Source organism: Muntiacus reevesi, chromosome 7 (genome assembly GCF_963930625.1).
Source record: "Muntiacus reevesi chromosome 7, mMunRee1.1, whole genome shotgun sequence".
Taxonomy (NCBI): Eukaryota; Metazoa; Chordata; class Mammalia; order Artiodactyla; family Cervidae; genus Muntiacus; species Muntiacus reevesi.
In genome coordinates this window covers 84,730,682-84,801,662 of record NC_089255.1, presented here as the reverse complement: position 1 = coordinate 84,801,662, position 70,981 = coordinate 84,730,682, and the positions used below count along the sequence as shown (strand labels likewise).

Genomic DNA, 70,981 nt, shown 5'->3' with positions numbered 1-70,981 from the left:
TCATGGATCACGAGGCGTGTCTTTGCGGGGGTGCTTCCTCTGTCCTTGAGGCCGGGGGACAGGGCCGCCCCTCTGCTCCACCCAGGCCTCCTGCCTTGGCTTGCCCAGTCCCTAGGGTCGGAGGGTGGAGAAAATCCACTCGCTATCACCGTTCAGCCTGCTGGTTACACAGCGACCCCTGGTGGTTCTTAGGCGCCATTACAGGTAGACCCCAGAGGCCTTTTATGGGGTCCTTGGTTCCAGCATGACTGCAGCCGTGAAATAAAGACTCTTACTCCTTGGAAGAAAAGCTATGACCAACCTAGACAGCATATTAAAAAGCAGAGACATTACTTTGCCAACAAAGGTCCGCCTAGTCAAGGCTATGGTTTTTCCAGTAGTCATGTATGGATGTGAGAGTTGGACTATAAAGAAAGTTGAGTGCCGAAGAATTGATGCTTTTGAACTGTGGTGTTGGAGAAGACTCTTGAGAGTCCCTTGGACTGCAAGGAGATCCAGCCAGTCCATCCTAAAGGAGATCAGTCCTGGGTGTTCATTGGAAGGACTGATGTTTAAGCTGCAACTCAAAGAGCTGACTCATTGGAAAAGACCCTGATGCTGGGAAAGATTGAAGGAGAGAGGAGAAGAGGATGACAGAGGATGAGATGGTTGGATGGCATCACCGACTCGATGGACATGAGTTTGAGTAGGCTCCAGGAGTTGGTGATGGACAGGGAGGCCTGGCGTGCTGCAGTCCATGGGGTTGCAAAGTTGGACACGACTGACTGACTGAACTGAACTGACCTGGTTCCAGCACACCACTGGGCATCTGAGCAAGGTGTTGGGTTGTATGCGTGTGTGCGTGTGCGTGCATGTGTGTGCATGCATGTGCATGCGTATGTGCGCGCATGTGTATGTGTGTGTGCGCGCGCGTGCGTGTGTGCATGTTGTGTGTGTTTGGGGATGTCTCGGTCTGTTTCCACAAAGTCCACCATTTTCCCCCAGCCCAGAGTCCTGGGCACTGGGGACCCCTGGGGACAAGGAGATAAATCTTGGAAGGATGCAACACTCCATGTCACAAGGACTTTTGAGGGCCTGGCCAGGTTGTGATGAGGTAGCTGTTGGCCAGTAGGATTGGATGAGGTTTCCAGAGAGGTCTTAGAGAGACTCGACCTGGGGTAAGCCCTCTGCTTCAGCTTGCGAATGTTTTGGGGCAAACTTGCTCTCGGGGGTGAGTTGAAATCTGTGCCAGGCCCTGAGCCAGAATTAACAGACCCTGGTGGGGACCTGCTGGGTGATCTGATTCCACACAGTTCCTCTGGCAGCAACCATCCCCCCCTACCCCAACACACCCCTAGGGGCTGCACCTGTGTGCTTTCAGGACCACAGAATGAATGGGAAGGGCTTTGAGCAGCCCGTTGTTCACCTCTTCTTTTTCACACAACTTAGGCAAGATATGGGGCTACCGAATGGGAGACCCGCCCTTAGGGCACCTCCCTGGAGGCCAGGCGGTAGCAGGTCACTTCCTGTGGACTGTGCCAAGCTGGGAACCAAGTTGGTCCTCCTGCAGAGCCCCGTCCAGTGTCTGCGTGCAGGGCCCGCCATGCCGATTCTCTCCAGAGGTCACGGGCACTCTTGCTTTCTCTCCTTCCTCAGCTACTCTGGGTTGAAAAGTGCTAGATTTGGATGGATGGGCTGGAATCCAGTCTTACACCATCACCGTGTGACCTTGGTTCCCCAACCACTTTGTGCCTCAGTCTCCTCGTCTGTATAATGGTCATACAGGTACCTCCCACTGTTTGAGAGGTTGCTTTATGCCACTTTGCTTTTGCAAAAGACCCTTAGTACCTGTTTTTGCTAACTGAAATCCAAAGAGGGATTTTTGCTTTTATGAAAATAAAGGGTATAAAATGAAGATAGCATTCAGTGTTCATTTTGCTGCAAGCATTATATAAAGGCAGTGTGCAGCCCAAACAGTGAGGGTGGCCCCACCAGGTTCCTTCAGGAAAATACATTCAACATGTCAGCCTCAAGTCACCTCAAGCTTTGACCTGCATCTGAGCATCTGTTTCCTCTCCTCAGTTCAGTTCAGTTCAGTCGCTCAGTCATGTTCAACTCTTTGCGACCCCATGGAATGCAGCACGCCAGACCTCCCTGTCCACCACCAACTCCCAGAGCTTACTCAAACTCATGTCCATTGAGTCGGTGATGCCATCCAACCATCTCATCCTCTGTTGTACCCTTCTTCCCCTGCCTTCAACCTTTCCCAGCATCAGGGTCTTTTCCAATGAGTCAGTTCTTCGCATCAGGTGGCCAAAATATTGGAGTTTCAGCTTCAGCAGCAGTCCTTCCAATGAATATTCAGGACTGATTTCCTTTAGGATGGACTGGTTGGACCTCCTTGCAGTCCAAGGGACTCACAAGAGTCTTCTCCAACGCCACAGTTCAAAAGCATCAATTCTTCGGCTCATCAATTCCTCTCCTAGGATAGCTACTTTATTTTATGCCATTTTAGCAAACAAAATATTTCATAGAAATACTGTACTTTCAGGTAGCGGGAGAAGCTTGTAATGCTGCCTACTTGGCAGGGATGTCATGAGGACTCAGTGAGTTAAGGTATGGAAAATGCTTAGAACAGCCTGGAAGAGACTTCCCTGATGGTCCAGTGACTAAGACTCCATGCTGCCAATGCAGGGGGCTTGGATTTGGTCCCTGATCAGGGAACTAGCTCCTGGAGAAGGAAATGGCAACCCACTCCAGTATCCTTGCCTGGAAAATTCCATGGACAGAGGAGCCTGGTGGGCTGCAATCCATGGGGTTGCAAGAGTCGGACACCACTGAGCAACTACACCACCACCACCACCAGGAAACTAGATCTGCATACAACTAAGAGTTCAAATGCTGCAACTAAAGATCATGCAACAAAGACCTCGGGCAACAACTAAGACCTGCTGTGGCTAAATAAATAAGTAAATTTTAAAAAAAAGAACAGCCTGGCACGTAATTACTGCTGAGAACTTGGCTAAGAATTATTTCCCCACCCCCACGTGGGGCCTTCTGGCGGAGGTGGAGGGGAGTGTGACTCGATCAGCTTCAGCTGTCATAGCAACATGCCATAGACTGGATGGCTTAAAGAGCAGACACTTATTTTCTCACAGTTCTGAAGGCTGCAAGTCTGAGATGAGGGTTCCAGCGTGGTCAGGTTCTGATGAGAGCCCTCTTTCTGGTGAGCAGACGGCTGCCTGCTAGCTTTCTGCTCACATGGACTTCCCTCGGAGTCTCTGTGGGAGAGAGCTTTCTGTCCTCCTCTTCTTAAAAGGATACCAAGTCTATTGGTCAGGACTCTACCCTTATGGTCTCATTTAATCTTTATTTTTTAAAATTTTATTTTTATAAATATTTTTAACACCAGAAACATGTTGTGTTGGGGTATAGCCGATTAACAGTATTGTGATAATTTCTTGTTGCCCTCATTTGATCTTAACTGCTTCCTAAAAGCCTAGTCTCCACAAACACAGCCATATTGGGGGTTAGGGCTTTGGCATATGAATTTTGAGAGCAAACAATTCAGTCCATAGCCGAGTGGAATACTGCTCCGAGAACCCGGGTGCCGTGGGCACACCCACCAGGGACACAGAGACCCAGACCTTTGCTGGCCCTGTGGCTGGGGCTGGTTTTCCCAGCGGGAAGAACAGTATCAACCTGCTAGGAATCAACCTGGCCTGATGGGCTCCTCTGTCCACGGGAATTCTCCAGGCAAGAATACCAGAGTGGGTTGCCTTTTCTTCCTCCAGGGGATCTTCCCGACCCGGGGATCGAACCTTCATCTCTTATGTCTCCTGCATTAGCAGACTGATTCTTTACCACTAACGCCACCTGGGAAGCTGCGTTCTAAGCCCCAGGTCCCTGCAATACCAGTGCTGGGGGTTAAACTTCCCCTGACGGGCGCCAAATATTGAGTGCAGAGCTCATGTTGATGTGTATTATACCCCAAGGACCCCTGCTCCCCATCTCTCCAACCTAGGGAGAATCTACTGCTATAAACTGTACATTACAGATCCCACTTGCCTATTTTCCTGGGTGCTGTGTGGCCCAGGGCAAGGACATTCTTTTTTCAAGGCTGCTATCAAATTTGAACTTGAAAAACGTCCATGGTGGCATTGGATCATGGGTTAGGTTAGATCTCCCCTTCACAGGGCTGAGGTGAAGCCATATCAAAGCACATGGCAGGAGACACGTGTGGGGCAGTTCTGAGGCTTGTTGCCTCAGGCTGGAAGTATAAGCTGGTAAATTCTGCCCCTCCATATGCTTAATATCCCTTCTCACAGCCCTACTGCTGAAGGGCTGTACTAAAGTTAGCACTGTTTCCGTTGCAGGTTATTGAAACCCAAATTAAACTATCTTAAGCAAAAAAAAGTATCACTTTCAGGTATAGTTTGATCCAGGGATTCAAACAATGTCATCAAGGCTTTATCTGTCTCTTTTGCTCTCCACTAGACTGTGTTCTGTATACTGGCTCTGTTCTAAGCTGGTAGCCTGAGACTCATCTTTCCAACCTAACAAGTCCCTAGAAACATCACTTCTGTCTTCCCTATCCCAGGGAAAAGTCTTAAGTGGCTTGCACAGGAGCATGTCCATCAATGAATCAATCAACATGGGGAGGGACCTCTGCCTGGGTGGTGGAACACTTGCCCGTCCCTACACTCTTGAAAGGGGGTTGTTGTTTAGCTGCTAAGTCGTGTCTGACTCCTTGGGACCCCATGAAGTGCAGCACACCGGGCTTCCTCGTCCTTCACTATCTCCTGGAGTCGGGGGTAGGGCGGCATGGTTGACAGCTGCACCGCTACCACCTGGAGGAGAGAAGCTCGCAGGGCAAGTAGACGAAGCGGGAGGGGAAGTGAGTCGCATATGCAAAAGCCATGGCTGCCACCTTCTTCCAAGAAGGACCTGCCCAGGCTTTTTATCTACAAATCAGAATGTCAGCACAGCAGTGTTCAAGCTCATCAAGTCCGCCCCAGTTTACTAGACAAAGAAGAGAGCTGAGGCCACGGTAAGTGCCTTGCTCAAAGTCATCTTCCAGTCTCCTGCAGAGGCATGACATCATTCCTGGCTCCAGCTCTAATTATTCCAGTCAAGAGCCAAGGGCAGTGGCCAGAGGGCTGTTTGAGAATCCCCTCTTCTGCCAGAGAGCCAAGAGGTGAAGGGGTTTGGCAGGGGGCTCTTGGCTGATCAGCCCAAGGCATTCGTCTCTCCTGCTTCTTGCCCTTCTCAGGATTTACAGGCCAGGAGCCCCCCCACCCCCCACCCCTTCACCATCTGCTGCCTGCTGAGGACAAGGAGACTGCACATGGCTCTCAGGGCCCAGGAAAGTGTGGCTGGGAGACTGGCTAAGAAGGAGGGGAGGTTACAATGCAGGGAGCCCGATCTCCACGTGTGAGTGATTCATCTGAGGGTTGGAACTCTGTGCAGACTTTAAGAGGGTGGACTTGAAAAGCCTAATAAATTCTGATCAACGTGGGACTGATTCTCAACCCAAATCATTTACAGGTGCTGTCTTCATCAGGGGTCTGCACTCCGGGCAGGACGTGAAGTTGGGCGAGGAACCAGGAGGGAAGGCAGCCGCCCTGCCCTTCTTCTGGCCTCATGATCTCCGCGTTTCTCTCCGGGAGATCTCTGTGCACGTGACCGCCCGGACCCACCTTCACGTGTCCTCCACGTGACCACACACCTCCTGCCCTACCTTCGTCATGCCTGTCCTTCCACTTGAGCATTGCTCTGCTTTCCTCTAGCTCCAGAAATTCTCCTATATCTGCAGACCGGCTAGGGTCGTGACTTCTCGAGAGGCTTCCGTGGTGGCTCTAACCCTGCTTTGCCTCCCAGGGACATTTAACTATGTCTGGAGACATGTGGGTTGTTGCCTATGGAGGGGTACTATTGGCCTTTGGTGGGGAGATGCTGCTAAAACATCTTATTCTGCACGGGATGGCCCTCACAGCAAAGAATTATCCAGCCCAGCGTGTGAATGGTGCTGAGGTTGAGAAACACTGCAGGTTAGACTGCCTGGGGCTGGACTCCTAGCTTTGACTCACTTCCCTCAGGCTGAACCTCCTCCTCCAGGAAAGCTGGTTTGCCTGTGTTCAGATCCCAGCACCCCTCTTTCCACTAGCTGTGTAACCTTGGGTAAATAACTCTACCTCTTTGGGCCTCTGTTTCTCATTAAAAAGTGGTATATGAGAGCATCTACCTCATACTGTTGTGAAGGTTAGGCGACTTTCAGTTCAGTTCAGTTCCATCGCTCAGTTGTGTCCGACTCTTTGCGACCCCATGGACTGCAGCACGCCAGGCCTCCCTGTCCATCACCAACTCCCGGAGTTTACTCAAACTCACGTCTATTGAGTCGGACTCATGCCATCCAACCATCTCATCCTCTGTCGTCCCCTTCTCCTCCTACTCTCAATCTTTCACAACATCAGGGTATTTTCAAATGAGTCAGTTCTTTGCATCAGGTGGCCAAAGTAATGGAGTTTCAGCTTCAACATCAGTCCTTCCAGTGGAAGGTGACTTTAGATCATCTATATATTAGAGGACTCTGAGACATATATATATACACATATACAGAGAGAGAGAGAGAGAGAGAGAGAGAGAGAGAGAGAGCTTGGCTGTGAGAAAGCGCTCACTATTTGCCAGTGATATTTACTCAGTGGCCCTCTGGGTTGACTCTCCCCTAGGGGAGTGTTTTGGAAATCTCCTGTACCTTTGAGGGTGGTGAAGGTGAGGGGATGTCGCCTTGTACTGTAGTCTTGTCTGAACATTCCTTTCTAGGGCATCAATTAAGGCATCAGATTGACAAACAAATATTATGTTTCTAGATAGATTATATTATCGACAAATTTACTTGCAGGTTATTGAAGTATTACACGATATTTTTACACGTTTGCAGATGTGTTGGTGGGGTGTTCGAGGTGACTGAGCCCACACGACCACTCTTGTGATTTCTGAGTGAGCCCCCCACTCCCACCCCACCTAGTTACCAACCAGGGGTCTTGGCCTCCCTAGTCAACCAGAAAATGCTCAGAGGCCAGATGATCCGGGCAAGGCTTTACTGGGGCCCCTGCTCAAGCGGGGGGAGGGAGAAGCAGCAACAATTTCCCTTGTTTGCGCTGCTCCCCACTCCCCACTGAGCCTGTCCCTTCTGTGGGTGAGGGTAAGGATGTCCAGGGGCCAGGCCTAGGGGGTGACCTAGGTGGACTGCCCACCTCTTAGGCGGTGGTCTGTGCCTGGACTTTCGAAGTACCTTGTTTCTGCTCTCAACACCCTGTTTTTGCTCCAGGCTCCTCAAAAGTGGCAGTTGGGTGTTTTGATCTCTTTGTATCTTTTGGGTCAGATTGTGCCCCAACCGCTCATGCATAGGATTATTTTTAGTCCCATACGGCTTCTTTGCATTTTGTTGCTCAGGGAGAGATATGTCCCGGTGCAAGCATTGCAGCTCTGTTGCAAAGGGTCCCAGGTCCCAGCCTGTCTCACCCCTACCCTCTAAACGGAAGACTTGGCAGAGAGGCACATGTTGAAGCAACTCTCCGCAGCTCTCTCCTTGCCCTCCAGACATCCAGGATAAACCTGGTCCAACACTGCCCTCTGCCATCTCCCACCTGCTCTGCAAGCACAGGCCCACGAGAGTGGACCTCAATCATGTGGGCATGCAGAGCCAGGCTGGGGCACCCCCAGCGGAGGCAGGCGTTCAGCCCTGCCTGCTGCCTGATCTAGAAAAAGTCCCAGTGTTCTGAGGAAGGGTTTTGCTTCCCACCACACTTTCCCGTCCACTCCACCCCGGGTTCTTGCATTTCATTGTTGGCCTGGACTCCATACCTGCCCCTCCCCACAGAGGAACACTGCGTGGGCTCTGTCAGGTTTATCCTTGTTATAAAATGATCATTGTAAGAAAAAATGGACAGTCACAGAAATAGAAATCACACCTTCTCCTGTTATCCAGAAACAATCTCTGCTAATATTTTGATTTTTTTTTTCTTGGAAATCACACCCCTGTGTTCCATTTTATTTTTTAACAACCCATTTGCACATGCTGTTTTGTAACCTGCCTCCCCATCCCCCCTCAGCTATATATCTTGAACATCTTTCCAGGTCATTAAATATTCTTCTACCAAGAAATGTCAATGGCCACCCAGTGTTCTATAAATAAACCATTATTTATTTAACCAGTCTATTGATTGCTGGACATTCTGTACCTCATTCCTGACCTTGTCTGAATGCTGGCTCTGCTACTTAATGGCTGTGTGATATCTGGAAAATCACCTCCTCTTTCTGAGACTTGGTTTGTTGATCTGTCTGTCCACTGAGTCGTCTAGCTGACATATGACGCAGCACTTGGCATGATGCCTGAGACATGTGCCCCAAAGGGTGTCCTCAGTGTGAATCCTCATCCTTTTCTCTGCTGTCCCTTCTGCCTCTTGTTCCAGAGTTTCCGGTTCATCGTGGCCAGCCTGAAAGACTGTCCCAGGGTATGCCGGTGACTGTCATTCTCAGGGTCTCTGGCTCCTGGCTGCAGGAACAAGAGTCTGTTGCGCACTCTGCACTGGAATCTAGCACCCAGAGGGGCCTAGACTCATGAGCAGGCCAGCTCCTTCCGGCTGACCCCAGATTTTGGAGCAGATCCCTTAGTGGCGGAGCCTTTGGGAACTCCCATGATGCAAATCTTCCCACCCTTCACCTCTTCCAGATGCTTGTGCTCAGTCATGTCCAACTCTTTGCGACCCCATGGACTTGTAGCCCGTGGGGCTTCTCTGTCTGTGGAATCCTCCAGGCAAGAATACTGAAGTGGGTTGTCATGCCCTTCTCCAGGGGAATCTTCCCGATCCAGGGATCATACCCTGGTCTTCTGCATTGACAGGCAGATTCTCTACCACTGCACCACCTGGGAAGCCCCTGGACTGCAGTACATTTTCACAAATCAGGGCTCTATGGACCAGCTCTCAACCTTCCACACCCTTTGAGGGGAAGAAGAAGGGGCACGAGCTGCCCACCTCCAACACCCCATGTATATGATTGTCTGCAGCACCAGAAGGGCTATGAGCAGGCTAAGAGGCTCTTACCTCCTCTGGACCTACCTGACAAGCACAGGGCGGGGTGGGGCAGGGGCGGGGCAGAGGGGAGGTTGTCAAGGTACTGGGACTGTAGGAAGGGTCATGGGAGAGAGCACACGGGCAGAGAGGCAGAATCACAGATGGGCCTCCAAGTATTGACAGGATCTTGTCCTTTCCAGAGTCCCAGAACTATATGGAGTCAGTGTCAGTCAGTTCAGTCACTCGGTCATGTCCAACTCTTTGCGACCCCATGGTCTGCAGCACGCCAGGCCTCCCTGTCCATCACCAACTCCGGCAGTCTACCCAAACTCATGTCCATTGAGTCGGTGATGCCATCCAACCACCTCACCCTCTGTTGTCCCCTTCTCCTCTTGCCTTCAAGCATTCCCAGCATCAGAGTCTTTTCAAATGAGTCAGTTCTTCGCATCAGGTAGCCAAAATATTGGAGTTTCAGCTTCAGTCCTTCCAGTGAATATTCAGGACTGATCTCCTTTAGGATGGACTGGTTGGATCTCCTTGCAGTTCAAGGGACTCTCAAGAGTCTTCTCTAGCACCACAGTTCAAAAGCATCAATTCTTTGGCTCTCAGCTTTCCTTATAGTCAGTGTAGAAACCTTTAAAACCGAATGTAACTCATTTCAGTTTAGTGAGGGCCTGCTGTGTGCCAAGTACTGGCAAAGGATGCGAAAGAGAGAAAAATCCCACGTTCTGTCCTCCGCAGGGACTGCTGTCACCCTTTGAGGGCACATACCCCCTACTTTCTTTCTGAGAACTGGCCTTCTGAAAAGGGAAGGTCAGCTCCCCTCTGGCACTTTGGGGGGATTTCCATCAGCATGGTGGAGGGGCAGGAGAGCCGGCCAGGGCAGCTCTGGGTCAGTGGCAAGCATGGTGTGACTATCTGCCGTAAGGGACTCACCCTTAAGGGCCTGGAAGGATGCTGGGCTCTGCCCCTTTAACTAACTGGCCTGGGCTACTGGGGATTGCTGTCGTTTTTGTGAATATTTTAAAACGGTTTCTTACTCTCTCCTCGCAGCACAATAGTTCTCCGCCTGGCATGAGTCTGTCCCCAAGGGACATGTGGCAATGTTGGGGACATTTTTGGTTGACACAAATAGAGGGCGTGCTCCTGGCATCCAGTGGGCAGATGATACTGGTAAACCGTGCGATGCACAGGACGGCTCATCATTTGTGATAAAGTGGAGAAACCCTGCTGTGGCTTATTGGTTCCGGCCACTGTCTCTGTGATTTCTCTAAATAGCATCTCTCCCCATGTCCAACTCGGGATTTCCAATCCACCGTGGGCTGGGAAACTGGTTAATCAAGCTTGCTAGTGAGACAGGCTGGGGCCCGGGACCCTCTACTGCCAGAGCTTATACCTGGGCACACCTCTCCTGGATCAACCAAATACAAACGAACTGTGTGGGACTAAAAATAACTCCATGCATGCTCAGTTGGGGCAAATTCTAGATCCAAAAGATACAAAGAGACCAAAAAACCCAAGGGCCACTTTTGGGGAAGCTGGAGCAAAAACAGGGTGTTGGGAACAAAAGCAGGATACTGAGCATGCCCCCAGGACACAGCAGGACCAGAGGGGTGGGCAGAATATCTAAGCCAGCCCTCTGGCCTGATCCCTGGACCCAATCCTACACTTAACCCATATGAGGAACAAGCTTGCCTCCCCTCACCTTGGGGAGCAGGACGTGAGCAAGCAAGGGAACCTGTTGTTTGTTCTTGCTCTTCCTGCTGCAGTCGGGGGCCCCAATAAAGCCTTGCCTGAATTTCTTGTCTGGCCTCTAGTCAATTTCTATTGATTGAGGAAGGTCAAGAACCCTAGTTGGTAACACTAAGTGCTTCCTAAATAAAAAGGAAGTGTGGAATCCAGCCCCTTGGACAACTCATGAGGCCAGTGCATGAGCTTCGGGAGCCTGACTTAAGCCCGACTGGGCCTTGGGAACTCACCAAAGACTCAGCGGCTCTAGCAAAGAAGGGAGATGCCAGGGACAGTGGTCCTGGGCCTTCAGGAGGAGCGACCACTCACAGAGCGCATTCAACAGGGCTCTCTGGTGCTGGAAGGGTGGCTTCCTCCCACCTGCTTGGATCCTGGCCCGCTCCTCCTTGACTTTTGCCTATTCTATTTGACCGCTGGATCCTGGCATCTTTGGTTTCTGCTCCCAATGTTCCAGTCCATGGCCATTTCCCCAGCTCCACCCTGCTCCATGATTTGTCTCCTCCTGGCCTTACCTCGCAGCCAGGAAGATAGAACGACAGGTCCTCTTTCTTCCGTCTGGGTTTTCCATAGTGTTCCGCGTGGGCAAGGGGACACACTTGTGGCCTCTGGCTAAGTGAGGCCTTACTGTGTTTGGTTTGGGAACGTACCACGTGGATGATGTGCCAATGCTGTGTTCCAAATTTTTCAGGACTTCTTTGGTTGCGACGGATGGAAAGGAACTCTGGCTGAGCTAAGCAAAACAGGAAATCTGTTGGAAAGACCCCAGAGGTGTCTCAAAAATTCCAGGGCAGGCCTGCTGCTAGGCCTCAAGGATGCACTGAAACCAGGAACGGGGCACTGTGGAAGCACAGAGAGTCTTTCCTCCCATCTCTGCTTCCTGCCTCTCACTCTCCACCTATAGCCTGTTTTTCTAGGATGTACAGAACATGGGGGAGAAAAGGGAAAATGAAAACAACATAGCCTCTCTTCAAAGGAGCAACTAGTCTGGGCAGGAACCTCTTGGTTCTGATTCAAAACTCTGAGGGAAGGACTTGGATTGTAGGTATGCAAATAAAACCCTAGGTATCCATGGTGACGTTTATATTGATGGCCAAGGCAGGACACTGAACCAGAGCTGGTCAAAGATGCAGTGGGAGAGCTCCCATTTGGAGTGATGAACTGTGAATAGCTGGGCTGGGCTGAAATGAAAGCAGAGACACTCAGTAATGCAAGTCTTGGATGGGAAGGGCCTGGCTTAATTCTACCCAGACTTTTTGGAGAAATTATGATAGCTTCAATCCCCAAGGAGCTGTCCCTCTGATGAGAGGATCAGACAGACACGCAGATAGGAAAATTGCACACTGCGCTGGAATGTCAAGAAAGGTGATACAGACAGAGTGCCCTGTGTGTGCCAGAGACAGCAGCATGCCTTGGCTCGTGGCCCCGTCCCCCATCTTCAAAGCACATTACTCCAGCCTCTGCTGCCATCATCCCATGGAATGATGGGATCACCTTCTTTCAGCCTTTGACCTTCTTTCTTTCTTCAGGCTTTGATCTTCTTGTCTTCCTCTTAGAAGGACCCTTGTGATTATTAATACACAGGGGCCCCTGCATTATCCAGTATAATCTTTTCATTCCAAGATCTTTTATCACATCAGCAGAGTCCATTTTGCTACACAGAGTAACATATTCACAGGTTCCAAGAATTAGGATGTGGACATTTTTGAAAGTGCAATGTTTGTCACTCCGTTATATCTGACTCTTTGAGACCCCATGGACTATGGCCCGCCAGGCTCCTCTGTCCATGGAAATCTTCAAGCAAGAATACTGGAGTGGGTAGGCAGACATCTTTGGGGAAGCATAGTCTGGCTTCCCGCAACCTCCTTCACCACCTTCTTGCTTTCCTCCAAAGTGTTTGGATAGTCTGGGGACATGTCACCCCTGAGATGGGCAATGGTCAGCTGTGGTGGGGGAGCAGCTCCAGCTTTGGGTGCCCTGGATTAAGTCTGCCTAAGCAGGTCCTCTTCCATGGCTGGGTCCAGCCAGGCCCTCGTTCCCTGGGTCCCAGATTCTCTGGAGGTTTCATCAGGGTTCTGCAGGGTTGAGGAAGGGAGTTGGAGGTCCTGCCAGTTCTGCATCCGGCTCTGCTTTAATAAAGCTGACTCTGAATGCAGGTCCCTGCTTAGCTCCTTCTGGTCTACTGCTGATGGGCCAAGAGCCCAAGAGGAGGAGACGTGAATGCAAAGTTCCCCATGTCTGCTGTTATCTTGTACTCACAAGACCACCAAAGACATGAGGGAGTGTGAGTAAGAAGTACGATGCCCAAAGCAAAGATCCCCACTGTGCTCCACATGGAGGCGTAGTAGTTTTACATTCCACACTGGGGTTACGTTTCGGAAAAGACACTAAAGCAGATCCTGGGAGCATGTCCAGGAGGAAACGACTAGAAACATGTCATGTGATGAGCAATGACAGGAAGTAGGAGAAGAATTACCATTTGTTGAGTGTCTCAGTATTAAGATACTTTGCATGGAGATGCTCTAATCACTCCAGAAACCCTTGAGAAAAGCACGTTTATCCTCTTTAAGAAACAAGCAAACAGGAGCTCAGAGTGCCAACTTGGAGTTGGCAGGTCTATCTGACTCCCACCCCCTCAAGTCAAGGCATCAACCTTGTTCCAATGTTGCTTCTCAATAGAAGAATTTTGTCCAGAGGAAACTTTTGAAGCAACTTCTAGTTGCCTACCCAATGCCCATTCTCACTTTTTCCTGTACCAATAGTACCGTCATTTTAGCTGAGGCAGCAGTGAGTCCAGATTTCAACAAATAAGACATATCCTATACTCCTTTGCAACTAGGGTAGTCCATGCAACACAATTTCAGCTGATGTGACGAAAGGAGAAGTCTGCTGGATATTTCTGGGAAAGCTTTCTTTTCTCATTGCTTTCTGTTTCTTTCTTTCTGCCTGGAATGTGGATGGCAGTCTGGAGATGCAGCAGCCATCTTGCAACTGTGAGGCAAGCACAAGGATGAAAACTACTAGTTAAGGGTGGTGGAGTAGAGGTGTAACAACCTCACTGAGTTGTTACAACAGCTCCGGGCGTCCCGGCCCTAGCGTAAGGTAGACGAGTAGCTGTCTCTGCATTGGGTTAAGCTGCTGCAGTCTGTTTTCCATTTCACATAGCTGAACCCAACCCCTGTTAGTAAAATGGGACACAGCGCTCTCCTTACATGCCTTTGGAAGTGGGTTTAGACTTTTCCTGTGTTGCCAGGGACTGTGGAAGTTTCAGGGAAACAGGAACAGGCTCTGCAAGATGGAGAAAGAAACTTGGAGCTGTGCTCTGGGTTCTTGGCCTCAGTGGAAAAGTTGACGAGGATTGGGGCAGACCTCACCAAGGGAGAGTTTGAGCAGTAACTGGATGATACTGAGTGGGGCCAACTGAAGAGACCAAGTTTGGGTTTGATGGGGGCTGAACCAGACGAGGTCTGCATAGCTGAGCATGCGCAAAGCTCATTCAGGCCATCACATGACCCTCCTAATTATGAGTCTTTGCAGGATTGTGCAGTGGGCCCTTTCCCACATGCACAGGTAAGGGAATAAGCCTCCCTTGATAAAACAACTCCCAGGACTGGGATAGCCCCAGGAGAATCACAGAGGTTGGCTGTGATGAGATGGCTGAATTAGATAATCTGGTTATGCTGACTTTGTGTTTTACTTTTCCCTCCAGATCTCCCAGTTCTATCATGTTGTCTCCCAAGAGGTGTACCCTTCAAAAGTTTCTCAATTATAAGTGCCATACAACCTCCAAAAGGGAATTTCTTGACTCCACTAACTAAAAGTCTTAGAGGTTGCTATTTCAGGTCTGTCTGGATCAGGTGCACAGATGATGTCATCGAGAGCCTGTTCCTTCCTTCTCTTTCTGCTGCTTATCACTGAGCAAGCTTCCTTCTCAGGCAGTTTTTGCCTGGTGGTGGCCAGACAGCTATCAGCAACCTTAGACTTACATCATAGCAACCCATGCCTGTGAGACAGCACTTTTTTCTCCAAAGAAAATTGCTGAGGGGGCTGTGATTGGCCCAGCTTAGGTCACACGCCTGCTTCTGACCAATCATGGTGGTCAATGACACCCAGCAATCTCGTTGGTTAGACCTGGGTCATGTGCTCCTCTTTAGAGTCTGGCCGACTGCTCAGTCTGTCCAGGACGAGAGAGGGGGGTGGAGTCCCATCAGGAAGAAGAATTAGACACTGGATGGGCTAAAGCTACAGACGGTCTCTATGTTAGGGGTGCTTCTGCCCCTTTCACTCTCAGGCTGAAGGCTACACTTTGCTGTTGGAGCCCAGTCACCTGGTCAAAACCCTCTAAGTCTTTCCAAGACCGTTCTACCTCTCCTGGAGAATAGGGGAACATTTTTGGGCTCTTTAGGAAGTATAAACTCAGCTTAGCTTACCAGGGAAAAGCTTATGACTTCAGTATTCATTTCAACTGGGATTGGCAACTGCTTTGTAAGATCCCTACATGGCTTACCTTCCTTTGCTCTTATTCATCACCTGCTGCTACCTAGAGGGCACAGATCCGAAGTAAAGGGGCTAGACCCTTTGACATCTGGATTTGTTGCGACTCTGCCAAGAAGGCTTCTAACTTTGCCATCCTCTTCAGGCCCACTCACCATTCTCTTCATGAAGGACAGAGGTGTCTAAATCTGTTAGAATGAATTAGACAGCATATGGCATGAGTGATGTGATTAAGTCCCTGCAGCTTCCTTCTCATCCCATCTTGGGTCTCTGGCTCTGATGTTGGCTGCTACCTTATAAGCAGCCCTAAGGAAAGGTTCGGGGCTTCCCAGGTGGCTCAGTGGTAAAGAATCTGCCTGCCAATGCAGGAGACCTGGATTCGATCCCTGGGTCGGGAAGATTCCCCCAGAAAAGGGAATGGTAACCCACCGCAGTATTCTTGCCTGGGAAATCTCAAGGACAGAAGACCTGGCAAGCTACAGTTCATAGGGTTGTGAAGAGTCAGACACGACGGAGTGACTGAGCACCCATACACACAAGAAGAGGCCCGTGTGGGAGGAAGTGAGGCCTTCTGCCGGCATCGTGTGAATGAGCCATCTTGGAGCAGATTTTCAGCCCTGCAGACGGCTTGACTGTAACCTCAGGAGAGACCCTGATTCAAGAGCCACTGCTTAGTCTGCTCCCAGATTCCTGGCTGGCCCTCAGAAACCATGTCAGATGATAAGTGTTCATTTTTTTTAAGCCACTAAGTTTTAGAACAATATATCATGCAGCGGCTGGAGAAGGAAGTGGTAACCCACTCCAGTACTCTTGCCCAGGAAGTCCTATGGACAGAGGAGCCTGGCGGGCTCCAGTCCTTGGGACTGAAAGAGTCAGACCCGACTGAGCGACTAAACCACCACCACCACCACCATTATATGGCAGTAGATAATGTATACACCGCATCCCAAATTACTGTCCAAACCAATCCAAAGGTATCTGTTGAAAACGAGAATCTACTCAAGTAATTTTCCTTTTATAAACCTGTAGCTATGTACAACTTTGAAGGTAAAGCCCTAATTTCTGTGCTCAGCACACAAGCCCGCCCGCATCCCCCCCCCCCCCCCCCACTGTGGTCTCTCTGCCCAACTCCCAGGCTTCATTTCCAACCGTCCTCTTCACCCACCTTTGTATAGAACTGTTGGCACTTCCTTAACCAGGCCATGCTCTCTTTAGGCCTAGTCAGTGTTGTCTTTCTGCCTGGGTTGCCCCATTTTTTCTCTTTCTTTAGCTAACTAACCAACCTAACGAACAAGTGCCTAATCCAGTCCCTGAGGTCTGTGGCAGATGGACTCTAGTTGGCCCTGTTGACCGTCACCTCCTGGTATTTTAGCCAAGAGAATATGGCCAAGACAGGGGTGGGGAGTACCTAGAAATGGATTCATGCTTGGAAACCTTTTACGAGTTGTCCCCGAGATAAGCAAGAGCTGCTGGCAGGTTTTGGCAACGCTGACTTGTCCTCTGTAATTACTCTCAAGTTGGCTCATGCCTGTGCATCTTATTTCCATAATACAAGCTCCATGGTGATACCTGTTTACTTTATCCCTCCCTCCTCTGTCGCTCCCATTCCACCCCTCCTCCCCACCCCCAAGGGCGCCTGGTGCCCACCATGTGCTCACCCAGTGAATGCCAGGGAGGGCTGAGTGAGGGACTGGGTGGTTTGCTGGCTCAGGAGGGCAGCAGAGCCTTCCCGTCTGTTCCCCTAGCTGTTGCAGGCAGCCTCACGCCCCCATTCTTTTAGGTCAGGTTGCCTAGAAGCAGAGCCTGAGGCGGTCAGGTGAAAATGTAAGCAGGGAAGGGAAGTACGGGGGCAGGGAGGATGCTTGGCAAACAGGTGGGCTTGGCAGAGGTCTTGCATCAGCTGGTCCCACGAGGAGCTCGGAAGTATGAATGGCACCAGGAGTTTGTCCCTTCCTGAAGCACGGAGACTGGCCTGATGTATTCCGGTATCATCCGATCATTGTTCCTGTCTGGAAACAATCAGCATTTCTGGCCAGACAGTTCCAGTAGGCTGGGGCAATTCTCAGGAGTCAGTTGAGACAGCAGCTCACACTCACAGCCGCTGGGGTTGGGGCGGGGTGGTGGGGTGGAGGAGGTGGATGCCATCCTGGTACAGGGAAGCAAGTTGGATATGCAGCTCCTGGCTTGACGCTGCTCTTCTGCGTCCACTGACCCCCAGGTTTAAGGCTGCCGGGAGCCTCTGAGGCTAGGGGCCCAAAGCAGCCCTTCGGTCTGCCTGTGGAGCTGTTTATGAAGGAAGGCCTGGTAGAGGGTGGGATAACCACCCACCCCATTCGTGTTCACCTGGAACCTGAGAAGGTGACCTTATTTGGACATAGGGGCTTTGCAGATGCGTTAAGTTAAGGATCTCAAGGTATAACTATCCTAGATTTGGCTTTCCATGTGGTGCTACTAGTAAAGAACATGCCTGCTAAGCATGAGATGTAACAGACATAGGTTAAGTCCCTGGGTGGTGAAGAGCCCCTGGAGGAGAGCATGCCTACCCACTCCAGTATTCTTGCCTGGAGAATCCCATCGACAGAGGAGCCTGGTGGGCTACAGCCCATAGTGTTGCAAAGAGTCAGACAAGGCTGAAGTGACTTAGCATGCAGATTTGGGAGGGTGGGGCTCAACCCACCTTCTTGTCCTACTGGGGCTTCCCCGGTGACTCAGACGGTAAAGAATCCTCCGGCAATGCAGGAGACCTGGGTTCAATCCCTGGGTCGGAGAGATCCCCTGGAGGAGGGCATGGTTACCCACTCCAGTATTCTTGCCTGGAGAATCCCCATGGACGGAGGAGTCTGGCGGGATACAGTCCACGTGGTCGCAGAGAGTGGGACATGACTCTCTCTCTGAGTGACTAAACACAGCACACAGTGTCCTTCTAAGAAGAGGAGAGGACGCACAGAGATCCGGGGCAGAGACCGTGTGATGATGGAGGCACAGACTGGACAGACATGTCTTCAAAGCGAGGAACACTGAGAGCCTCCAGAAGCTGGAAGAGGCAGGGAAAGATCCTCCCCTGGAGCCTTCAGAGGGTGGTGCGCTGTGGGCGCCTTGATTACAGGCTTCCAGCTTCCTGCACTGGGAGAGAAGAAATTCCTGTTGTCCTAGGCCACCCAGTTTGTGGTAATTAGGGTAGCCCTTGAAAATTAATACAAGCTCTAAGGCCTGTTGCCATGGGAAACCGAGCCCCACCCCCCACCCACCCCATCCCTGCCACTCACTTCAATTAGTTCCCCACCCTGAGCCTCAGTTTCCCCCCTTGTAACTAGAGAGGAGTCAACAAACTGCCGGAGCACTGGGCTCGCTGGAGAGTCCCAAGCTGAGTTTATTCGGTTTATTTAGAGACAGGCCAGGTCCCAGGTGTCCTCCCATAAACCCTGCCAGGGCCTGGCCGCAGAGCCGAGTCAGGTGAGTCTGACCCAGCAGGTCGGCCCCTGCACCTGAGGCTCCATACGGGCATCCCTGGAATTAAAGGAGAGAAGGACACAAAAGTGCCTGCAGATACACGCACATCTTTGATGGGAGGGGAGGAGTGGTTGGCTCTGAAGAGGGAGTCCCGAGGCTGGCAGTTGTCCGGTCTCTGAGGTTTCTCATTTTTTACCTTGCGCACGTATGGCTTAAAAAAAAATCAGTATGTTTTAAAACAGAACACAGCCCTGGTGCTTGGAAATAAATGGTGAACAGAGAGAAGGGAGTTGCTTTGCTCCTGCTTTGCCCCACCCGCTGCCAAGTCCCCTCCAGCAAATCTGGGTCTACTGGTGTGTTTGTCTGTTTGTCTGCCTGCTGCCGTCTGCGGTGCCCTGTGCCCAGCAAGGGTGGAGGGCCCTGGGAGGGTGGATGGTAGGCTTGGGGCCCAGGAGCCTCACAGCCGGGAGTGGGGGAGTCCACACACAGCAATCAAGTGTCTGCAACAGAGCTGCAAAGTTGCCTCGAGAGGCAAGACACAAAGGACGTGCGTGTTTAATGTGAGAGCACAAAGCCTTGCACTCAATTATTATTATTATATTTTATTAGCTAAATTGTCAAATGAGTGGTGGAGACAGAGAGTCCTATGGGTTCCAGGGAGGAGAGAGGGCTAGGAATTGGACGGCAGGGAGGGCTTGATGGAGGAGGGACGCTTCCAGCTGGACAACTAAGATAGGAGAGCTGACCTGGGAAGGGGCGTTGGTGCCTCCTACGCACAGTCCTTCTAAGCAGCACATTTTAATGTAATTTGTTGATGGGAAGGTTGCTAAGACCAAGATGAAAGGGCATCTGGAGCAGTGCCTCTCCAGCTGTCTGTGATCAAGGGCCAGTTGTTTGTTTGTTTGTTTGTTTGTTTGTTTGTCATTTCTAATCAATGACTGGCCTTAATCAATGACCACCATTAAGAAGTCTACAAATAACAAGTGCTTGGAGAGGGTGTGGAAAAGAGAGAACCCTCCTACGCCGTTGGTAGGAATGTAACTTGTTGCAGCCATTATGGAAAACAATGTGGAGTTTCCTCAAAACACTAAACATAGAGTTTCCCTATGATCCAACAGTTCTACTCCTATGCATATCCCCAGATCAAATCTATATACGTCCCCCTATGTTCATAACAGCACTATTCACAGTAGTCAAGACATGGAAACCACCTAAATGTCTGTTGACAGATGAATGACTAAAGAAGATGTGGTACATATATACAACAGAATATTATGCAGCCATAAAAAAGAGTGGAATAATGCCATTTGCAGCAACATGGATGGACATAGTGTCATACTAAGAGAAATAAGTCAGAAAGAGACAAATATATGATATCACTTACATGTGGAATCTGAAATATGAGACAAAAACAGGTTTTCAGACATAGAGAACAGACCTGTGGTTGCCAAGGGGGAGGAGAGATGAGGGAGGGGAGGACTGGGCGTTTGGGGTTAGCAGACACACCCTGTTACATGTCCAATGGATAAAAACAAGGTCCTGCCACATAGCACAGAGTCCTGTATTCAGTGTTGGTTAGTGGCTAAGTCATGTCCACCTCTTTCACAACCCCATGGACGGCAGCCTGCCAGACTCCTCTGTCCATGGAATTTCCCAGGCAAGGATACTGAATGGGTTGCCATTTCCTTCTCCAGGGGATCTTCCCAACCTAGGGATCGAACCCACATCTCCTACATTTCAGGCCAACTCTTTACCAATGAGCCATTGGGGATTCTGTGATAAACCATAATAGAATAGACCATGAAAAAGAACACATACATACATGTTATAACTGAGTCACTTTGCCGTACAGAACTTAAATTGTAAATCAACTAAACTTCAATAAAATAAAAAAAAAATGGCCGACTTTTTTTGTAAAACATAACACAAAAGAATTACCTGGAAAAAAAAATGAAATGGACAAGAGACATACAAAATACAAGTAAAAATTTTTTTTATTATTATTAGATTCAGCTGTCATAAATTAACTTTGCTGAATTGATGGGAAAGTATCTAAATGTTTGGAGACACTTTATGTGCCTGTCCCACCCTGGACCTGAGCAAGCGGTTTGCAGAAGGGCGCCTGATGGCACTTCGAGTAGCCCCCAGAGAGAGCAGAGTAGCCCCCAGAGTAGTTCCAGAGAGAGCCTCAAAGGCAAGAGTGGGAACCTCAGAGAAGGTGGCCACGTGGGATGCCTCGGAGACATGGCTTCCCAGCCCCACCCCACCCCGACCACTTCCGGGCTTCTCCCCCGACTTTTTCTCTGACTACACTCCGCTCAGAGAGGCCCCTGGGGAGGCAGGAGGCCCAGGCAGGGATATGTGGCGTCCTGGCCTGTTAATAATTCAGAATGTCTTCACACTGTGTTATTCAAGTTATTTGTTTGACATCAGTTTGAGGGCGAGACAGCCCTGATTGGGGGGGGGAAGGCGGGGCAGGGTAGAGGAATGAGCCTGTTCCCCCTTTATTCTTCTGGGGAATTTGGCCTGCCCTGAGCTGCTGACCCATCTCTAACAACCAACACCCTGCAGGGTTCACCCTGCAGGACCAGCCTGTCCTCTTTGGAAGGCGCTTCAGTAAACAGCTCTTGTACTGAGCTTATCCATTGATGAAGGTCTCTCTTTCTCTCCAGCCGCTAAAACAGCTTGGCAAAGTGAGTCCTCTTCTTGGGAAGTGTCAGAAAGCGCAGCCATCCAGGCCGGTTGTTGAACCCAGCATTTGCACCTTCTCCCGGGTTAGTGCCTGCGCAGTGGGCTCTGTTAGGGGGTGGTGTATCAACTTGTTTCCCTGCTGTGATGGGGACGATGATGAATAAAACAGAACTAAAAATAGCTGCCCTCTCTTGACTCTTGAGCTCAGACACTGAACTCAGCACTTGACACTCATCCTCTCATCTCATTCTCACATCCCGAGGAAGGAAGCATGACAATTATTCCCATTTTACAGACAAGCAAGCTGAAGCCAAAAGTTGTAAGTGGCCCAATGAAGTCACACTGGTGGCGGGTGCTAGAGGCAGGTACAGCTTAGACTATCCGACTGGAAGCTCGTATTCTGGACCAGGGTGTGGAGGCAGGAGTGAGTGGGGAGCAGGAAGAGCCACAGCAGGCTGAAGCTGAGTTTCTCTGAAAGGAGCTAGACCAGGGACAGTGCAGAAAGCCAGCCTGCAGGGGAGCCCTTTCTGGTCTATGCGCAGAGGCTGGGAGGGTGGGGGCGAGACTGACCATCATCTCTGTTTCCTTGGAAGAGGAAGGAGGTGGCTCTCGGGCCCTCCCGTCTGCGGCTGTGGGCCCTCCTGTCCGCTGCTCTGGGCCCCAGCTCCCAGCAGAGGACAGTAGGTTATGACCTCAGCAGTGGTTCTCGTGGGAGGGCTTTACACTCCTTCCTCTCCTGAGGCAGTGAGACCACAGGCAAGTCCTAGCTGGCCACCAAGCCTAGGACCCCCCTCAGGCTTGGAACTGCGAGATGGTGAATCTGGACGCAGACTTGAAGCTTCGACATTGTTTAACGGTTACAGATGGGACACAGATCGGGACTAACTACCACCTTCCTTTGCTCCCCTTCTCCATCACCCAGGATGGGAGAGGTCTCCAGGTCAGGGAGGAAGGCGGCTGGGCACAGGGTGGGGAGCTGAGTGTGCGCCTTCTCACCTCCCCACTGGCTGCGCGAATCCTCGGGGGCCAGACTCTAGGAGCCCAGGTTATATCTGAGTAACTAAGAGTAAAGGGACCAGTGGCTGATTTCAGGCTGTAGCTCTGGGAAGACAGTCAGTCCATGGAACAACTAACTGGTTCAAAACTGGGAAAGGAGTACGACAAGGTTGCATACTGTCTCCCTGCTTATTTAGCTTCGATGCAGAGTCCATCACACGAAATGCTGGGATGAATGAATCACAAGCAGGAACCAAGATGGCTGGGAGGAGCAATACCTGCAAGGAGATCAAACCAGTCCATCTTAAAGGAAATCAACCCTGAATATTCCTTGGAAGGAATGATGCTAAAACTGAAGTGCCAATACTTTGGCCACCTAATTCGAAGAGCCAACTTATTGGAAAAGACCCTGATGCTGGGAACGATTGAAGGCAGGAGGAGAAGGAGGCAGCAGAGGATGAGATCGTTAGCTAGCATCACCGACTCAGAGGACATGAATTTGAGCAAACTCCAGTAGATAGTGGAGGACAAAGGAGCCAGGAGTGCTGCAGTCCATGGGATTGCAAAGAGTAGGATACAATTTAGTGACTGAACAACATAGAGTCCTGGGCAACCCCACAGGGAGGCCCCAGACCCCTCCATGGGAATGCACCCCTAGGTCTTTCTGCAGGGGCAAGGATGATGCAGAGGCCGGGCTAGGGGCTGGAGGGACCTGGTGTGGGTGGCAGGCCAAAGGACAGCATATGAACTGCACAGGGTAGATCAGGATTGAGCCACAGACGCCAACACACCAATCCTGGGAAACTTCCTGGACCCCCAAAGTTAGAATCAGACCCAGAGAGGAGGAGGTTAATGAGGGAAGTCCTGATTGTAATGCAGTTTAATCACAAAACAATTTAGAAACCACTGCAGTGACTAAGTTTATCTGGAAGTTACCAAATTAAATTCTGTGTTCTTTGAGATGATAGAGGGGTGAACGTGGTTTATGACAAAAATCAAGCTTAATAATGAGAAAAAGAAAATGTACATGTTTGCATGTCAGAGGGTAAGGAATGTGGAATCATGTTTCTGGGAAATTGAGTCCAGCTTTCCCCAGGAATTTCTGCCCTGGGGATCCCAGGAGGCTCAGCCTTCCAGTCCGTCCCAGGGTGACCACCTGGGATCTCCACAGATCTCCTGGGGCTGTGTGGGGGGGACAAGCTAAGATTCATCCTCGTGGTGCTTGCCTGCAAGGTGCAGGGGGGCTCTTTCTGGGCAAAGGAGCGAGAGATAAGTCCATGGGGGAATGTATGTCTTCATGGTACCCAGCTCAGGGAAACCGAACACATGTTGAACATCTATTGTGTTTCCGAACCTTGTCAGACACGAACACGTCAACTCAATTCCGCACGAAGAACAGATGTCACGTGCACATAAAAGTGATGAAGCGTAATTGACAGCTGACCACACACGAGCCCACCACGGCTCAAAGACTACACACAGCACTCACTCTTCACCTCCGCCTGTGAGGCAGGATTGTTTCCGGTTCATAGAGGAAGAAAGGAATACCGGTGAGGTCAAGGTCGCCAACACCAGCGAGGTCAAGGTCGTGGAGCTGCTGAGTTAAGCGCTCTCATCCTTTGTAGGGCCGTAGACTCACCCCGCTCCCAGGTGCTGGCCCTCCTTGAATCACAGGGCCTGGTGAGACCTCAGGACCTCGGAGGCTGAGCCGGTTTCCCTCCTGCCCAGCCCCTGGGGAGGCCCTGCAGAGTCGGGGAGCAAGGAGCCGGCACCCCGTCCCTCTGTACCTTCCAGCAGCCAAATGTGAATGTTGTGACCTCTGAGGGCATGACAACACCCATTCTACGGTTGTTTCCAAGAGTCACATGCAAAGCCAGTGGCACTGTCTGATGTCAGGGAGACCAGGGGAGACAGGTGGGAGGGGTCAGAGGTGTAGAGGTCATGACTGAAAGTCAGGGGCCAAGAGTCAGGCCTCATGCAGGAACAGAGAAGTCAAGGCAGGAGGGGAATACAGTTGGGGGGAAGCTCTGCTCAGGGGTTTCTGAGAAGCAGGCAGTGGAGGGTGAAGGAGCATTTGGCGGGGTGCCCTTCCAGGGTTGGCTGTGAGGCCTGTGCTTGACTTTCAGAACTTAAAGGCCCTGCGGGTGTAGGGGGGAACCTCTTACTCTCCAAGGAGATGAGGAGTGAAGACGTGTGTTCTGCAGCTTTGTAGACTTGGGAAACCTGGAGGTGAGTCAGGGTATTTCTGGATTCTTTCAACTTTGTTATTGTTCAGTCGCTCAGTCGTGTCTGACTCTCTGCAATCCCGTGGACTGTAGCCCACCAGGCTCCTCTGTCCGTGGGATTCTCCAGGCAAAAATACTGGAGTGGGTTGCCATTCCCCTCTCCAGGGGATCTTCTCGGCCCAGGGATTGAACCCGGGTCTCCTGCATTGCAGGCAGAGGGTTTACCGTGGAGTCCTTTGGGGAAGGTTCACCTGGCATCTGGGAATTGGTGCTGGCCGTGGTACCGGGGAAGGTGAGGAGGGGAGATAGGCTCCACCACTCTGGGGGCCAAGTGTTCCCACGGGGACTTCAGGAGCCCTTTCCCAGGACAGCCGTGTCCACTTCCAGCTTGCTGACACCCCGAGTCTGAGAACCAGGCCCAGAAGTGCTCCTGGGCCATGGGAATGTGGGGGACGCAGCTTGGACCAGGGCTGGGCAGAGTGACTGCCGTGGAAAAGGGCGATGTTGGCAGTGAGGGCACCCTCTGAGCCAGGCATGGCGACCAGCCCCCCGGGATCCCTAGTGACACCCACAGCGCCCCCGGGAAGGGGGCGACAAGTTCCCCCCTTACAGGTGAGGAAGCAGCAGCTGAGAGATGTCGCCTTCCGCCCAGGCTCCTGTGACCGGCCAGTTGGCAAAGCTGGGCTCTTACTGGGCTCTTACTCCGGAGCTCTGACCAACTTTGTGCCCTCGGCATCCAGCCCAGGAGGGGCCTTCGTGATGCTGGTGGCCCTGGTAGCAAAACCACCCGGGACATGGTTTCGAAACCGGTAAATTCATCGGCCCTTTCGTCCCCTTCCTTAAAGGCTTCCCTTGTAGCTCAGCTGGTAAAGAATCCGCCTGCAATGTGGGAGACATGGGTTCGATCCCTGGGTTGGGAAGATCCCCGAGGAGGGAATGGCAACCCACTCCAGTATTCTGGCCTGGAGAACTCCACGGACTGTACAGTCCACGGGGTCACAGAGAGTCGGGCATGACTGAGCGACTTTCCCTTCACTTCCTCCCCAGCAGAAGCAAGTCTTGCTGCCAGTTTGACCGAATTCCCTCCCTCGCCCTTTCCTCTGGGGCTTACTTGAGGTTAGCTGGCCACAGCTTTCCGCAGACAGGAAGAAGGGAAATGCTGCCAGGAGTTCGGCTTCTACCAGCCTCCTGGAGAAAATCTGCATCTTTATGGGGAGGGGGTGAGTGATCCTGGGATCCTGGGAGACGCTGGGGAAGGAGCCTGAGGGGTAGGGGGGTAGCTCAGCTCTGACCCTCCGGGCACAGAAGGTTGGGGTGCTGGGTTAGGGCCCGCCTGGGGTTCCTGGCTCCTGCCTGGAGGCCTCTGCCAGGAAGGGCAAGACTCTGCCGGGCTGGCTTCTGAGAACTGGGCCAGGCTCCAGGCTGAGCCTTGGGCAGCTCCCCAAGGCTCAGTCTCGCCTCTTTCCCCACCCCGCGGACTGGGCTGGGCCTCCTCGCCGCCCTCTTTTGTGGAGCCGGGGAACCCAGGGCCAGCTCCCCGCCTGCCAGCTGTGAGCGAGGGGGTGGGAGCAGCCGCTGGCCTCTGGGAAGTGGAGACCAGGAGTCAGGCGGCCCAGGCGGGCGGGTTTAGGCTGGGGCGGTGAGGCCAGCAGGCCCGGGCAGCATTCTGGAGGAATTTCTGAATTACCTCCTGGCTGGAGACCGGAGGCCAGAGCGGGCCCTGGGCTGGTCCTACTGGCTGCGGCCTTCCTGCCTCCGGCCCACGTCTCTGCCTGCCTGCCTGGGCGTCGCAACATCCTCTGATGGACTGGCGAGAACTCAGTTGGAAGTGGGGGTGGGGTGGGGCAGGGCCAAGGGGGAGAGGCGAGCCCTCGCCTGCCCCTGGTGAGCTCAGGGCTGCTCTGCATCTCCCCTGCCCTCCAGAATCACAGGTTCCGCCTGGCCAGAGTCGAGAGGAGGCCTCTGGTCTCTCCATCTTCACTGGAGTGTTTGGGGTGGGGCGGGGTGGTGGTCAGTTGCTCCAGCACCCCCCAATTCTGTCCCCCAGGTGACTCTTGGTGTGCTAATGTCAGGCAGGACCGGCCAGAGTCTGTGTGGCTCTATCTGTTAGAAAATTACTCAGTCTGAAGACAGCGACAGCAGAGCGGGAAACCAAGACCCAGGGCTTCCTAATTATGGACCTCCCACCCCATGTGACTGCACAGGCTGCACCCATAAAACCAGCCCTGCTCCCAGAAAGTCCTGGACCTGCGAGGCCCCACCCCGTCTGTCTCCTGGACCTTGGCTGGAAGGCAGATCTGAGCAGGGCCCCCCAAGACTCCCCCCAGCCCCCGCCTCTGCTCCTTCACGCCTCCTGCTGTCATCAGGGTTATCAGTGATGCCCTGCCCTGACTCCCCCCCCCCCCCCGGGGAAACTGAGGCAGCAGGAAGGGCCTGGGGACTCCCCCACCCCTGAGGATGGGAGGAGGGATGGTGTTGGTGACTGAGCCTGGGGCTCCCCTCAGCGGCCCAGGGCTCTGGGTGGGACTCGGTGGGGGGGGGGCAGTTGCCGCCCTAGCCTGCAGATCTCCATCAGGACCGTCCCCCCTGCATGGGGGGCGCGGGGGCGGTGGGGTCAGGGCGGCTTCACCAGCTGCAGACCCGGGGTCCGCCCGGCCAAGCCCGGTCGCTGTGTTCCTGTCTCCCGCGCACAGCGGCTGGCTTGGCTGCACCCCCTGGCAGGATGACTGCCCCTGGGGGACGGTGGGGCCTGATCCAGGAGTGTACTGACCTGGAAATTGTGCTGGGCTCTGGCAGCGGCGGCTGGCCAAGGTCAGGGAGCAGGCAGGAAGCCGGCCCTCCAGTTGCAGGGTAAGGCCGGGTCCGGAGGGAAGGTGGGCCTGACGGCCACTGCTCTGCCCTGGCCGCCGCTGCCTGGGTGAGCCCCTCCTGCCGGCAGCCGCACCCCAGGCTCCCGCCGGCCTAGGGATGAGAGAGCCCGCCACCCTCCCCTTAGGGTGCACCGAGGACCTGGCCGGGCCCGGGCGGTCTGTGTGCGGGGTCCCGTCGGCTCTCAAAAGCCGTAGGTGGCAGGTCCTGTTATGTCACCGTGAGAGTCAGATCAGCTGGGAAGCTGGCTCCCGGCCACAGGGCTGCCTCGTTGCCACGCTGCCCTTCCCCGCGGCAGTCATCAGAGTGGCCGTGTTGGCGTGCCTGTCTGATCAACGTCCGCTCTCTGATCGGGCTTAAGCCCCGAGTCCCTGAGTGGAGCTGCCCCTTGAATTCACATCTGGCCTGTGGCGACGCTCTAGGCTCTGACCCTGGTGCCACACACAGGGCCTGGCACATGGTAAGACCCCCCGATAAAGAACAAGGGAAGGTGGGAGGGGGATGCGTCAGAGTGCCACGCGGGTTGGCCGGACGCCCAGCCTGCACCCCTACCCCTGGGCTGCACGACCTGCCCCTCACCTGGGCTCCTTGATGTGCTTCTGCCGGACCAGAGTAAGGCCAGTCGGGGCTCTGCATCAGCCAGGGCTGGGAGGGGAGCAGAACTGAGTGTGGGGTCACCCTCTTCACCCCTGCATCAGGGTCCCCACCACTGAGGCTCCTTCATGGGAGCACCCCCCAAACCCCCGAGTTGGCTGGTTCCCGGCTAATTTATTGCCTCCCCTGCTCTGTGAGGCTGGGGTCGCGGCGGTTGGGAGACTCCGTCCCTGTGAGGTTGGGGGGCCAGGGAGTGTGTCACCAGGGGGGCCTCTTCTGGAAGAGACGCCCGTGTGGATTCTTCGCTGTGGATCCGCTCTGGGGATCTCCCGACGAATGTCCAGTCCTCCACTTTCCCGGTGCCCTTGGAGCGTCTGCTTCCACGGTTTGGCCAGAGCCGCAGCTCAGGGCCAGTCGTCCTGCTGTCGGGAGCCTCTGTGGGCGTTCACCTCAAACACGTCTGCAGCAGGCACTGCCAGGGTGCCGGGGGGCATGTCTGCGGGAACAGTTCTCAGGAAACCCCACAGTGGGGCCTCTGAGAGCAGGGACCGCTTCGCTCGTTCTCCCATCTTTGACTGTATCCACTGAGCATCTCTGTGTCCCCCCGTGCCCCAGGAATGGTGCTCAGCGTGGGGATCTATGCATGGACAGTTCAGCCCAGACTCCAGGGGCTCATGGTCTAGTCTGGGATGAGTGTACTATGCCTGACATTATAATTGTAAAAAAAATTTTTTTTAAAGTGCCCCTGGTTTGTAAGCTTGGGCTCCAACAACCATGAGGGGGCAAACAGGGTTCTAACCCAGGCCACCCCTCTGTTGCTGAACCCAGCTGCATTACTGCCTTTTTGCAGGCACCAATAAGAGCTGCATTGCTGCTTTTTTTTCAGGCACCCAGTAAGAATTCCCAGGTGGCTCAGTGGTAAAGAATCTACCTGCAATGCAGGAGACATGGGTTTGACCCCTGGGTCAAAAAGATGCCCTGCAGAAGGAAACAGCAACCCACTCCAGTATTCTTGCCTGCAAAATTCCAAGGACAGGGGAGCCTGGCAGGCTACAGTCGATGGGATCTCAAAAGAGCTGGACCCGACTTAGAGACTAAACAACAGTAAGAATTTGATTTCCCTGAGCCAGTCTAGAATCCTATTTTCTTTTTCTGTGTTTTCCCTCAACCCTGCCTTAGAGCTGAAACCGTGGTCCTGAGTCAGAGGACTTGTGGGATTGGAGCGCCCTCTGCTGGCAAGATTTAGGTACAGCCGAGAGAGTGGCACACCCACCAGGAGAGGCTGCATTCAGACCCCGCTGTTAGGATGCTGGCAGGCGGGTCTGGGGGTTAGTACACAGGCAAGCCTTTCCTGTTGGGCGTGGACACATTCAAGTACACATGCCATGTTCTGTAATTCAGATGCGAGCGTGTCTTTGCGTACACATCTTCCATTTCCACTGCATCTGGGGTGAGCTCGTCTGGGGCCTGCCGCAATGCAGTTAATGGGTTACCGTCAACTCCGCAGGTTAAGCACTGGGTCCCCCACAGATTACCCTCTCTGGGTTTCCAGTCACAAGCGGGGTTCTCCAGGACATCTGCACGCCTGACCAGCCAGAAACAAAGTAGTGAGTTCCCATGACCCTTCAGGTTTGGTAATTCACTACCCTAAACCCTCAGAACTCACGTAAGTGCTGTTCTGTTGATGGCAGTTTCACTTATTTTATAAAGGTTACAACTCAGGAGCAGCCAGATGAAGAGGCCTGCAGAGCAAGACCTGGGGGAGAGGGTGTGGAGTTGGGGCACGTCACCTCCCAGGACGCTTCTCAGAACCCCCGTGTCCAGTGTTTTCATCGGGGTTTCATTACTTCTCATGGCATAGGCAGGCCTGATTGAACACTGCCTAGTTAGTGACTCCGTCTCCAGCTCCCTGTCCTTCTATTGGCTGAATGACCCATCAGCTCACACCTGTGGTCTTTCTAGGACGCTATCTAGGCGGGGCCCACCCTGAGACCCCTCATTAGCATAACAAAGGCGCTCCCAAGGGCTTTCTGAAGCTCGTGCTAGGAACCGGGGAAAAGACCTGTTCTTTTCGGATTATACCCATAGCACATGGGTGCACACTAGTTTCATTCATCCCAGGCACACCCAGCCAGTCAGTCCCACCCCTGCTCATCATAGACTCCTGAGTTCAGTTCAGTCGCTCAGTTGTGTCCGACTCTTTGCGACTCCATGGACGGCAGCACGCCAGGCCTCCCTGTCCATCACCAACTCCCAGAGCTTGCTCAAACTCATGTCCATCGAGTCGGTGATGCCATCCAACTATCTCATCCTCTGTTATCCCCTCCTCCTCCTGCCTATCCAGCATCAGAGTCTTCTAAGGAGTCAGTTCTTCAAATCAGGTGGCCAAAGTATTGGAGCTTCAGCTTCAGTCAACATCAATCTTTTCAATGAATATTTAGGACTGATTTCTTTTAGGATTGACTGGTTTGATCTTCTTTTAGTCCAAGGGTCTCTCTAAGACAGACTTCCTAAGAGGTGGTAAAACAGCAGAGCGGTCTCCCAGGATCACAACACTGTCCCTCCTTAAAAGACCCCGCTGAGTCCCGGAAGCCGCTCCTCCACCCCACCCCATCACCCTCAGTTTCTCTTCTTCTTCTCCAGAATGTCTGCTTCCGGAAGGAGCGCTGTTCCTTTCCTCTAGTTCAAGGTCACCGCTTCCCTCTAGTTCAAGGGCAGTGTTCAGGACACAGGTTTGCCTTGCCAATCACTGTTTTCTTTTGTTTAAAAACTAAACCAAACAAAACCAATCCCAAGCCAGGCCCCCGCTTGGCAGGGCAGCCTGGTCCCCTGAGGACACCGCAGCTAGCCGCCACGGTCACACGGAGGCTGCAGCGGGCACCCCCAACCCGTGGGCGGCACTCTGAACCCTGCCCACCACCCCGTCCCCGCCGCTGCTCAGGGGCTCCATCCAGCCACACAGACACGGATGCCAGAGGGAGGTCTCTGTGGCCTTTGCTTCTTCGGCTGCCGGCTCCTGAATCAAGCCCAGAGTGCGCGTGCCTGTTGTGGGTCCAAGCTACAAGTCCCAGCTGCCCTTCCCAGAGTCTGTAAGTTGGGGCATGCCCAACCCAGGAAGGGGCTTCGGATCTTAGGAACCAAGAAAAAGGCCAGATGTCCACCCCATCCCCTGTGTTGCCCACAGCATGCTCCTGATCCCTGGCCCTCTTGCCTCCCCCCAGTTCTTAAGATTCTGGACATAGTCATTTGATTTCACTCAAGGGTTAAACCAAAGTCGGAGACTGGAATGCCTCCCGCGGTGTTTGAAAGACCCAGTACTTGGGTGTTTCAAAGATGGCTGCTGGGTTTGGCCCCTAAGATGCCCTGCAGGACCTTCAGCTCCCTGCAGCCCTTGCTCGGAGGAGAGGAACTCCGCTGTGATGAGGGCATGCTTATATTAAGGACTTCCTGTGCCAGGCCTGGGGTTCAGCGTTTCACATGCAACTCTATGGGGAAGCAGGTACCATTATCATCCTATTCACAGTAAGGAGATGGAGACTCAGGGAGGTTGAGTGACCAGCTCACGGTTACAGAGCTGACCTGGGTCTGAATCTCAGCCTTGCTTCTTACTAGCAGCAGACTTTGGGTGAGATGCTCAACTTCTCCATGCCTGTATTCCCTCAGTTGTAAAATGGGGGTGACCACAGACCTCACTGCACAGGGCTCCCGAGAGGATGCAAACAGTGCACATATGTCTGGAGAAAGCCATGATTCAAAAGGATGCATGCACCCCAATGTTCACTGCAGGGCTATTTACAATAGCCAAGACATGGAAGCAACTTAAGTGTCCATCGACAGAGGAGTAGTTAAAGAAGATGTGGGACATACACACTGAAATGTTACTCAGCCACAAAAACGGACAAAATAATGCCATTTGCAGCGACATGGAGGGACCTAGAGATGGTCATACTGAGTGAAGGGAGTCAGACAGAGACAGATATCATATGGTATTGCTTACATGTGGAATCTTTAAAAAAGGGAACAAATGAACTCATTTAAAGATAGAAATAGAGTCACAGATGTAGAAAACAAACTTATGGCTACCATGCGGGGAAAAGGGGAAAGAAAAATCGGGAGTTTGGGATCCACATGCACACACAGTTATATATATAATAGATAACTAATAAGGACCTGCGGCTGAGCGCAGGGACCTTCACTCAATGCTCTGTAACGATCCATGTGGGAAAAGAATCTAAAAAAGCGTAGGTATATGTATATGTATGACTCATTCACTTTGCTGTATACTTGAAACTATCTCAGCAGTAAAAATCAACTAAACTCCAACACAAATTAAAACAAAACAAAGAGTTAATGCACAAAGCCAAACTGAGTTGGAGAAATTGGAAAACATAAACTTAATGAAATGGGAGCACTGAATATGAAATAGAAAAAGTGAAACAAACTGGATAAAAGTAAAAGATTCTCTATCTCTTTTTTGGTTGTTGTTCTTTCTCAAGCCTTTATCAAGGATGGTAGAAAAGCGTCTATGTGTATATACATATATAGTGTATATAATGTAAACATATATTTTAGAAAATATATTAATTTTTGCCTAGCTAAAAATTTATAACATTTTGATTCTACTTGTTTGACTTAGTATGAATAGAATGCTAAATTGCTAATTTATATTCACTCAAAACTTTGATACAGTTCCATGTATTTTGGCATCTAGTATTACTGCTGAAAGTCTGGAAAGCTTATTATCTTAAGTGATTTTTTTTAAAAAATTGAATGAAGCTTGAAACTTCTAATCCAATTCTGAGAATATAAACAAATACTATGTTGTAAAAAACCAAACCAAAACAAAAAAACCCCAGGACATTAACATGTGATGGGCTTCCCTGGTGCCTCAGATGGTAAAGAATCTGTCAGCAGTGCGGGAGACCTGGGTTCGATCCCTGGGTCAGTAAGCTCCTTTGGAAAAGGAAACGTCAGTCCACTCCAGTATTCTTGTCTGGAGAATCCCATGGACAGAGCAGCCTGGTGGGCCACAGTCCATGGGGTCCCAAAGAGTCAGACACAACCGAGACACTCACACTCTCACACACACACACAGACACACACAGACACACACAGAGTATTATTAACTAAAGCACATATTTTGTTCAAACTTCACAAAATTTTATGCTGGTGTCCATTATTTGTTTTATGAATCTTGTTCAAGATTCCAAATCGTATTTAGTTGCATTGAGCAGCTTCAGCTGCATGCAACAAATTCTGGTAAATTCTCTTTTCATTTTTACAAATATTTTCTAATTTTCCTTGTTATGGTTTCTAAGATTCATTTAAAAGCTGACATATAATTTTCAAATACACAGTTTTTTAAAATAGTATCTTTGATATTAATTTCTCATTTAGGTGTTTTTCTTCTCTGCAATCACCCTTGGTGGTTTTTCAGTCTTCTGACTTTCTTAAGCTTTCAATGGCTAAGTCAAAGACCTCTCTTGGTAAATGTCACATTGTACTTGAAAATATGTTTGCTATTTTCAAATATCTTTTGATATTGATTTCTAACATAGTTCCACAGTGATAACAGAACAGGCTGTATGATTGGAACACCTTTAGACCATGAAATTTTGCACCTCGTTTCATGTCCCTGGATGTGTCTCTAGTTTATAGTCTATGGAAACTTGAATAGAATTTGTATCCTATTGTTGTGTGAAAATTGTATAAATATTAAGTATGTTGAATTGGTTCATGGTGCTTTTCAGGTCTACTATATCCTACTTTTCTATATATTCATTCTATTAATTTTTGAGAGTTTTATATTGAAATTCCAACTAAAAATCTTTATCCACTTAAAAAATAATTGTAATATATAGTGGAGCTGTATGTAACTTTGTCCTGTATTTTCCAAGTCTCCAGTAAATGTATTATCGTACTTCCATAACAACAACAAAGAATAGCAAAGCTAAGTTGGGCATGGAAGGAGGGCATGCCCTCGGTAGCTGCATTTCAGCTACCCCCTTTGGTGCCTGGCCATCTTTGACCAGACAGCCTCTCCTACTCCTGCCTGGCCCCTCTCCTTCTGCCTTGGTCTTCAGCTTCTGCTGGGGTCCTCCTGCCGGCAGCCTCCTGACAGGGCAAGCTGCTAAAGCGCAAGTCAGCCCATCGCTCCGCTCTGGTCTTACCCAGGTCCAAGGTGGGCTGGCTGGGGGTGGGGTCTGGACGTTTCTGGAGCTTGTACTGAGCACCTGATTTTCTTCCTCACCTCGAGGGTGCAAGGCTTCCCTGTAGCTCAGACGGTAAAGAGTCTGCCTGCGATGCAGGGGACCAGCGTTCAGTCCCTGGGTTGGGAAGTTCCTCTGGAGAAGGGAATGGCAATCCGCTCCAGGATTCTTGCCTGGAGAATTCCACGGACAGAGGAGTCTGGTGAGCTACAGTCCGTGGGGTTGCAAAGAGTCGGACACAGCTGAGTGACTAACACACACAAGGGTGCGAGGTAGATGTGCGTGACTTTGATTCATAATGAGGACAGGTCTGTCCAAGCATCAGGCTGCTGGGTGCTTTGGGGCTCTGACATCATGCCAGGCTCCTGGCGGCAGAAGCTTGGGAAGTCAGAGAAAGGGCATAGCAAGGAGCACAAAGCAAGCTGATCCAGCAGTCCTCAGGCGGACTTTTGGAGCTGACCTGACACCTAGTGGCCACAAGTAGGAACTATGCCACGCCTGGGCAGGTTCCAGGGCTGCTGCAGGCAGGGTTTCCGCTGGGCCTCCGTGATGGGGGTGAGTGTCAAGGGGTGGGCCGGAGAGTCCGGGATGGTGGCTTCTCCATATCTCCATCATCCTCCAAAGTTACACATGCAGAAATAACTTTGATAAGGAAATGTGCTGCCTTTTCTCTTATAGGCAAAAGGTGAATAAAAGCATTTTGAGAAAACTTTGCTGTTTTCGTTGATCCCTTGAGAGTCCCTTAGACAGCAAGGAGATCCAACCAGTCCAACCTAAAGGAAATCAGTCCTGAATGTTCATTGGAAGGACTGATGCTGAAGCTGAAGCTCCAGCACTTAGCTCACCTGATGCGAAGAACTGACTCATTGGAAAAGACCCTGATGCTGGGAAAGATTGAAGGTGAGAAGAGAAGGGGACGACAGAGGATGAGATGGTTGGATGGCATCACCAACTCGATGGACATGGATTTGAGCAAACTCCAGGAGATAATGAAGGACAGGGAAGCCTGGCGGGCTGCTGTCCATGGGGTTGCAAAGAGTCGGACATGATTGAGTGACCAAACAATGAATGAACAACAGCAATCTATGAATGAACAACAGTCTACAGTCCGTAACAAATTTTGGTGTAATAGCCTCATAATCCTCAGGGTTCCACCCAGACACCAGTAATTACTGGATGCTCAGTTATGAGCATGGACTTGATGGAAAATTTCAAAGGTTATAATAGTCTTAAAAGGCAAGCTCCCTGACTTCAAGGGTATCCGATTTATTTGGGGAGTCAAATATATCTACATACCCTGATGGGTGGGGTAGATGTGAGTTTCAGCTCACAAACTCCTTCTATTGTTTTCTTTTCTTTTCATCATCCTAATTTTGACTCTGAGCCCATACAACAGTCTAATTAATAGAAATTCAACTTTAGGCTAAAACTCTGAATGAGGGAAGAGAGGGGGAAATAAGCTGTGGGGAGGGGGACAGAGATTATCTCAGATCATGATTCTACCACACGTGCAGAAAGGGCTTAACATCATCTCCACCCTTGATGAAGAAGTAAAGTGAACCCCGAGGGCTGGTGCCTTGATTCCCAGGTGCCATTCCAGCACTTCCCTGGTGCTCCAAAGTGCTGGTCCCTGGGCACCTGAAACTCTCCCAGCTTTCCCTCACTTGCCCAAAACAATTGCCAAGTGCACGAGCTTTTTCATCTCACACTTGTATTTTTATTGAGCACCTACTATCAGCAGGCACTGTACAGGCACAAAGGAGGAGCACCAGACAGTTACTGCCCTTGTTCGTCCCGAAGGTGGCTGGCGGGTTAATCAAAACCCCTGAAGGTACCCATTCCCCCCACCGGCTCAACATACGCTGTTCTTGGCTACACCTGCTCTTCTTTTGCTAAGCTTCTCACGCCTCCCCAGTTTCCCAAGGAATTTTACAAAGAAATGCAGAATGGCAGATCCCTAGAACCGACAGGGGATCTTTGGTTTCAGCTGTCCCACTTTTCAGGTGGAACCACGAGGCATGAACGTCAGGTGGCCAGGCTGTGCCAGGCTACACTGGATGCCAGCTCGCTCTGTCTCCCGCCCGGACTCTTTCCACGTGACACCCCGGCATGTGTGTCCAGAGGCCCCGTCCTCACTTCCTGAGCACCTGCTCCCTCTGACACTGCCTCCCGAGTCTCAGCCATTCCCCCCCCCCCCCCGACACAGTTTACAAGCACGGTGGCGACTGATTGCGTGCGCTGACCTTTCCCCCACTGCTCTCCTCCTGTCGCCCCTCAACCCCACGCGCTCCCAATCTGTCTCACGGCTCTTGATGAGGCTGCCAAGGATGGGGCCCCTAAAACTGGAGGGTGCTCCCAGGGGAAGGGCAGGTGACCAGCAGCCCGGAGACCCAAGCCAGACTTTATTGGCTGGCTCACAGTCCTGGCCTTGGGGTCTGTCCACCGAGGTTTCAGCCAGCTCTCCGCCTCCTCCCCTGCCACCAGTCGACGTGCCAGGAGTTCTCTGTCGCTGAGACTTCTTTCCAGACCAGACGTGTTGCTATGACCTCGTCATTGTCAAGAAACTGGATTGAAAGGTAAGGGGATAACGCTGAGCATCGATGCGGCCTCGTGGATGATCACCGAGAGTATTTAGACAGGCTCCAACCCCAGTGAGACCATGTGTAAACCCATCTCTCGTCTCGGCAAAGCAATGAGCGAGGTGAGGTTCAGTGTCCGGACAGGGATGAGGGTGGGTTTGCGTTGTCGGCTTTGGCAGCAGATTTAATTTTAGAGTGTGGACGTGCTCATCCTGGGTCTGAGCCACCCAACTCATGTTAGACAAACAGGTGTGCAAAGACGACATATGAAAGAAAGTTGGTGACTATTACTTGAGGCAGCAAAGCACTGGGAATAAACTAAAAGTCGGTAAGAGAGTCTCTTTCTGCACTATGAAATACCATGCTGTGGTTGAAAAGGCTGAGATGGATCTAAACATACTAACGTGGACAGTTCGCCAAAACATACTGGAAGGCAAAGCGAGGTCAGAGGATTGTGACGGTACCGTTCTGTGCATGCATGTTAGTCGCTCAGTCGTGTCTGACTCTGCGACCCCACGGAATGCAGTCCACCAGGCTCCTCTGTCCGTGGGATTCTCCAGGCAAGAACGCTGGAGTGGGTTTTTGTCTCCTTCTTCAGGGGATCTTCCTGACCCAGGGATCGAACCTGGGTCTGCCGCATTGCAGGCGGATTCTTTACCATCTGAGCCAGCAGGGAAGCTCTGCTACGCTTCTATTTATGATAAATAAGAAACTCTCTGTGTGTGTGTGTGTGTGTGTGTGTGTGTGCGTGCGTATGAGGGTCAAATAATGTATAGTAAAATACTCTGAGCCTACCGCATGCCAGGTACTGTTCTACGTGCTTCACTGGCTTTAGCTCATTTAATCCTTGAAAGCTCCCGGCCCTAAATGCAGATGGGGAAACTGAGGCACTGGGAGGCTGGGTAAGCTGCCGAGTTCCACAGGAGTGGAGCTGCGGTTGGAACTAAGGTAGCCCGGTCCCAGAGTCTGTGTTTTTAACACTTGGAGAACACACGCACACACACACACACACACACACACACACACACTTCATTGCAAATACGTGGGAAAAGTTCCAGAAACGTGCACCTGGGATTGTTCACGAGCGCACTCTGGGAGGCAGAGGGGGCTGTGGGGACAGGTGAAAGAGTGCCTTCATTTTCTCCCTACGGCACTTCTGTGGGCCTTGACCTTTTACAAGTAGATATGATTTGTAACGAAAAATGATAATTTCAAGCAACAATAAAAAAGAAAGATGACTCTGCTCTTCAATCAGAACTAACAGAGCTGCAGAGTGTGTGACCTGAGGGGAATTCGAGGTGCCTGCTAGAGCTCCCCACGTGGGTCCCCAGGCCTCAGCTCTGCCTCTCCATGGCCACGTGACCTCAGTTGAAAAGTGGAGGGCTGCTGGACCCCGAGCTGGTCTCTCGCCTTCTGCCTTGGGCTCCTCCCACCAGCGTCCCAGGGACCAGGAGGCAGCACTTTAGAGAGGCGGGGTTGGGGGTGGGGGGAGGCCCAGGACTCAGGCCCAGAGTGGGGGGCCCGCGAGGTGGTGAGCACGCCTGAGCCGCCCTGCTGGGGCGACGCTTGCTGGCTGATGGTGTCGCTCCTGGCCGAGAGCACCACGTGCCAGCCCCTCACGTGCATTGTGTCTACTCCATTCTTATGAAACTCCCTGGGGTGCTGTGGTTGTCACCCCATTCTAAAGCCTTGGAGACTGAGCGCCCTGCGCACAGCCTCACCCTTACTATTAGAGCCGAATTACAGCAGCGGCAGCGGCTCCTCCACGCGTAAGATGGAGGCACGGACAGAGGTCCTGGGAGAGGACGGCGGGGCAGGATCAGACAGGGGCCTCCTCCGACAGTCTCCTCAGGGCTTCCTCAAGACACGCAGCTGCAGGGCCACACGCAGACCAACCTGCAGACCAGCGGGCCCTGCAGCGCCAGCCCGGAGGTCTGGCACAGGGAAGCAGGTGCCCGGACCACGCAGACCTGGGTCCTGAGGCCGCAGCTGCCCTTCTTGCCGCAAGCGCTTGGCTCCGTGCCCGCCTTCACCGAAGCTCCGTTTCATCCCTCACAGGAGGGTGGGGGGCACACTAGTGCCCACTGGGTGCTGTGAGAATCCGGGCGCCTGTCTGCTGACTGGTGGAGTACTTGGCAAGTGGTGAGGGCTCATGGATGCTGGTCACTGTTTATGACCATTGTCAGGGGCCTTTCCCATCTCTTCAGGGAGTTCAGCCTGAGTCCTCAGCTGCCCGGCTGCCTACGCTCCAGCAGAGTTGAATGACCCACAGTTTCCCAGGGCACCTCTGTCCCCACCCCCGCAGGGACGCCCCCTCTTCGGGACTCTGGGGTGCCCGTCCACACCCTCGCTGCCCCTCTCACCACCCCAAGGCCTAACCCTCGACTCTGCGTGTCCCCGTCGCCCCAGCGTGGTCCCTGGAGCCAGGGTGCCTTAGAGAGACCTGGGGGCCTTCCGGGGGCCAGAGGGGCGGCCCAGAGAGGCCCGGGCAGCGGGGCTGGGCTGACCTGAAGTCCACCATGCCTGTCTTCTCGCCCAGCTTCTTTATCAGCTCCCTGACTTGGTACCGGTTTATGGGGACCTTGTTTTGCTGAGGAGGTGGACAGAACAGGCAAGGTCAGTGGAGCTCTCTGCTCCCCACCCCCGACCTCCCCATCACACACACACACACACCACAGTGCCTCACTCACTCCCCTTGCGCCCACAGCTGGCAAATGAGAGCTCCGAGGGAACTGAACCCACACACGCTGCAGGGCAGGCAGAAGCGCCCCCGACACCCGGGCATCACTGCCCAGACTCCAGAGCCCCTCCTTTCAATCTGGGGGGCACTGGGGGAGAAGGAGGTGGGGATCCAGGTGGAGTGGGCGGCGGCGACTTTGCAGCATGGGAAATTCATCCTTACCTCCCTGGTACCGAGTCTAGCCAGCCCTCCTCACCACAGGCCCGGCTCCGAGGGTCCTATCCTGCGCCCCACCTGGACCCCCACAGAGTCCTATTCTTGCAGGGCCCATCCTTCCTAGGGGTGCTCTGGAGACAGACCTGTTCACACTTGCATTTCAGGGGCTCCTCAACACCTCCATCATATCCCGCATGTGAAGGTATGGGATTTTGGGCAAGACGATACGGCCAAAGGTAAAATACTGGGGCACTGGGATGTGGTCTCTTATCCTACTCCTTTGTAAAATCTGCCCAGTAGCCAAACGCAATGGGGAGAAAGATCTTGAAGATGAAGAATGTGTGTCTTCAGGCAGCATGTGTGGTACCCAGCCATGCAGTACAGAGAATGACGTCAGGGGGTGATGGAGGGAGGCTTAGCCATCCTTCTGGGTCTCGATAAAGGAGGTGGATCAGCTGGCTTCTCACAGCCACCGGGGAAGCTCTGTGAAGTGTGCGTGCTGTGTCTCTGCCTGTCACACACACGTGCACACACGCACACCCAGTGCCTGCAGCCACGAGGCATCCACTTACCTGTATCATGGCTTTCCGGAATTCGCCCACAGGCATCATCAACTCTCCACTAGGGTTCAGGCTCCTGAAGAAGTCCAGGATGGAGATTTTGTTTTGGTCTGCGTAGCTCTGGGAGAAGCAGGAGATACCAGGAGCCTTGTAACATCTGTCCCAGCTCCCCCCATCCCCTGCCCCACCTCCGACCCGCACCTGCCCAGACCGAGGTCCGGCAGAACCGCACGTGATGCTTCCTGTGTGTCTGTCCCACCCGCATTGAGCAGGCTGTCCTGCCGGTCCACGTCCCAAGGGCGGATCGGCGCCGAGGCTGTTAAGCTCCCACAGCGTGGAGGGACTAGGGCGGTGATCATATGTACGTGCATTATTTAGTTTTGGGGTCGCCCCTGCTAGGACCAGCAGAGACGGTGCTCTGTGGATGTGAGAGGGCTGTTGTCAGCTCAGAGACCCAAAGACCAAACCAGAACCAAGTAGTGGGATGGGCAGAACAGGCTCCTGGAATCCATAGGATTCTCATTATTTTATCCAAATATCCTCATATGGAGATGTATTGTGTTAAGAGTATTTTAAAATTAATATGTCATTGTTTTCCATTCAAAGATAGTAGTTACTCATATTTTGAAGGTAATTTTAGATTAATAGAAAGAAGAAAATGAAAAATCACCCATAGTCCAATCCCACCACCCGGAGGTAACATCTTGATGTACATTTTTTTCATCTGCCTGCCTATCTATCTAACATCTTTCTACTGTACATACTGTTTAATAAAATGCATTGTATTAATATGTTGTGAACTCACCTATCTATCTATCTAACATCTTTCTACTGTACATACTGTTTAATAAAATGCACTGTATTAATATATTGTGAGCTCCTTTCCAGTATCATTAAAGTGTTCTTTTGGTTCCTTTTCAGTATCTTCTGGGTTCTCTTTCTCTCTGACTCTCAAAAGCCCAAAGGCAAGGCCCAGCTGTGCCGACAGGTATTTCTGCAGACGCCCTTGCTCACAGAGGAATTCCTCGGGGATCACTCCCTTGTCCCTGCTCTCCTCGCCCAGCACCTCCCTCTCTGCTGTACTCTGCTCACCCCACCCCACCCTGGGGTGAATCCCGGACTCCCATGTCCAATTCCACATCCCTTGCAGCCGTTCGCTAGTCTATGCTGAACCCAGTGACACCTCAATCTGACATGTCCGAAGCAAGCCTGAGTCAGCTAGATTCTGTGACCCCTGTTACTGAAGGCTGCAGTAGCTACACCCACTGCAGTTCCTTCTTAGCCACCTCTAATAATGTGTTACAGAGGCTGGAAAACCAAAGACCAGCCTTCCCCAAGCCCTCTCGAAGCTACGGGTCAAAATGAGATGGTTTCACCAAGCTCTTTTGCGAGACGTGTGTGTTACCCGTGTGCTTTGGCAGCTGGGGGTGGGGGTGGCTTCCCGATTCCACAGGCGATTCCTGATTGGGTGGCTTCCTGCCCGAGGCAGAAGGGACAGCCCTCCTGGTAACCCAGTTGGGGTGTCTGGCAACCTTTTCTGGAATCTAAACGTAGAGGCTTTTCTTCAGCCCTCTAATGTCTCTGGGGTCTCTTTCTGGTGATCGATTCCTCTTTGCTTAACCCAGTGGAATGGATTCTGTGGTCTGCAACTAAGAACCTCAACTGGTGGATGGGGCTGTCACTTTGGGAGGTGCTTTTGGCAAGACCCAACATAGCTCCTGCCCTGGAGGAGTTCAGTCTTGTGGTGAAAGGGTGAAGCAGAGGGCTGTGGCAGTGTGTCAAGGGCAGTGACTGTTGACCAGGGAACCTGAGAAGAGTCGCCCGAGGAAGGGACACTCAGGTGCAGACCTAGAGAGTGCAGAGGAGGGGGCGAGTCACAGAGGGCAGGAGGAGCGGTGCTCCAGGCAGAGGGACCCAGACTTTAACGGATGCAAAAAGCAATGGGGAGAAATCCAGTGGGGCTGAAATGGGCGGGTGGGGAGATGGGAGGGATGAAGTCAGAGTGGGAGGAGGGGGCAGGGGGCAGCTTCTTCTCCCCACAGGACTTCCCGATTGCTAGCAATGTTACCATCATTCTTTTAGTCCTTTGGGCTTGAAATTTGGAGTTATCTTCACCTCTTTCCTCTTCCCACAGGTCTCTCTTCTCCCAACACACACACACACACACACACACACACACACACACACAAACACACACACAGACAGACAGACACACACACGCAACCACTCACCAAGTCCTGGAGATGATCCGTAAAGATATCTCCTACATCGGTCCCTCCACTCCCATTGTCATTTTCAGCCAAGTTACCATTCTATATCTAGAATACTACAAGTGTGTCCTCACTGGTTTTCCCATTCTCATATTTACCCCTTTCAGTTCTCTTCTCTCCCTGTTGCCGAAAATACTCTCCCTCAGTCCTGCTGGATTCCTATCACGCCCTCTGCTCAACTCTCCCTGGCTCCCTGCTCCCTGACTCTCCAACCCAGCTCTGAGCCTACAGTCTGAGGACTGCTGCGTCCAGCCCCAGCCCCCTTTTGCAGCCTTGGTTCCCAGGCTTCCCTGTGAGACTGGAGCCAAGTGGTTCTGTTCCCACCCCTCCAGACATACCGCAAGTGACTGCCTCTCTGCTCCTTTGCTGGTGGGAATCCTCCTCCCTCCGTACCTCCCTCGGGCTCACCTGCATCCTTTCTGCTTGTCAGGGCCCTTGCCCTAACCCACCTCTGCCAGGAAGCATCCTTTTCTGTTTGCCCAGTCCTGCGGTGACTTCTAGTTTGGATTGTATTGATACTTGCTACCTTGTCACTTGTTTATTATTTATCATCTGACATTTTCTATTGGAAAGGACTGTGTCTATCCCATCTTCCCAGCCAGATGGTTGGGCCCCTGAGGGGAAGGCCTACGGCTTACATGGTATGTGTGATTGGGTCTCTCCTCTGGGATTCCTTTTCTATACTGTTTTAAAACAAGGAGCAAGGCCCCCACTTGGCACTAGATAACTCCATTCCCACTCTTCTTGCAAAACAAATTTCTCCTCTGACATCACCTCACTCATAAAGATATAAAGATACTTGATACTGCTTTGCTTTCTAGAACTTTTCCTACAATGATAATTTTCATGCAAGAGCTCTCCTATTTGGTTCTGAAAGGAAGGCGGAGCTCCAGGGGCACATGCCATGCGGAATGTGCCTTTGCAGGGCACCCTCCCAGCTCCTGCTGCCCCAAGTGGTAACAGTCCTGCCCCCAGCAGCACGCCCCTCACCGGCATGTCCCGGGCAGAGCTGGCAGTGAAAACCCCAGGCCTGGGCAGTCACTGCTCTGTGAGGTCATTGGACCAGAGGCGTTATAACATCCCTCCCAGTTCTAACATTTTCTGAGTTTTATTTCCACTGTTACATCTTTTTCCTCTGACTGCCAGACACAATTTAAGACTGGAGCCAGGAGCAGGTGACCTCTAGATATAAAAGACTTACGGATTTCTCATTAGTTGAACCACCAAATGCCCACGCTGACCACAGGGTCAGGATGTCTCTGCATCCTTAGCAGCTATTGGAAAGAGCCTCTGTGAATTGTGTGCTAATCACATGCCAGGCATTGTTCTAAGTCCATCAAGTAGAGTATAGAATTTAACCTTCATAGCAGCCCTGCTGGGGTGGGTACTATTATTATGCCCATTTTACAGGTGAAGAGACTGAGGCACAGAGCACTTCAGTGACTTGTCTCTGGTTGCAATGGAGGAGCCTAGCTGGTAGAAATCATCCTGTTCCACACCCCTCCCACTTTAGCCAGTTCCAAGCACTTTCTTTCCTCTGGGAGTCAGGAAGCATTGCTGACGGATCTGAGAGTCAGAGGGGATATCCTGCAGCTGAGAAGTCCCTTGTCAGAGAGGACCGCAAAGATGCTCTGGGGGAGGAGAAATTCTGGGAGCTGAGCCAAAGATTAGCTCTCTCCAGGGACCCCTGGGGGCTCTTAGAGGGAAGCAGGGCTCACCTGGATCAGTTTCACGGGGTTCGTCCACGTGAAGGGGGTTTTCTTGGCCGAGAGGGCTTGCACTGACTTGTATATCACGTCCAGCTGGGGGTGGATGGCGCACACCCCATCCAGTATTTTCACGAACTGCTCGGACACCAGCACATGCTGCAGTGGGGAGAGAGGGATTCGGTCGGGCGGAGCGCGCTGCTGTCGTGCCATCTCCCAGACCGGCAGGCTCCCCCCAGGCAAAGCCGCGTGTTGTCTTTTCTAGTTCGTTCTGCAGTGCCGCTCCTGGACAGGGATGGCTCTCCTTTGCTAGAACTGGTGGTTTGGCTTGTGAGTTTCCCGCGCGGTTTGGGTCAGGTGTCCGAGCTGGGCGCTGGTGGCCTGCCACCTACGGTCACCTCACTCTGCTCTCAGGAGGTGAGCCTACTGTCTGTGTGTGACAGACGGGCACAGCTGTGGGGTTACACGACTGGTCCCCAAGGGCCCTGAAAAGCCCACTTCTACCCCAGTTGTTGGTCTTTGGAGCTGAAGCCCTAGCAGAGAGCCCCTCGTTCCAGCCATCCTGTCGCACACGGGGAGCCCCTGCCTTGTGGAAGGGCCTCCAAGCCCAGTTAGAGGCTGCAGGAGACCACGTGTTCTGTGTGAAGGTGTCTGATCAAACCTGGCCTCCGTGAGTGTGATCCACCTGCTTCATTCCTCAGCTGTGGCTCTCAGTATCTTTTGCCTTTTCAAAGAACTAAACTCATGCTAAGGGGTGAAGACTTACTCCCTCTCCTTTGTAGGTGTTCTAGAGAAAGTTCTAGAAGCATCTACAATGAAGGGATTCCAACGCCACTTAGAGTTATGGTGGCATCATGTGGAGTGGAAAGAGAGACCCCAGCTCAGGGGTTTATATGCCGCCTTGGGGTCTAAACAGCACCACTTCTGACATTCCCTCAGACACCCCAAGGCAGCTCTGGGGTTCACACCTTCCAACCTGCACTGCAGGGGGGTGGGAGGAACAGAACTCTAAAGAACTCTGAACCTGGGGGCTGAGGTCAGAGGCAGCAAAACGGGGTGCAGGTCACAGCTGTAGGATGAGTGGGGAGCAGGCCTCCGAGGAGGAAAACCAGGAGCAGAAGAAGGAGCCAGGGCTGGGGAGGAGGAGTCAAGGGAACAAAGTGAAAAGCACAGCAGGTATGTTTTTATAGCACTTTATAATCTGTGGCAAATATAAACCCCATTTTTACTTATTATTCAGTTCTAAGAAGCTTGGGTTTCAAACACAAAACATCATCACTGATAGACTTGCAAGGGATTAAAATCTTAACAAAACCCGTATTAGTGTGGCATTAGGCAAATGTGAAAGGACTTTGAACACTGTGCCTTTACGGAACTCGAGAGGAGGAGGCAGGAGCCCTGGTCTACTCCTTGCTGTGTTTCACACCTGCTGCGTGGTCCTGGGCCAGTGGCCTAACCTCTCTGTCTCAGTTTCTTTCCATGTAAAATGGGAAAACGAGGACAAGTAACTTGTTATGGGTTCAATCGTATCCCCCCACAAAAAAAGACGTTGAAATCCTAACCCCCAGTACCTGTGAATATGACCTTATTGAGAAATAAGGTCTTTGCAGATGATCAAGTTAAAAATGAGGTCGCTAGGGTGGGCCCTAACCTGATGTGACTGGTGGCCTTATAAAAAGCGGACCCTGGGATACAGAGACAGACGCGCACGCAGGGAGAGCGTGAGATCTGCGGCTGAAGGCAGAGATCCAGGGTGAGGTTTCTACAAGCCAAGGAGCAGCAAAGATTGTCTGCAAATTGCCAGAAGCTAGCAAAGAAGCAGGGAGCAGATTCTTCCTCACAGTCCTCTGGAGGAACCGACCTTACGAACACCTTGACTTTGAACTTCTAGCCTCCAGGACTGTGAGACAATACATTTCTATCACTTGAGTCCCTTGCTTTGTGTACTTTGCCTTGGCAGCCCTATGTCATGAATACATTCTACCACCTCCCAGAGTAGAATTAAACGACTTGGCGCCTATAAAATGGCTTTGGGACTAAAAAAAAAAGAGCATAAACTGGTAGACACGTATAGGATATTGTTGGCAGCAGCTCCCACCTCTAGGATGATTCATGTCAGAGTACCCGCAGAGTGGAGTCACCTCCTCAAGCTTCTCGCCCCCATCAAGGTTTTTTTAATACTCAAATACTACTCTGATTAGAGTAGGCTGAGTCATGAAATGAAAACACAGATTTGGACATGTTTTCATACTCAGATTATAAAAATCCTGTGATTGTGGAAGCATTCTAAGGCCCAGAGCCATCCATCGACAAAGCTGACTGCAGACAGGTCTGATCTGGGGTTCCCCCACCTTTGATTCTGCTGTTCCTCCTCTCTGCCCTCAGGCCCGCTCTTGGGGGTGCAGGTCCTGGGTTCCCAGGATCAGGCAAATGATTTTACACCATGATGTTACTGGCCGACTGGCTACTCCGATGGAAAGCACCCCGGAGGAGGGCAGAGTTGTACCCCAAAAGGAGTGTTTTTTTTTTTTTCCTGGAGCACTTAGGCCCTGAGGGCTAGAGCTGTTGGCATCTGGCCCGGTGGCCATGGTAACTGGCATGCTCCCTTAGTGTGAGCAAACCGTTAGATCACTTACAGAAATGTCAATATCCTCCATCTTGGATTTGGGGTTCCTCTTGATGGACAGGATAAGTAACAGAGCCCCATCCATACTTATGGGGTTCAGGAAAAGCTGTGGGAGAAAGGGCAAGGCAGAAGGAGGCAGAGATGGGGGGGCAGAAAAGGCTGGTTCAGAGCACGGTGTCCATACATTCCCGTCAAAGCACAGTCTATGTCTTCCTTCCAGATTTCTCTGTAAGCACCCATCTCCCTGTCTGTCTGTCTGTCTGTCTGTCACCCACCCACTTGTCCATCTCACTGCTCATCCGTCCAGCCATCCAACAAGCATCGGCTGGGGCCCTGCAACATGCCAGTCACTGGTTAGGCACAGGCAAGCGTGACAAGATCTAAAATGAAAATATTCAGTCATTGTAGGAAAAAAATGTCAAAATCACCTGTATTTCACTAACCAGAAAAAAAAAAAACCTTTGTGGCCATTGTGCTGAGGCAGCTTTTTAGTCTTTGAGAAGTCAGAGTCTCTGAACTTTCCTTGGCATCCTTGGCCCCCAAGGCTGAGTCCTTGGCAGGCTGAGTCCGTCCTTCTTGTCTGAATCACCCCAGTGCCCATCCAGGCAGGCCAGCCTCTCAGCTCCCTCAGTCACCAGGCGGCCTCCTGGAGTGGTCTGCATCACCAAGCTACTTCCACTGGTCAGAGTCTGACTCCCTGCTGTCACCTCAGCGGCTCTAGGGTGACTGCCCTCTCGGATGGTGGCTCGGCTTCACTGATTCCTAACCCCTGTTCTTCCACCAGCACTCCCACGTCTGTGACCCCCCGAGTCACCCCCAGATCTTGCGGGAGTTGGAACTGCAGCAGAAAGCCAGGTAGAGCTGACTCCCCTCTGCCTCTTGCTAGCTGACAAGTCACACAGCCTCAGTCTTCTCAACTGAGCAGTGGGGCTGCTGGAGCTCACTTGGTGGGGCTGGGCCAGGAGTAAGGAGACAGATCACTTGATACGGAACCTGGCTCAAGGGAGCTCCAGAAAGGGGACCTGTTAACTCAAGGCCTCATCTTTCATCAGTTCTCAACTTCCCAGGAGCTTCTATGTTATAAATTAGCATCTATAAGCAAATTAATTAAAAATGAAATAAGCATTCATTTTCTTAATAAATATTCATGGGGCATCCCATGGACAGAGGTGCCTAGTGGGCTACAGTCCATGGGATCACAAGAGTTGAACACGACTTAGTGAGTAAACCACCCAGGACTCTGCAAGTACAGGGGATATAACAATGGGCAAAACCAAATACGTCTGTGTCCTCAGGGAGCTCTCATGCTAGTGGGTGACAGACAAGTCACTCCGAACGAGAATATAAAGAGGAACTCTGGTGAGTTCTGGGAGTACGGGTAAACGGGATCTGAGGGTTCCCCGGGGGTCCCTAGGGAACTGGGGCTCCCACTGTGTTCCGAGGCAGACCAGCAACTGAGGCCAGTCGGGGAAGTGGCGTGGGCAAGGTCCTGCAGGGAGGGAGATGGAAAAAGCCCCTGCGGTCTCCCCTGGTGGCCCAGTGGTTAAGTCGCTCAGGACTCTTAGCAACCCCATGGCCCATACAGTCCGTGGAATTCTCCAGGTCAGACTACTGGAGTGGGTAGCCTTTCCTTTCTCCAGGGGATCTTCCCGACCCAGGGATCGAACCCAGGTCTCCCACATTGCAGGCGGATTCTTTACCAGCTGGGCCACCAGGGAAGCCCAGGAATACAGGAGTGGGTAGCCTATCCTTTCTCCAGGGAATCTTCCCGACCCAGGGATCGAACCAGGGTCTCCTGCATTGCGGGTGGATTCTTTACCAGCTGAGCTACCAGGGAAGCCCATGGTTAAGAAGCAGCCTGCCAAGGCATGGGGTGCGGGTCTGATCCCTGGTCCGGGATGATCCCACATGCCATGGAGCTCCTAGACCCTTGCACCACAACTACTGAAGCAGCCACCACAATGAGAAGCCTGTGCACTGTAATGAAGACCCAGGGCAGCCAAAAAAGTTAAAAAAAAAGACCCTGAGGCATTGGCTGGAGCCTAGGAGTTGGGGGGAGGGTAGACTTGAAGCACCCGGGGGAGTGAACTGGGTTTGAGCGATGGAGGCCCTGGGGAGATGGGGGCTTTAAGCTGTAGAAGAGTAGGTAGGAGTGGGGTTAGAAGCCAGATTTACACTCCAAACTCACACTCTGGCTGCAGTGCAGAGAAAAACTGGAGGGGGGATTCCCTGGCAGTCTAGCGGTTAGGACTTAGCACTTTCACTGACCGGCCCCGGGTTCAATCCCTGGTTGGGGAAGGAAGATCCTGCAAGCCACTTGGTGAAGAAAAAAAACCTGGAGGAGACCCAGATGGGGGAAAGGAAAACCAGTTAAGAGACAAAGTGCTATCTGGTGCCAGGTGAGACTGGAGGGTGTGACATTGAGTTTACAGAATAAAGACAGCCAAGAATGTAGATTTTTCTCTCCAGCAACATCCCAACCCACTCCCGCTCCCCTCACCCCAACACACAGAGATACACACGTGCGTGCACACACACGGACGCAGGGACACAAACACAGATGCACACCCACTGGCGCACACGCATGGGTGCAGAGACACACAGATATGCACGGTTACACACACATGGAGCCTTGCACACACACATGTACACACAAGCTGTCCTGCCCCCAGCCCGGGTGAAGACTACCTTCAGAACTTTGAGGCTTTCATTCAATTCCAGGGCTCTGCTGATTTTGGAGAGCCCGTCGTTGGTGATGTTGTTGCTGCTGAGGTCTAAGTAGGTCAGGTAGCTGTTGAGTCTGAGGACCTCCCCTAGGGCCGCAGCCCCCTCGTTCCCAAAGCTGTTCATGGAGAGATCGAGTTTCTTGAGCGACACGTTAGACTGCAGGGAGAAGGGAAAACAGTGCCAGCATCAAGGCTGCAGGCAACTCACCCAGCCAACGGGCCCCCATTTTTGTCCCCGGCCGGCTTCCAGACAGAGTGCTCAGTGCTCTCCGGGAGAGGGACGGCCAGATCTCTCCAGCTCCCTCCCAGCTGGGCTCAGAGTCTCAGAGCTCATTCTCTTTGGGTGAAGGTCATTCCCTTCGCCCCGAGTTAAACTGCCCCTTTGAAGTTGCCCGCAAAGGTGCATACGAGACCCCAGTAGGGCGAGTTTACTGGGGAGGGATTTGTACTAAAGAGGGACATGTGTTCAGGAGGCAGACTGACTGTGCAGAGCGCCCAAGGAGGTCTCAGTAGACCATCCTCAATGGTGACCGTGGAGAAGGGGTTCAAGATGACGGAGGGCCTGGTCATCCTCACCCGGGCTCAACCCTGGCTCCGCTCCCGCAGGCTTACCCGGAGACCACTGCACAAGGCCACCACTCCCCGGATGCAGAGGTGGTTCCAGCTCAGATCCAGCGACTGGAGCCCTACATTGATGGCTGAGGGAGGGGAGGGTGTCATCTCAGCCTCCCCCACCTCCCAGAGAACCCAGGCTCCGGGTTGGCCTGAGATCCACGAAACTGGGGGTAAGAATGGCTCAGTCCTCATGCAAAGCAGAACGCTGAGGCAATAACTTCTCAGTTATCCATTTGAACCCCAAATTACAAGGTGACTCCCAACGCCACAGCAATCGTATGTTGCAGGTGACAGGATACACTCTGTACTGTCTGGTCACAGACATTTTCCTCCCAAAATCTGTTTACTCCATCTCACGGCAATATCACCCGCGAGACTCTTCCAAAGGAGACTTTTAGTATGTAAGAAGAGTGACACGCTTGCAGATGCTTACCACGGCGTCACTTACAAAAGTAAGGTTTGTGACTCACGGGGAGCGGTAAAGCCTAACACAAATATCCACCTGGTGGGAGATTACACAGTCGTTAACATAGATGGAGACGGCATGGGAAAGAGGGGTTGTGTTTACACAGGGAGACTCTGGTGGGCATGGTGTTCTATCACATGATATCACTTTCATGGAGACCGATGGGAGCAGTGGAAGCCACAGAGTGTCCATCCAGGAGAACTTTACGGATACAGCCAGGTGGAAGGGGGGCGACATCAGGCTTGTCTGGAAGTTGGGTTTGCACCGAAATTGCAATTTTTTTTTAACTTAAAGATGCTTTTGATCACAGGCGACATAGGGCTGGGGATGCATTCGAAACACATCGCCACTGTCATTTTCATCTGGGGAGGGCGGATGTGCTGAGGACGCTATTGGGAAGGGAGACTGAAGTGCTCTTGAAGGAGACTGAGTGGGAGGAGCTGCTTCAGGCCCAGGAAAACGTGTTTTTCTGTTTTATTTTTCATGGACAGAGCGCTCTGTACTGGTCATGTCTTTCCCTTGTGTCAACCACCAGGACAGACTTTCAGGGACGTGCACACCACCTTCTGTCATATTGAGAACACACTTTTCTCCTGCTTTCATTCTCTCCCTACCTGTCTCCCTCAATCTCTTCCTACCCTTCCTTCCTCTGTTGTGCCATGTCCCCCACTTAAGTTATACCTTGCACTCCTGCCCCTCTTAAATGACCACAAAATTATTTAATTCTGTTCTCACCACTTTCTCGCTATGTGACCTTAGACATAAGGCAGAGGTTCGCTCAGTCATGTCTGACTCTTTGCGACCCCACAGACTGTAGCCTGCCAGGCTCCTCTGTCCATGGGATTCTCCAGGCAAGAATACTGGAGTGGGTTGCCATGCCCTTCTCCAGGGGATCTTCCCGACCCAGGGCTCAAACCTGGTTCTCCCACATTGAGGCTGATTCTTTGGCTTACTTATCCTTCCCTTACTTCTGTTTTCTTATCTATAACATGGGAATGTTAACCTTTACAAAGTTTTATTTCTTTTTTTGTAAAGATTGATGTAAAGAGCCTAGCGTGATGCTTGTCACATAGTAATCATTTTATATTTGGTAGCTTTAATACACAAAGATTTTTAAAAGCTGCATATATAGTATGGTGACAACGATATTGAAACAGAAGTTAGTCTGTCTCATTTTAAATTTATGTTTCAAATTTTAATTTTAAAGTGTTTGACAATTAATTTTCAAAGGGAGACTCAAACTGCCCAATAGTTCATTTACACGTTGCTCTTCCGTTCCTTCCGCTCTAGCTGAAGATCTTGCCTCATTGCTTTCCTGAGGAAACCGCAGCGGTGGGGTGAGAGAGCTCCCCCCTCCGAAAGTGCTGTCTCCCAGCCCCACTGCCCCCCACACCCACTCTTGGGCTCCCCCTCTTTTCAGTGAATGATGGGTCCCTACTGCTCTCAGGCTATCCCTCCATCTTTGTTATAGATACGATTGCCTCCTGTCTTTTCAAGGACTTCGCTCCTATAATTATCTCCTCCTCCTTCTTCATCATCAGGTTCTATTTCTCTTCTTCCTATCAGCATTTCCCGTCCTTGCAAACCTTCCTGGACCCTATGCCCCCCATCTTTCTGTTCCAGCCGTGTCTCAGTGGAGTGCCTGGGGTTGCTTACATGGCTATTTCCACTTCTTTGCATCTCATTTTTAGCTCAATCCACTCCAGTTGGGTTTGCATATTCCCCCACTAGTTATTTTCATGCTGGCAAGTCCTGTGGTCACTTTTCTGTCTTCTTATTTGACCTCTAAACAGCACTTCACCCAGCTGACCACCTCCCCCTTCTTGAAAATACTTCCCCCACGTGGCTCCTTGGTACCTCACTTTCCCTGCTATTTGACTCATCACTCCCTCTCCAGCTCCTCCTTCTCCTTCTGTGACCCCTTAAAATGTTGGAGTGACCCCGGGGGCCACAGGATGGATGGCCCCCTACTCAACTCTGTCTGCACTCTTCGCCTGGACAACCTCATCTGGACAGGTGGCTTTAAATATATCGCAAATATGTTTCCAGTCCTGACCTGTTCTCCACTCTCTAAACTGACCCAGCAAGCCACCTTCCTGACATCTCCGTGTTGGCATCAAATGGGCATCAAAAGCTCTTCCTGGCCCAAAGCAGAAACCTTGACTCCTAACTCCTGACCCTCCATACTGTGACTCCCTGAGTTTCCCCCACTGAGTAAACACCACCTCCATCTCACCAGGAACTGAAACAGAAGAATCACGAATCTATCGTTCTCTCTCCCTTTCCCTCCCTCTTCCCGTCAGCAAGTCCTTTTGGCTTTACTTCCAGAGCATATTCTGAATCCATCCCCTCCTCGAGCCTCCTCGCTGAGCTCACGGTGTGGTCCTGTCCGGGTCTGGAACACCATGTCTCCCTCCTCCCCTCCTGTCCTCCTCGGATGCAGGTGTCACGAAGCTTCCCTGGGCGGTTTTCTCTCCCCTCCCCATCTAGATTAGCACTCTGTCCCCACTGCTAGGAGTCCTCTCTGATTCTACTCATTTCCCCAGGAGTGAACATTTAAGGTTTTTGTCCCCCCTCTTTTACAACACTTTTGTTATAACTAACCTCCTCGGACAGCTCTCTCTGTATGCATGAGGCCTTCTCTGAGACACCTATAGAGGTGAACTGCGTCACAGAATATATACATTTCCAATATATTACTAAATGTAGCCACACTGTTCTCCAAAGTGCCTTTATCTAGCAGACTTCTGAGTTTCCCTATCTCTTGTTCATTTTCACCGCCATTGGTATTCTCAGACGGGAAATTTTTACAGCTCTGCTAGATGACAAAGGAGATCTGTTTGTGGTTTTCTTTTGTATGTTTTTAATTACTGAAGACTGTGGACACTTGGTTTTCTTTGGTCACTATCCACATGCTTTGGCCAGTTTTTTTTTTACTGGTAGTATTTATCACTGCCTAATTGAGCTAGAGGACGTTTCATCAGTATTCTGAACAGTAATCTTTTATATTTTACAAATGTTCTACATTTCTACTCCCTAACTAGTGCTTATCTTCTATCATTGCCCCACAATTTCTTTTATCATCTAAAAGTTTAAACTTTACTGTTGTCAAATGTATGAATCGTTTTTGTTGCACTTTCTGCCCACTGTTTTGTTACAGTGTCTGCCCATTTCTGTTTAATAATCTTTAGCCTCCCTGAAGTCATCTCTGTATTACTTCTCACAGAAACAAGTTACTTCTATGTTACTCTAATCTAATCGTGTTAAAGTTTTTTTACTTCCCACATTCAGATGTTTGCTCTGTTCAAAATGAATTTGGGGCATCATTTACATTACTTTTTATAATCAGAACTTTCAATAACAATAAAAAAACAGGAGATGAGCTCTGATAAGCCATCCTACCCTATGTCCCTCCCTTTTCCGGGCTCCTCCCCTTCACAGCAGGACTCACCTAGCATCTGCCCCAGGTACTCGCCTGCCTTTTCACAGAATTGGTTGTGACTGAGATCCAGTGATTTAATTCTGTAATTGTTCTAGAGAAAGAAACAGTGCAGAAAAAGGTGATTTTTATCTCCTCTGTCTTCTCTGCAAATGCCTCACTTAGAACACTGGGATGGGCGCCTGCGTATGCTGAAAATTAAGTAGGCTAGTGTTCTTAGATGGAGGACAACTTCTTGTTCATTTCCTGTAGAACTGTTGATGATTGCTAGGAGAATTTAGCACCATCCAAACAGTCCTACCACTTGCTGAGGCTTTGATAGGACTGGAGTCTGAACACTCAGCAGCTCCCTACACCAGGCAAGTGGCCTCACTCCTTCCTGACGCTCAGAGCCACCCATGTCCCAGCGGCATCGCCCATGCGGCTCGCTGCACCCGCACCCCTGGCTTCTTACCGACAAGGCTTGACAGAACAGCTCTGCAGATTCTTCCTTGAAGTTATTTCCTGCAGGGAAAGGGGGCATTAGCAACGTTCTTCAGACGAAGGCTCCCTAACCCTCCATGTCCTAGTCCTGCCAGTTTCTTGCCTTTGGAACAATTGGACATGGGAAAGGCGGCAAGTCCAGCAAGGACGTCCTGTGTGGCACGTGGAACTCCGCTCCGTGTTACGTGGCAGCCTGGATGGGAGCGGGGTTTGGGCAAATGCTTAAAGCAGTGTTTGGCCTCAGAGGAACACACGGGAAGAAAGGCAGCTCATCACCATCTCTTTAATTGCTCCTTCCCTTCTCTCTCTGCCATGATGCTGCAGGGAGTTTCAGAAGTTAGCACACCATGCCCTGTGAATCCACTGATAGCATAAACTCCTGGCCTTGTGCCTAAACTCTGATATTCTAAAAATGCTAATTCAAGTCTAAGCAGCAGAGGTGGGACTGGAGAGATGAATGAAGCACTTACCGTGTGTGCAAAATTGAAGAGGTGCCAAAAATATCGGTAATCGCGATGAGTAACATCTTAATAGTTTAAAATGCAAATCAATGCAAAAACATCTATGATGAACCAAAGTTTAAATAAAAGCAGGATCTGACCCTGTTCTTCACCCAGTCTGTCCCTGTGGGATCCTGTGGTTTAAAGTGTTGATATTTTTCTTCACCATGGATTTATCTTAATTTTGACTTTTAAAAATGTTGCTTTAAGATGTTATTTACTTGGTTACTGAGTTTTTTGTTGACCCTTAAGTTCTGTGGCTGAGGCGAGTGCCTTCCCTGTCTTAGCCTAGCTCTGGTCCTGTTAAGGAATCTATTGATAAAACACTGGTGATTTGGGGGAATAGATGACACAAATTCTTATCCCTAAATTTCTCCTTTGAAAGTTTAATAAACCGTATGTCTCTAGCACTCAAAAAGTGCTTGGCACATAGCAGGTTCTCAGTTAATCCTGAATGAATGAATGAATCCACTGAAACACAAATACTTTCTTGGTTGTTTCTGGCACCAGGGCAATGAAATGAGATGACAATCTAGTCAACATATAAACTTATGTAATCTGTTACTCAAATTGTTGTATTTATACTATTTGTTACCTGTCCTGCATCAGCTGTAAGAAATTATTTGGAAGATAGATGAAAAATACATATTCTTAGCCTTTCCCCCTAAAGATTCTGATTTAGCAGCCTGGGATAGGGTTGGGAAGTTTGTATTTTCGCAGAGAACTTTCTGGATTAATGTTGTATTAGAGGTCTTAGTCAATACAACCAAAAAACTCTCCAGGAGCCATAAATATTGGAAAGAAGAGACAAAAACTTCCATTGTTTGCAGACATGATCACCTACATAAATAATCCAAGAATATTAACAAAGTGTCAGAACTAGTAAGATAATTCAATAAAATGATTGACAATAGGCTCAACGTACAAAAATTGATAGCTCTCATACATACCAGGAATAAGTAATTAGAAAAAGTGGTAGAAAAAGCATTCTATTCTCATAAGAATGAAATGATAAAGACTTAGACATAAAGCTAATATGAAATATGCATGACTAATAATGAAATAAAACTATAACAATTTATTGAAGAACATAAAAAAACCTGATGAAACCAAGTTCTTAAGTGAAGCTGTTCAATATTTTGAATATGTCAGTTCTTTCCTGAATTAACCTAGAATATTAAATATAACTCCAACCAAAATCCCAATAAGTTTTTTTTAATATAACTTGACAAAAAGATTTTAAAATTCACCTGGAGGAGAAACTGTCTAAGAATAACCAAAATTACTTTGAGAAAGGTCAAACTTTGTCCACTCAGATATTAAACACATTATTGTTGTTGTTTAGCCACTAAGTCATGTATGACTCTTTTGCAGTCCCATGGACTGCAGCCTGCCGGGTTCTGTCAATGGGATTTCGCAGGTCGGAATACTGGAATGGGTTGCCATTTCCTTCTCCAGGGTATTTTCTCAATCCAGGATCAGAATCTATGTCTCTTGCATTGCAGGTGGATTCTTGCACTGCAGCGCCACTGGGGAAGCTCAAAACATATTAAGATATCTAATATAAGCATGTAATATAAGTATAAAACTAATATATTGAATATTACATACTTGATGTATTTCACAAATTTCAACTAATTATAACATATTACAATTTTAATATTTTAAACAAATACTAAAACGGTACAGTGTTGACATAGAAATAGATAAATGAAATGGGATAGAGACTCTAGAAAGGAATCTATATTTATATGGCAATTTAATATATGATGGACTTCTCTGGTGGCTCAGATGGTAAAGAATCCACCCATAACGTAGGAGACCCAGGACCGATCCCTGGGTCGGGAAGCTCCCTTGGAGAAGGGAATGGCAGCCCACTCCAGTATCCTTGCCTGGAGAAGCCTGGTGGGCTACAGTCCATGGGGTCGCAAAGAATTGGACATGACTGACTAACACACACTTTAATATATGTTAAAATGGCATTCAAGTTAGTCAGTAAAGGATAAGTTATTCAATTAATGAAGCTGGGCACCTGGCTATGAATTTTATCTAGGTGAAAATAACATGCATGATTTCTACCTAATGCCATGAACAAAAGTAAATTCCAGATATATCGAAGATCTATGCGGGGAAAAAAAATTACAAAAATATTTGAAGAAAATAAAGGAAAATACTTTAAAATCTGAAGCAGAAAACAGTTTTTAAGCAAGACTACAAAAATCAAAACCGTAAAGGAAAAGACTGATGAACCTGACAAGAATAAATATATAAACTTTCATATAAGAAAGCACCATGTGTGAGGGCTAAGTCGCTTCAGTGGGGTCTGACTCTTTGCTACCCCAGGGACTGCAGCCCACCAGGCTCCTCTGTCCATGGACCTCTCCAGGCAAGAACACTGGAGGGGGTTGCCATGTCCTTCTCCAGGGGATCTTCCCACTCCGGGACTGAACCTGTGTCTCCTGCGTCTCCTGTATTGGCAGGCAGATTCTTTACCACTGGCACCACCTGGGAAGCCCTTCATAGGCTCACCTGAAAGCTGAAGACTGAAAAGCGAAGAGGTGTTATTCTGGAGGAACTCGGAGAGGATTCTGGCCCCCTTCAAGCCGAGATCATTGTCGGAAACATTCTAAAAGGCAAGAGAACACTTCTGTATGTAAAAATCTCACCAAAGGGCCCTGGTTAACAAATGATGGGGGGTGGGGGCTCACTTGAGGCCTGTCCTAAGGGCATAAGGTTGGGTAGAGAGGGCAGGTGTTAGGTGAAAGGACTGGAAGGGTTAGGAGGGTTAGGGAGGTTAAAAGGAGGCGGAGGAGGACCGGACCCCTGGTTTTTCTGATGTTTCATGGCGAGGCCCTAGGCTGGTCTCAATTCTTTGAAGCTGACCTCAAAGACTCCCCCCACCTCCCCAGTTTTGCCCTGGTATTTTAGATAAGCACATTGCATGTTTTTTTTTTTTTGGAAACCGAAGGCAACTATTTGGAGGGTTTAGTATGAAACAATTGAAAAACAAATTAAGAGCAAGCAATGATTGTAATTCCCTTCATTGGTTCCTGAAGCATGAATTACTGTCCTCGGAAGCAGTTGGGGTATAAATGGACACAGTCCCTTCGTGGGAGGGACTAGTGGGCTAGTGGGGCTAGACTGAGGGGCTAGGGGGAGGGACTTTATATAACTTCATCTTTTATCATCTTGGTTGTTTCTTCCCCTTCTTTTTTCAAGTTTTAAAATTGTGGTAAAATAGACGTAACCCAACATTTGCCATCCTAGCCATTTTGAAGGGCTCAGCTCAGCAGGCTGAAGTACATTCATGCTGGTGTCCAAGCATCACCATCACCTATCTATGGACACACTGCATTTTATGAAACTATCTCACGACTTAATTTTCTTTAAGAAAGTTCACGTTAAGGTAACTCTAAAGAAGTCTGTCCATTTAGGGACTTGTGAGGTCAGATGGAAGTAGTTTCTCAGGGTTTCCTGTGCCCACGGGGAATGCAGAGTCCCTGGTCAGCCTCTTAGGTGTGGAACCTCCTCTGAGAAGTCACTTTTAGTGGGGGGGAGCCCCCTGATTGACAGCAGAAAGCCTGGAGGCGGGGCTCGGGGAGGGGTCTCTGGATTCTGAGACCCTAAGTGTGGAGGCAGGAGCCGCAGAGCAGGGCACGGTACTATCTCCTGCAGGTAGTAGTTTTCCTGCAGCATCTCCACCAGGCTCAGGATGCCCTCCGGCATGATGCAGTTGTCCGCCAGCTCCAGCGTGAGGACAGTCGTGTTGGACTTCAGCCGCCACAAGGGAAGGGGGAGAGGGAGAAAGACGGATGGTGAGAGAGTCAGTTCCCTGCCTTTGCCCAGAACCCGTCACCCCTCTTGACCATCCCGGCCATGTCAGAGGGTATGGAGGTGCAGGCTAGCAGCTCTGGAGCAGCAGCTAGCAACAGGAGAATAAGGCAGGGGACTGAGCTTTGTTTTGTTGTAACTGTTGCTTCGTCACTAAGTCATGTCCGACTCTTTGAGACCCCCGGTGGACCACAGCCCGCCAGGCTCCTCTGTCCATGGGATTTCCCAGGCAAGAGTACTGGAGTGGGTGGCCATTCTCCTACTCCAGGGGCTCTTCTCAACCCAGGGATAGAACCCATGTCTCCTGCATTGACAGGTGGATTCTTCACCACTGAACCACCAGGGAAGTTTTGCTAGGACATGCTTCTTCTGGGCACCTCTCTCCTCAAAAAGGGATTCCCAGGGGGGATTTAGAAGAGGGACATGACACCAGAGTCCTGCAAAGGGGAAGGCATAAGGGTGAGGGGAACAGATTTTAACCATTTAGCTTCGAGGAGAGAGGCCTCTGACCTCCTCCAGGATTAAGGAGAACGTGGTACATTTCAGTTCAGTTCTGTCACTCAGTCGTGTCCGACTCTTTGTGACCCCAAGGACCGTAGCACGCCAGGCCTCCCTGATACATTTAAGAAGGGTATTTAAGCCTAACGCATCTCCTGTGCCATCTTGCTCAGAGGCCTCTCTTCTAGTTTAGGCTTAAGGCTTTTCTGGCCTCTCTGACAGTCAGGCTGTTTGGAGGGAAGTGGAGCTTAAATCTTGTTCGAATTAGTTTTTTTTTTTTCATTTAGTTTTAATAGTTGGAGGCTAATTACTTTACAACATTGTAGTGGGTTTTGTCATACATTGACATGAATCAGCCATGCAGTTTTTATTGGCGTCTAACTGCTTTCCAATGTTGTGTTAGCTCGTGGGGTACAGCAAAGTGAATCAGCTCCACCCCCTCTTTTTTGGAGTTCCTTTCCATTCAGGTCGCTACAGAGCAGTCAGCAGAGTCCCCTGTGCTTCAGGGCAGTCTCATTAGTATCTATTTTATACACAGTATCAACAGTGTGTACATTGCACACTGTACATTGCAGTGCCAGCCTCCCAATTCTTCCCCACACCCTTCCCCATCGGCACTGGTACGTATTAGAACCTAACTCTTAAATATCTACATCCAAGCTAGTCCGCATTCCCACAGGGAGCAAGGCAAGTGGAAATGACTAGCACTGCAGCAAGAGGGACTGGGGTTCGCTCTAACCAGAACTTCCGTCCTTCCCGTCCCCACCTCGTTCCCCGTGCAGAAAGGCAGAGAGAACAGACTCATCTTCGGACCTGAGCATCTTCGAAGTGCACAAAGCCGTGGGAGAAGTAGAATGTGGTAGGAGCTCTCGTCCTAAGCCAAGGGAGAGTGTCATAGGGTGAATTACAGCCACGCAGGGAGGTCCCTCGGGGCCTTCAGGAAGTGTCTTTGGGCCTCAGCTCTCTGCGGGGAAGGGGTGGTGGTGGCAAAATTCAGCTGGGCTCAAAGGCAAGTGAGCTGGCTCAGGGGGCCTCCCAGTCTAGGCATCACTTGGCAGAAACTGGGACAGAAGGACCACTTTCAGAGTCGTTCTGGGGGCCAGCACAGTGCGTGGTGTGGCGGGTGGGCCCGACCGCCAAGTCCATCTACATTCATTTCACAGGGGTGAGTATCTATTTGTCACCCTCTGTGCCAGTTGCCAGGGAAACAGGGATAATCAGAAACCGTCCCTCCTCTGCAGGGGGCCCACAACCCACTAAGTGCAGGGGCATGGAGATGGGCGGAGGAGGGATAGACCCAGAGACGTATGAAAATGACCCCTGCTGTTGGAGTGCTCTTCATCTAAGCCGGGGGAGAGCACGACATGTCAGAAGTTCAACTGTACCGGAGATATCAGTAATAATTAAAAGTTCAGTCCATGGGAATGTCACAATGATTAATTGTCAAATGGGTGATACAGAGGATCAGAGAAGAAAAATTCCCCCTAAACAGAAATTGCTGTTCCTGAGAGCCAAGTGGCCTAAGTCCTGAGTGGATTTCATTATATTCCATTTTTTTTTCCCCATGAAGCTCATGATGTAATGGTGCATTCCTAACACTTCATTAATCAGTCTTTCAACGCTCCATGAATTTCAGGATGGCTTTGTTCTTTCTCTGCTCTTCCCTCCCTTCCCTCCTCCTCCCCAGGGTCACGTCCAGTGACTTCTCAATGAGCAAGCACTAAGTGCAAATGCCGTTATAGATCCAAAAATGAGTGCTTTAAAAAAAAAACAAACTTTTTCTTTACTGTCCTAAGTGAACAAACAGTGTTGTGCTGACACTGTTATGACACCTGTTACATTGTCTTTTTTCCTGAGATGGAGTCAGTTTTGCATATCATCAATTATAAATACGGAACGCTATATAGTAAGTTCAAGGTCAAGTCCTTGTTCACTCATGCCAAGCTGAGCGAGAACATTTTTCTTGTGGGAAAACAGGATTCACTCTGCAGTGTGATCTTGAAGAATTACATCTAATATTGCAAAAGGCAGACATGGAATGGAATGGTTCGGTAGTGAACTCATTTATCGCAAAGGTGAGCTTTGGAACGGAGACCCGGCTGATATTTCGTCTTGTGTTTTTGCACTAGCATATGGGCCCTAGCCCAGATCAGTTGCTTTTTCAGTGTCCACAGCCTTGTGCCTTTGCTTCCTGGATATGAAAGAACACAGACTTTCAAGGTCCGGGTCTCTAGTAACATCCTTCCTAGGAGCTAATGGGCATCTGTGCCTATTGGGGAAATAGCTGATAGTCATGCAGAGTCTGGGATTCCATGTGGCTCAGTAGTAAACAGGAGAAGGCAATGGCACCCCACTCCAGTACTCTCGCCTGGAAAATCCCATGGACAGAGGAGACTTGTAGTCTGCAGTCCATGGGGTCACAAATGAGTTGGACATGACTAAGCAACTAAACAATAACATGCAGAACCTAGGGCAAGGTGGGCAAAGAGGTTGCAACTCAGGTCCCACAGTAGGGCTCTCTGACTCTTGGGCCCACCACCCTGTCAAGCCCCCACCTCTGCCAGGCTTCACGTGCCCCCACTGGCAGCATGCTCACCACCAGGGCTATAGCAATAGCCTTGGTTCCGTTGGGGCCCAGCCCATGGTGGTTGAGGTTCACGTAGGACTCCTCCATGTTCCGGATGAAGTAGGAGACGGGCACTACTCCCACCAGTTTGCAGGCCTCCAGGTACAGCTCCTTTTGTCCAGTGGTGAAAAATTTCTCGGTATCTGCAAAAATAAGATGCAAGAGGAAGAAGCAGAGTTTCTCTTCTTCCTTTGCCTTATCTTCCTGCTAACCCAGACCACATCCGATTCTGACTGGTGTCCTCTCTGCTTGAGGGTCCTCTACTTGAGGAGTTCTAGCTCCAATTGGAAGGTCAGCCCGTGGTGGGAGACTCTGACTCCAGAAAACCCCATGGGGACATTCCCTTTGGGTAAGAGAGAAGGTCCCTGGTTTTAGACTCCAAGCTACCTGGAAGGAACAATGTGCTTCACTCCCACCTTCCTGGGTTGACTGCGTAAGGGTGTGTGAGGATGACCTTAAGGATGTGTGAGCCCATCTATGCCCACCTTGGGACGCCTTTGAAAGGTCAGCTAGACAAAAAGCCGGTGGTTTGTTGACAGTTGAGGGAGTTTCCACTGCAGTTTTAGTTTCACTGTGCTCACTCGTGTTCGGCTCTCCTGTGATCCCATGGACTGTAGCCCACCGAGGTCCTCTGTCCGTGGCATTTCCCAGGCAAGAACACTGGAGTGGGTTGCCATTTCCTCCTCCAGGGGACTGTCCTGACCCAGGGATTGAACCCGCATCTCTGTGTCTCCTGCATCGGCAGGTGGATTCTTTACCACTCGTGCCGCCTGGGAAGACTTTAGTTTCATTACCACTGTTAAAATATGAGCCACAAAGTTTTATGAAATATTTAGAGAGTTCCCAACTAGAAAAAGTCCAAGTAGGATGCAGTGGGCTTTTGTATGTGCAAGAATGGAGACCCCCAAATCCATTGGAAACAAATAAACTTGGGTGCTGGGGGCTGAGTTCCTTGGACTTTAGACCAGCCTGGCTAGTGGGCAGCGGGCAGTGGGCCTCCCTGGATTCTGGATGCCCCATGGCCCTGTCCTCACTGAACAAACTCCACTGATGCAGAGCTTCCCAGGGCCAGCTGAGGTCTGAGCCAGCATCTGTTTCCCCTTCACATCCCTGGGCCTTTGGCCAACTCACCCTAAACATTTCTAAGATGGACAATGAAAGCTTTGTTGGTGGAAGGACAACGTCTTTGCAAGCAAGTTGATTTTATCGGCACAGCTACAAATTGGCCTTCTTTTCTGGGTGATTGTAAACCAGGGGGTTTTTCGAGCTTCAGCATTATGGACATTTTGAATTGGATCATTCTCTTCTGTGAGGGACTGTTATATGCAGTGTAAAATATTTAGTAGGATGTTTTTCTTCACACATTTTTTTGGGCTATGCCGTGCAACTTGCAGGATCTTTCCCAACCAGAGGTTGAACCCTGGTGCTCCCTGCAGTGGGAGCACGGAGTCTTAACCACTGGACCACCAGGGAAGCCCCTGAGCAAGATTCTTGGTCTCTACCCGTGAGATTCGAGTAGCATCTGCCCCCTCACCCCACCTCCAGTTTGCCAGCTGGCACTCGGGGTGCAAAACAGCCTGTTGTACATGAAGAGCAGAAGTAACGTCCCTCTTCTCTCCCTCTTCTGTAGCCTCTCCACCGGCTTGCTATTCCTGCCCAGGCTCCCGTCTCGGGCCATTGCGGGAGACTCTTCCTACCCCATCCTCAGCATCTCAGCGCCAGCTGTGGGGGCACTAGAAACTGAAGGAGCTGAGCCCTGAGTTTCTGTCCAACACAGAACTGTGGGGCCCAGATTCAGTCCTTAGAGGTTCCTGTTTGCCCAAACAGCATAGGTAACCCCCAGCTTTGTCCTTGGGACTCACTCTCCTCTGTTGCAGTCCTCTGACCACTTCTAGCTGTATTCACTACAGTTATATTTTAGAGGCCATTTGCAACAGTATTATCACTTGCCGGCCATGGGTGTGGGGAGGGGGAAAGAGATAGAAGCCGGAAACTGGGACACAAGGTCCATTGTTTCTATCTGACACCCCTCTGACCTTGTAAAACTGGGTGTTGCAATCAGCATCAGCAGCAACCTTGAAGTGGAAAAGAAGTTAGAAAGGGAAAAACAGGATTCCCCGGGGGGTGGCAGGAGGAGGTTTGTGTGGAGGGTGAGGCTGTAAGTTGACTATGGCGGGGAGGTGACCATTGGTGGGGTGACGACCATTGGCGGGGAGGTGACCGTGTAGAGGAGCCATGCAGCTGAATTCGGCAGAACAGCCTTGCCTGCATATCTGCAGCCACTGATCACAGTGCATCCCCCCAGCTTCGAAACACAGGAGAGGAAGAGGTTCAGTCTGGGAAGTCTGAGGCCAGCCTATCAGGCGGGGGACCAGCATTGTTCTGGCTCTGCTTCCTGTGTCCTTTCCGCTCCTCCTTCCTTGGGGTAACCGGGAGGGAGGAGAGGGTGGAAGTGATGTTTGCAACAGCCCTCAGCCAGAGCCCCCTCCCCTTACCCAGACACGCTTGGATTTGTTGAAGGAAAACATAGGGCCCTCGACCGGGGGGTAACAAGAACTCTCCTCTGGGAAGAGGAAAGTCGCCAGCATGCCAGACGGGCCCCAAATCCTCCAGGGGCCCCTGGGATAGGGCATATGGAGGGCCGATGGACCAGTGGGGTGAACATCGGGTCAGCAGACGCTGGCAGACTTCTCGGCCGCTCGCACAGTCTTTCTAAACCTCAGTTTCCTCCCCTGTAAAAAACAGGTAAATAATGCCTACCTCCTGGAACTGGTGCAAAGGTGACATAGAGGCCACTTGTGGAAACATTCAGAAAACCAGAAGCCCCTGCCCTTTTATTGGTCCAGCTTTCGACAAGCTGATGCCATGGGCACGGGATAGCTGCGACCACCACCCCCGGACCGGTCTCAAGGAGGACGAGGCATAACGCCGAGCATAGCCATGTTCCCGCCGTAGCACGTCCCTCCGGGTAGAGCCTGGCTTGACGGCGGGGACTGATTTCTGCAGCTTCTGAGCAGGCCGGCGAGCCACCCCTCGCCCCTCAAAGGCCCACGCTCACCTTCGATCTCAAGATCTGTCTCTGAGCTCTCCTGGGCTGGTTTCTCTTTTTCAACAGCCACGGGGGCTTCAGCCTCACAGTAGAGTGTTTCATCACTGCTCTGCGGCGCGGACACACTGTCCCTTTTATCTGGAAGAAAAACTCAGCTCCTTGATTCTGGAAACAAAAGCCATCAATCTGCCTTTCCCGTGGAGGCCAGCTCTGGCCTTCTTGCCCCTCTGTTTTGCTCGTTGATGACCTGGGTCTTGGCTGCAGCCACTGACCCCAGCCTTATATGGCTCAAGCGTGCCCTCAGCCCTGTTGGGGGGCCCTCACCCTACGAGCCCTCCCTTCGCTGACACCGAGCAGCCTCCTGTGCTAACTGCCCTTCGTGTTTCCCTGAGGCTTGCCCCTGTCCCAGCCCCTGGGTTGGGCCAGCCTTGGACACTACTTGCTCCCTCTCTTCCTTCCTCCTGGCTTGGGTGGGGTTCAGGGTCTGCTTCACTCTTTCAGAGAAAGGACGTGTGCGGACGCGGAGGCTTCCTCATTGGCAGGCACAGAGAACAAGGGCCAGGGCAGGTGACTTGGGTCAAATGTAAAATAGAACAGAACAGAAGCAGCCTCAGGGAACCGGAGGGCTAACTTGATTCTTAAGGATTTGACCTAGCTTCTCTTCCTTCCAATCCAAATTTATGACCACGCAGAAGGAAGAGCTTGCCAATCTCCCTGGGGTTGAGAGGTTGAGACTAATTGTTATGGTTAAATACAAGAGTCTTGGGATTTCCTCACACCAGTCCCCTGCACTTGCTAGCTGGGACTTTTCTGTCACTGCGCCTCTGATCTGGAACCAGTCCTGGGCTCCTTCCTACAAGCCACACACAAAGGCAGGGCTAGTCATGCCATGTCAGCAGGATGCAGAGGTCTGGGGAAGCCAGGTTGCACAACCAGGTGGCCTGTCAGAACTCAACCAATCTACTCTTTTAGGTGGGCTGAGCATTCACGGCAGGGGTCACAAGTTTTGACCACCCAGGTTCTAAGAGAGTGGGGTTCCAAATGAGCTCATGGAGATCTGTGTCTTTCTCAGCCCTTGCCCATAGACCCAAGCTCCAACATTCATTTCCCAGTCTGTAAGTCAAGGTCTGTGTGACAAGGGGTGGAAATATTAATAGCAGTGGTCTGACACTTAGAAGACATACAGCAGCTTAGCCATCAAACATAGCCATCGAAAAGTGATGGTGTCTTAATTTCTTCATTACACAATGTTGGAATTCCATCCAACCAGTGGAATGTTGCTAACTGTTGAACTGGCTCTCCAGAACAATGAAAAAAAAAATCCTGATTTGTTAGCCAGTGTAGTGATGTAAATATTCCAAACATGGTGGATTCCCAACTACCAACATGATATTAACCAGCTCACAGAATGAAAATTAAAGTCATCCAGAGCTGGTATGAACCGGTTCTAGCCCAGCATTGTATGCAACTGTCTCGCTCCGTTTGGCCAGCCCTGCAGTCATCACACATTATCCCAAATCTATAGGGTCCCAGGAGAAGAGGGAAGAGGGCTTCTGGGTCTGCACAGTCATTAGGCATTACACTTGAGGCAGCCAGAAGGGCCTGAGTGGTGAGACATGGGATGCATTTTCACCTTTTGTCTCAGGCTCAAGAGGTTCGTCATTGTCCATGGTGCCAGGGCCCTCTTCGGGGCTGCTGCCAGCTTCTTGCCACCCTTCTTCTGCTTCCCTAAGAAGCTACCAGTCCATTCACCTCTGTCTCAAAATTTATGTACCCTGCCCTCACCCAGACATATCTTAGGCAGGGAGCCTGTAGTTATCTTTCCATCCCAGCAAGCCCTGGGGAGAGTGAGGTTTGGTGGGATGTGCCTGGATTTGACCCCAACTCTGTCTGGGAGAGGGAGCCACTTCCTAGGATCATCAGGGAGAAAGGTATAGCTCTATTCCTGGGAGCCCTGTTGAAAGGATGCCCACCCACCTGCAACTTTATGACTTAGGACCCACTTTCATCTCATCTTCAGCATTCCATGACCTCATGCAGTCATTGTGATCCATGAGGGTAGACCTGGCAACAGCGAGCCTCCCACCCTCTTGGTGACCCTGGCGTCATCTTTTCTCTTGTGTCCACTGGGACCAAGCCCTGGCTTGGTTGTGAGTGTGCAGGTGTTGTTGGGAGGTGCCTCTCAGTGGAGTTGTATTTCCCTCTGAGTCAGGACCAAACCCAAGCCCCTTAAAAAGGTGACCGTGAAGAGCCACCGCCATGTTCTTCTCTCAAGGTGGTTGTGCTTCAGGTACGAAATATTTCAGTGATGGGTGAGGTCAGTTTTCTTCTTCCCAGTTCTTTCTGCTTTTTTCTTTCCCCCTTGGGAGAGTATTCTCAACCTTGGAGCAGAAGATCAAAAGCAAAGCACGACAAACATATGTTCTATCATTACAACTGGTTGCAGCAAAAGCATTGTTCAAACTACTGGGCTGCCTAACTTGAAACCATTCAACCATCATTCCCACGCTTGGCTGTTTTCACATGCCTTGGAGCTGAAGCTCACTTGCATTTTACTGTCAAGAGAATCTGGAGAATACTGTTCCTTCTTGATAAACTATCAGCGCATCAACGGGCAGGTCAGTGACTGGAGGGCTTGGGGACATGAGAATCCCTCTTTGCCACTCAGAAGAATGATGAAGATCTGGGGATGCATGTAGGGAAAACATAGTTAGAACCTTGAATCAAAAGAAATATGTAAATCTGAGACATGACTCATTCCTCCAGGCATTCATTCTGAAAATTTATGGAGCATGTGTTACATACAAGGCACTAAGATAAGCACCACAATGGGGAGGGGAATGCAGACATGATTAAGACTTGGATCTTCCAGTGTGTGTATAATACAAGATAGAAATTGACAGGGCCACTCCTAGGTTGTGAGAGTCCTGCGAAAATACTTTTGGCAGAGCTTCTGTTCAAATAAACAATTTGTCATTCCTAAATCAGCATGACAACATTTCCAGTGGTCCAATCTCCTGTGGTTCTGTGAAAGAAACACTGAACAGGCCAGAGGAAACGATCACCTCCTAGGATAACTTTGTAGGTATGAGTCCTGAAGACTCTAGGGATATCTGGTCAACCCCACACTGGTGCAGAGGATAAGAAAGTGCAGCATTTTTCTCTTAAAGGAGAAAAATGGTGACCAGAAAGTATTTAGATCCTGGTCTAAGTTTTGGGTGCTCTGCCTGAACAGTACCATGTGGTCTAAGGTACCACGGACGGATTAGAAAATTTGGAGGAAGGCATCACAAATAGCTACTGAACAGAAACACTGCTTACCTGGGCCTCAAGGTGGTACTGACAATTGATAAAGGTTGCGCTGGGGGGCATTCACGGCCTCACAAAGAGTGATGCTGGAATGGAGTCAAAGCTTTACAGTGGATTCAGGGGTTTTGCCTAATATATGTCCATGGATAGATGGGTATAGAGGTAAATATAGACATGTGTTATGCAGAGATTATTATACATACATATATTTTCTAACTTTACCCGCTGAAAGGGCCCAGAAGCAGAGACAACTTAGTGGTGATGAGCATGCCAGTGCCCAGATCTAGGTTTCTATTTTCCTTGGAAAGATGGTTAATTCCTGTGGTGCCAGCAAAGAAGGAAGGGATCAAAAACAAAAATAATAAAGAGGGGCATGTAGAAAGGGCACAGGAGCCAACCTGAATGAGCTCCCAAAGCCAGAATTGGAATTTGAAGAGCAAAATAAATGATGGTATTGTATGGTAACCCGAAGAATAAAATAAACATCTATAAGCCCACATTATTCAATGGGCTCTGGACAAATATAGTGTGGGGAAAAGGCATTGGGTGAATCAAGCCATCATTCAAAGCAGCTGTATCATTTTGAATTCCCACAAGGAATATATGAGCATCAGTTGCTTCAAATTCTCACCAATATTTGATATTGCCAGTTTTGTTTTTGATTGGCATACTAATAAGTGTGTAGTGGTATTTCATAGTGGTGTTAATTTGCATTTCCTTAATGACTAATGATGTTGAGCATCCTTTCATATGTTTATTGGCCATTCCTGTATCTTCTTGCTATTTGTTCAGATCTTTCGCCCATTTTAGATTGGACTGTTTATTTTCTCATTGGGTCTCAATGTGTTCTAGATGTAAGTGCTTTGTCAGAAAGGTGATTTGCAAATATTTTCTCTCAGTCTGTGGTTTAGTTTCTCACTCTTAACAGTGTCTTTCATAGAGTACAAACTTTAATTTTTATGAAGTCAAATCGTATCAAAATTGTCAATTTTTTTCTTTTATGGATCATGCTTTCAGTGTCATATCTAAACTCCCTACCTAGCTCAAGGTCAAGTAGATTTTCTCCTGTTTAATGTTAAAAGTGTTATAGTTTTAGCTTTTACATTTGGGCCTATAATTCATTAATTTTTTATCATGATAAAATATATTAACATAAAATTTGTCATTTTAACCCTTTTAAATGTATAATCCAGTGGCATTAATTTTACTTACAATGTTTCATAACCATCACCACTATCCATTTCCAGAACTTTTTCTATGATCCATTTTGAGTTAATCTTAGCACTATTTGTTGAAAAGACTGTCCTTTCTCCATTTATTGGAGATTTTTTTTTTAACCAAAAAAAACCTTTTTTATTTTGTATTGGAGTATAGCCAATTAACAATGTTGTGATTGTTTCAGACGGACAGCAAAGGGACTCAGTCATGCATGTACATGTATCCATTCTCCCCCATGCTCCCTCCCATCGAGGATTCCACATAACACTGAGCAGAGTTCCACCCGCTATACAGTAGGTCCTTGTTGGTTATCCATTTTAAATACAGCCGTGTGTACATGCCCACCCCAAACTCGCTAACTCTTCCTCCCCTCCATCCTTCCCCCCAGCAAGGAGTGATTGTCTTTTCACCACTGTCAAAAATCAATTGACAAACCAAAACCACATAATCAGCATCTGACCAAAATGTACTTTAAGCTACTAGTTTGTGAGATGAGCCGCTATAGTGCTGGGAGGTGGGCCTAAGGCACTTAGTGGGTAGGAGGCAACCTGGCTCTACAGTCAATCCACAGAGTGGGGCAAGAGCGACAGTGTCTGGGGGGAGGGAGCTGTGATTTTGATCGAAAATGAGCCAACGAGAAAGCAACGCAAAGCTAGGTATGGCTAAATACTAAGAGAATGACTATTTTCTTCTTTATTGCCAAAATTCATGTTACAGTCTATCTGTTAGTGGGGGTCACGGCAGAGGGACCTTTTACTATCCTATGACCATTTATACCGCCCTTATAAACGCTGGTATTGTTCTATGGTCCTTACATGTATTCAATTTTTCACTCAGTTATGTCTGACTATTTGCGACTCCATGCACTATACAGTCCATGGAATTCTCCAGGCCAGAATACTAGAGTGGGTAGCCTCCCTTCTCCAGGGGATCTTCCCAACCCAGGGATTGAACTCAGGTCTCCCGGACTCCAGGCAGATTCTTTACCAGCTGAGCCACAAGGAAAGCCAAAGAATACTGCAGTGGGTAGCCTATCACTTCTCCAGCGGGTCTTCCTGACCCAGGAATTGAACCGAGGTCTCCTGCATTGCAGTGGATCCTTTACCAACCAATCTATGAGGGAAGCCCCCTTACATGTATAAACACATTCAAATTGTCTAACAGCTATTACGAGATGCTATTTTTATTCCCATTTTATAGGTGAGGAAACTGAGCACAGAGAGGTTAAGTTACTGGCTCAAGGTCAGACAGCTAG

At 50.4% G+C, this 70,981-nt stretch overlaps 1 protein-coding gene across 1 annotated transcript; it reads right to left on the bottom strand.

The window, feature by feature from the left end:
• Positions 1 to 38,648: 38,648 nt before the first annotated feature.
• LRRC74A (leucine rich repeat containing 74A) lies at positions 38,649 to 66,869 on the bottom strand. The gene is made up of 15 exons (XM_065942049.1): positions 66,833 to 66,869; positions 65,209 to 65,337; positions 62,121 to 62,293; positions 58,859 to 58,966; positions 57,725 to 57,821; positions 54,667 to 54,716; positions 54,225 to 54,306; positions 50,305 to 50,390; positions 49,655 to 49,849; positions 46,977 to 47,072; positions 44,353 to 44,499; positions 40,377 to 40,484; positions 39,352 to 39,498; positions 38,805 to 38,935; positions 38,649 to 38,703 (listed from the first exon to the last, which is right to left on the bottom strand). The coding sequence occupies exons 1-15, from the start codon at positions 66,867 to 66,869 to the stop codon at positions 38,649 to 38,651; spliced, it is 1,641 nt and encodes a 546-aa protein (XP_065798121.1).
• Positions 66,870 to 70,981: the final 4,112 nt, after the last annotated feature.

Excerpts from the sequence above, each read along its gene's own strand:
- LRRC74A (XM_065942049.1), bottom strand. The coding sequence starts at position 66,869 with ATGGACAATGACGAACCTCTTGAGCCTGAGACAAAAG. Across the intron at positions 58,967-62,120 it reads CTATTGCTATAGCCCTGGTG|TCCAACACGACTGTCCTCAC; the intron begins GTGAGCATGCTG and ends TGGCGGCTGAAG. Across the intron at positions 49,850-50,304 it reads CCTTGTGCAGTGGTCTCCGG|TCTAACGTGTCGCTCAAGAA; the intron begins GTAAGCCTGCGG and ends TTCTCCCTGCAG.